The 65,606-nt window shown below is 44.0% G+C and overlaps 1 long non-coding RNA gene, 1 other non-coding gene and 1 pseudogene across 2 annotated transcripts; 2 read left to right on the top strand and 1 right to left on the bottom strand.

The window, feature by feature from the left end:
- Positions 1–8,075: 8,075 nt before the first annotated feature.
- LOC139052275 (uncharacterized) lies at positions 8,076–46,939 on the bottom strand. The gene is made up of 3 exons (XR_011509810.1): positions 46,720–46,939; positions 33,401–33,735; positions 8,076–8,353 (listed from the first exon to the last, which is right to left on the bottom strand). It is a non-coding gene; the product is annotated as an uncharacterized lncRNA (long non-coding RNA).
- LOC139052311 (tigger transposable element-derived protein 4-like) lies at positions 29,598–30,773 on the top strand (annotated as a pseudogene).
- Positions 32,371–32,443, top strand: TRNAS-CGA (transfer RNA serine (anticodon CGA)). Its single transcript has one exon. It is a non-coding gene; the product is annotated as a tRNA-Ser (tRNA).
- Positions 46,940–65,606: the final 18,667 nt, after the last annotated feature.

Below are 65,606 nucleotides of genomic sequence, written 5' to 3'. Positions count from 1 at the left end.
GGAAGGTGAAGGTAGAGCCTCACTACAAAACGGACATGGGCACTAGAATCCCAGATCTTGGTCTTACAAGGGAGAACTAGTCAGTGATCCTAGATGCACAGGTTGTTGGTACACGGTTCCCCCTTTCTGATGCACATGCAGCCAAATGCTCCAAATACAGTGAACCCTCTTTACTCGGACAAATTTCTGCAGTGGCTGACAAGCCTCCTTTAGTAACTTCAATCAAAAAATTTCAGGGGGGTCTGGTCCAAGAAAAGTTTTAGGTCACTGATTGACTTGGGGCTAAATAGAAACAACGTTAAAATAATTGCAATACGGTGTTTGCAGGGTTGCCTCCTGTGCTTCATGGCACACCACTGTATGACCACCATCATCTGATGGGCGAAGTTAGCGCTCAAGCCCCGCTTGCTCATCTTCCTTAGCTGTATTCATATGGCATTTCGGTAGCACTGCCTTTCAGTGCCCAGTTCTTTGAGTGTTATCTGACATTGGAAGGTGTCCCGTGGCCAGATAGAGGATCCCTCTCACCAGGGCCAGCCTTACTCAAGAGTTAAAGAGAAAAAAAAAACAAGAAAAAAAACGAAGAACAAAAAAACCTTGAAATGTGTTCTTATGCATGCCTCATAATGAGGTATTTGAAGTAAAAAACTATAATTAAGGGCCATTTGAGCATTGCCTGTGATGCAGCATGAGCAGCAAGCATGTTAACCTCGAATGCTTGGTGCGCCACATTCCTGCCTTCACTTATCCATGATCATCACAATTTAGGAAACGTTTCCCTGCAATGCTATATTCCCGATTTCGTTTGCCGATGCTGACATGATCGCTGCAAACTTTGTGCACTATTGAGACGTTCACCAGCATTAGGCTTAGGATGGTGAACCACCATTCCAGTTACTGCAACTGCTTTTGCATGTCCCAAAAGGGACTGCTTCTGACATGTGGCAGACATGTATAAAATATTTTGCTGTACTTCATTTGCATGACACTCAATTGCTGCTTCTTTAGTATACAAAAGCAACAGAATGTTGACGCACATTGTTCTTGTCACATCAGTGGTCAACCGCAGCAAATCAGTGATGGTGCTGGCACCGGCCACAACTTCGGTGTCCTCGGTTGCTGCAGATGTCTCCGGTGGCAGGTCATGTGCATTTGGTCAACACCTGCATCTCTTTCAGCAGAGATGTGCCGTCCTGAACTTCTGATGACCTCTAAACATTGCACCAAACTCCGCCAATTCTGCTCCAAGCAAGATAACGAATGATGCATGCACCTTTGTATAGCAAGTGAATTCCCTGGCGTTCAATATGAAGGCAAACTCGCCCCTTGTGACACGATTCCACCAATCGAACCCGTGTATTTAGTATTTTTGAGGCATCATGACGTCACTGTTGGGGGACATAGAAATGTTTTTCCACCAAAAAGGGCTTGTAGAAGCGTGTATCTTTTTAACATGACCAAAAAGGCCGTGCTACATTAACATGGTCCTCACTCAGTGCGGTGTTGAATACAACTGTTTCTGAGGCACTTTGGTGAGCGAAAACCGTCGAAAAACTCATTTTAAAACCTGATAACTCAAGAAATGTGAAATTTCTGGCTGTAAAATTTCAGAAATATATTGTATTCTTGAGAACATATAGTTCACGAAAAAAAAAAAAAGACTTTTTGGCCAATTATCGCCCCTGCAAACCAGTCTCCCCTTAGTATGTGCATGCCGTGCCCTCTGGCACGATACGCATCTGTCGAACAACATGGCTAAGGCTCTGCAGGTTTTGCTGTGGAATGCTAGTTTTGCATCAGTGTGCTGCTTTGAATCAGCATTCTTTCTGGAACATGGACACATCGACATGACAGAGAGCTATCTACTGGTAGATCGTCAATCGCAGCATGGGATGTCATCGACAATGGACCTACTAAAGGAGCAGTGCGACGATTTCTTCAGATGGCGCAGCACGCATCTTTCGAACATGGCTAAGGCTCTGCTTATGTCTATGCAGATACATTGGTTGCTGCCCAAGTTTTGTTCGTTTTAAAAGTGACGACCAAGTTTTGTTAGTAGTGCCATGCCCTGGCATATGTTTTCTTCTTTGCCAGTGTTATTCTCTGATTTCGCTTCTCTGGTCTGGAGACATTGAGGAAAACCCTGGGCCAATGAATGCTCAAATGCTGCAAGCAATTCTAGAGAATCAAGCTGCCTCAGAACGTAAAATAGATACTATTAAGGAAGAAATCACTGAATTGAACACCTCTACAGAACGAATAAGGGGGAATTAACAAATGAATCGAAAATCTAGAACATATTGTGCAGCAACAAGCTGGAAAGCTTGCAGACTATGAAAACCAAAGTCAGCGCAATAATCTCTTGGTTTTTTGGCGTTCCTGAAAGTGAAGGGGCCTCAGTGATTGAATTAAAGAAAGCCACAGCAGATAAACTGTTTAAAGAAACACTTGGTATGGAAATTGAAACGACTGAAAAAATTCACCGGCTTGTCCAAGTAAAACCAGAAAGGACTAGGCCCATAATTATGAAGTTTTATAATTATCGCAAGAAAGAAAGTGTTCTACAAGACTGCAAGAAACCGAAAGGGACATCCATAACCATTAGTCATGACTATGCCGGAGAAACAGTAGAAATAAGGCGCAAGCTATGGAAAAGTTCAGCTTCAGAAAGGGCTAACGGTGCTAAAGTTAAGCTGGTGCATGATAAAATTAGAATATATGGCCGCTTATATGGGTGGGATAGCAACCAAGACGAACAATATTTGTACCAAAGCCACAACGATAACAGACAACAGAGGGACACCGCCAGGGCTGCTGCCGCTGTCTTGCGCAGTACGCAGGAAAATCCCACCTCGTTTGACGCACTGGCAACATCGGAGTCATCACCGCGGGCACAGCTCCGGATTCTTCTATTGAATGCAAGAAGCATTGTAAATAAAGGAACCGAACTTCAACATATTTTGATTTCGAGAAGCCCACATGTGGTGGCCATAACTGAAATGTGGCTGCACAATGGTGTGACCGATGACTACATTGTGCCGGAAGGCTACAAGATGTTTCGGTCAGACAGAGACTCACGAGAAGGCGGAGTTGCTATAATAGTGAAAAATTTTATTGTGGCCTCAGCAGTTGAAGAAAATGCCCCAGAAACAGTCTGGTATAAACATTTCAAACACTGTATACCTTGTTGGGGTCGTGTATAGACTACCCACTACAGTACCCAAGTTTCTGGACAAATTTAATGGTTTTCTTTGTGGCCATGTGAATGGAAACACCAAGCTTATACTGACCAGATACCTTTACCTACCACATATTATTTGGGATGCTTTCTTGCCTGGTCATGTTGAGACTGACTGTAGTGAAAAGTTGTTGGTAATAATGTTTGCTCAGAACCTAAAGCAAATAGTCGGTGAACGTTCAAGAGTAACTTCTTCGCTTACGTCGATATTGGACTTAGTGTTCCCATCAAATAAAATAGATGATTATGAGCTGTTGATGATGTTGCTGATCACAAAATGGTTTCTGTCACAAAATGGTGTGACAGAAACAAAATGCTGATCACAAAATCGTGTGTCGCGAACTAGATCTTAAAAGACTGTACAGGTGAAGGATTGCGCGAATGCAGATGATACTTTTATTCTTGGCAGACTAGGGTATTCATTTAGCCAATTTTAGCATATATCCAAGCAGGAAACCAGAAGAAATATGGCAGTGCTTCACAGGTATAATCAAACATTGCCTTCACGAATTCATTCCTTGCAGAGTGAAGAAAATAAACAAGCGTACGGTAATCCCTGGATAATGCAAGATAGTGTTCATAAGAAGCGAAAATTAAATAGCCTGCATAAAAGAAAGTATCAATCAACAGAAATGGCATGTGCACGAAGGGAACTGAACGATGCACTGTTGGAATCTAAGTACTACTTTTTTAATTGAAAGCTCAGTACCTTTCTTAAACATTTGTATATAAATTCTTGGCTTTATATGGCTGATAGGTAGGACAAAATTATGGAACTAAAATCTGGTAATGAAATTCTGACTCAAAAGGCTGACCTTGAAGACAGCCTGAACAGTTTTTTTTCAGTCATTTTTCAATCGACGCAAAAGTGACCAGGGAGACGTGGGTACAGCATGCTACTTATCTGAATCGATTGGAGATATTATCAGCCAAGAAGGATTACTTGAACAATTTCTGTCTCTTGATTAAAAAAAAAGGCGAGTGGGCTCGATGAAACACCCACCCCCTTTTTTATGAAGCGTTATGCAGAGTGGTTATTACCTTACTTGAAAATTATTTTCCAAAGATCCCTTTGTACTGAGACTCGGTACCATGTGACTGGAGCAAAGCTTTAATTATTCCCGTGTTTAAAAGTGGTGATCAATTCTCAGCAAACAATTACCAACCGGTTTCACTTACATCAGTTGACTGCAAAACATTAGAACACGTCATAGCTAAGCACATTATCACGTTTTTGGAAAGCAAAAATTATTTTTAGTCTTATCAGCATGCTTTCAGGAGCGGTGTTTGAACTACAACGCAGCTTATTGAAACGATTCATGACTTTGCGACTGCTTTAGACATGCAACAACTTGATGTCATAGATTTTGCTAAAGCTTCCGATAAGGTGCCTCACGATAGATTCACGATTAAACTCCATCTTGCCAGACTTGGTCAATCTGTGCTGTGTTGGATCGAAGCTTACATGAAAGATAGGAAACAATGGGTGAAAATGTTGTGTCTGGTTCACTAGAAGTATTTTCAGGAGTTCCGCAGGGCTCAGTTCTTGGGCCATGATTATTTTTGATATATATTAAGCATATTGCAGAGATAGCAAAGCCTCCTGTAAAGCTCAAACTATTTGCAGACGATTGTTTAATTCACGCACAAATAGCTAATGGGGATGATCTAAAAATTAACCAGTGTCTACAGCGTTGCACTTGTGGTGTCAAACTTGAGGAATGGAAATAAAGGAGTCAAAGTCAACAATTACCCACATTTTGAAAAACGAAAAGATAATTCCATTTGAATATCACATCAAGAATCACGCCTTGTTGACAGTAGATACTTTCAAGTACCTTGGTGTTACGATTAAGAATAAATTAAAGTGGCATGCCCATATTGATAGTATGTGCTTAAAAACATCACGGATGCTATAGTTTCTAAGGAAAAAACTGCCGGGCGCCAGTAGGGATGTAAAACTTACTGCTTTTAAGATGCTTATACGACCGATACTTGAATATGCAAGTGTTGTAAGGAGTACTCATCAGAAAATATTGAAAAATGAGTTAGAATACACCTTGCAGTCAGTTTTATATGTTCAAATTACACAAAGGATGACTCAGTTGCAGCGATGTTAAGAATGTGTGATTTAAGATCGTTAAACAAATGCAGGCTTAAAAGTAGAATTAAGTTTGTTTTTCAATTGATGAAAGGCGATTTTAGTATTAACAAAAATGACTACTTATTATTGCCTGGGAAATAAAGTGAGAGGGCGAATCATACACGAGTGCTTCAGCCTTATTTCGCTCGAACGAATGTGTTTCAGAATTCATTTTTTCCCGATGCAATTGAGGCGTGGCACGGGCTTCCGAAAGATGTGGTCAATACAAATGATGTTTCTGAATTCATGTGTTTACTTGATGCGCATTTATGTCATTAATTCTGATGATTAGTTTGAGCTTCAGCTACTGTTATTGTTATGTGTCTTTTTGTTTGGTTATATTACCATATTTACTCGATTCTAACACGCCCTCGATTGTAACGTGCACCCGTTTTCTGTGACCAAAAAAAAAGAAAGTACAATACTGCGCATCTCGTGCTTTCATATAGAAGTATTATTTTCTCTAATTTGTAAAAAACAGATTTATTCCCAATACACTAAAGTTGCGATAAATAAAAACACGCATGGAAGCGGCATACCTTGCCGCCAAGATTTTCACAGCGCCGGTACGAGTTGCATGGGGCAATAGATATCACTCGTCGTCGCTATTGGATAACTCCTTATTGCTATCAATCCAACCAAAGTATTTCATCTTCGGTGCCGCCCATGGCATTCGAAATCCCACACTTTTTAAAGGCTTTGTTGACCATGGCAGACGGGATCGTGCACCATGCATCTTTCACTCATGCAGCGAAGTCCTGCAGCAAGGCCCGCTTCATTTTATTGGCGGGCATGAATTCGTGGCAGCCACTGACAAGCCATTCAGTGTAGAGCACCCAGATTCTATCTTTCACTGGCGTGTTCAAACAAACATCGAGTGGCTGGAGCTGTGATGTCTTGTCGCCGGGTGTCACAACAAGGTCGGTGCTGCATGCAGCCAGCTTGTCCTTGATACACTGGTCAAGGTGGCACCTGAATGCGTCGAGCACAAGCATTCCACACAGACCCAAACTGCTGCCGGGTCTCTTCTGCCAAACGTTATCAATCCAGTCAGCGACCAAGTTCGTGGTCATCCAACCTTTTTCATTTGTGCTCACAATCACGCCACTCGGAAACACGATTCCTTTCGGGAGCGTCTTCCGTCTGAAGATACGAGGGCAGCTTGTGCCCATCCGCAGTGCAACAAAGCATTGTGGTGACTAGTTTTTTTTGTGGCCAGAAAACAAAATGTGCACTTGCTTCGCCCCCTTCTTTTCAATGGTTGTGGTGGCAAGCATGTCAAAGTACAGTGGCGTCTGATCGGCATTTCCTATCTGTCCGAAGTGGTAGCCGCTTCTATGGTGCAACTTCAAAACGTACTGCTAAAAACTGTGCCATTTCTCTTCATATTCTTCTGGCAATTTTTTGGTGTATCCCTGTCCATTTTCGAAGAGAAAAGCCTTTTCTTTTCATAAAATTTGATAGCCAGCACCTGGTCGCTTTGAAGTCACTCTGCCTTAGTCCTTTCTGTAGGGCTAACTGCATTGCCCGTACTTTGAGCAGATCGGTCGTCACAGGCCGCTGTGCCACTCGCTGCTCTTGCACATATTCCACGAGCAGCTCTTCTGTTTTAGCAAAGCGGCCCTGCTTCGGTCCACTGAAACCCTTCCTTGTTGCTTTGCTGGTGAAAATATACTGCTTCTGTTTGCGCCAGTACCACATGCAAGTTTCGGGAACTCCGAACACCCATGATGTGGCCCGATTTCCGTCCGTCTTCGCGCACATAACTTTCCTTTTAAATGCGGCATCATGGTGGACTCGGCGTGTCTTTGCAGTCGGTGCTTCCACGCTGATTGAATAAACGCAGAAAATGGGAAGACAGGCAGTAGACTAGGTTACACCAGAGCCTGGTTACATGTACAACATGGAGGTATGCACATGGAGGAAGCTACGGCAGCTAGGCTAGAAGCACATATGAGGCGGCCATTTTTTAAATGCCGATGGCGATATGGTAACGCAAATTCAGGGTCATACTCGATTCTAATGCACATGCAATTTTTGGACCCCTTTTATCCGAAAAAAAGGTGCGCGTTAGATTCAAGTAAATACGGTACTTATTTTATAAATATATGTACATAAGTGTGTGCGTATGTGTGAACTGTGTGCAGAATGTTCTCCCTCCCTGTAATGACCTTCAAGAGAGGGTTAACAGTATCTCTAAATAAATAAAATTAAAATACACCTTGTTCTACTGCAGCTGCAGTTTAGCATTCATTTCCTTTGAGATTCAACATATCCACATATTTCTAATGCATCAATGTTCCTTCCTGTTCATTTGCACGACCTTTCTCCATTTGGCTTTGAGACTGTTTTTTCACACTTTTCTTTTGGACTTTTTCTTGCTGTTGATTAATTGGTGCAAGTGCAGTTTATATATTGCATAATATCTGCTTTACACTTACTAATCCCGATTTCAAGGTGAACAGCAAAGTTTTCATCTCAGTGGTGACGTTGAAAATCTTGTCCAATTTGTCGAGGCCATGGTTTTTTTCAACATCTCCACTTAACTGCAGCAGCGACAATTATTTGAACACATCTAGAGGAATAAAGGGCATACAGCATTCAGTAGAATTGCAAGAGCAAAAACATTGCTTTGTAGGCTTGGCAAATGCCTTTTTTTCACTAACCTAAGTAAAAAAGAAATAAGAATGATGCTGTGGGTGATGTCACCAAGTTTACTAAACTGCTACTTTGGGTCGATGCTTCTTATGCGAAAGCAAAATGTCCCAGGGTTGGCAGCAAGCCAATGGTAGCGTGAAGACCAGGAACTGGAGACACTGTGTCCCCATATGTAAAGGGTGCACACGTCTGTGCGAGCACAATGGCAGGAAAGGTAGGCACCAAGTGATCTACTGCACATGTCACTGCAGCCACATGATCCATCAGGGCTGTGCAGGATCCATAGCAGAGTGCAGCCAGTAAGTGCAACACCTCTGCAAAAGAAGCACAACGATTAGGAAGATGCCTCGGGCAGTGTTAATGAGTCCCCTCTGACATTAATAATCAGAGTGGACTTGGTGGTAGTAATGCTAAACTCTGATGCTGAGCAATTGAATGCCAATCACAGGCTACACAAGAAATGCTGCCCAACTTTGCTGCAGATAATAGATGAAGACAACGGTAGCAGTAAGAAAATTGATGTTTTAAAGCTTTGAGTACTACCTGATATTCAAATAGCACATCTACAGGCTGAGAGTATGACTTAAGGGCTTTTCCAAAAGTAGCCTAAGTTGCCCACAAATGCACTCTCACACACACTATAAACAAAAAAGTTGAATAGGAGTATCAGTGGTGCTTAGGCAATGACATTTGAGCAAGCCTTGCATTCATCATGTGGATCAACAAGAAAACGAAGCTTTAGAGAAGGTGAGAAAATATTTTGAAAGCATGGATTGATGGGCTACAAGGCTATCCAAGAGAGCCAATTGAAATCCGACAACAGACGTATTTCAATATAACACAGACCTTAGAATTAATTATATGGAGTCTACCAGAAATGCACAAGGGCTTAACTTTTCTTTTTTTTTTCTAGCTCTAATCTGAAACAGAAATTGCATTAAGAGATTTGAAAACAGGCTAATATTAAGCAGCTGAGTAGAGCACTCATCTAAGTGGCTATTACCTTCACCATCAAAAAAGAGCTACAAGAAAATTTAGCTATTTACTTATTCAGCCGCAGGAAATTGATATACTTGATTAATTAATAGCTTTTACCACGATAGCGTTAAGGGCCCCGTGTTGCAGAAAATTTGGAGCCTGCAACTGGCATACCATGTCGGACGTCTTTTCGGTATAAAGATTTTCGAACCACCCATACCCAGGCCCCCCCATGTGGCGCAAGGAAGTTACTGAACTAACTGAATTTCTCAATCTAAAATATGTAGAAAAATCGTAAAGTAAGGCTTACACACAACCTCCTAGCGTTGGATTGTAATTTGAATATACGAGAAAACAATTCTGTTACGCAAAAACTCAAACCTATTTTCCAGCGTTTCTATCATTCATAGACTGACCACGGCGCCCGCTATTCGCGCGCGCCGGCGCGTGAGCATCTCGGGGGCCATGAAGTGGCACGCCCGGTTCCTTGCAATATCTCCAGATGACACTTGCCTCCGCAGCATCGCGGCCCGCGCAAGAGGCCGCGTTTCCACCAGAAAGCCAGCCTTCGTGTATAGTGTTCGCCATGAGAATTTCTGGGTAAACCACAGAGTTTCTAAATAAATACCTTAGAGGAAAATGTGGCTCTAGTGTCTACGAGGGCTCTCCTGAGCGTTGCCTCAACCTACGTGGGAATGATGGGAAGTACAGGCTTCGGATTGACTTCGATCTTTAGACCGGCTGTGTTTGATTAAGGCGCAATAAATGAAGCTACAGTCAAATATTATCAAGTAAAATCTAATTTGATTTCTGCAGTATCTTATATAATGCACAACACATTACATAAGCTTAGTATGACATTGAAATTGGAGCACGGTTTGCCGTGCTTCAATTGCCGTGTCGGCTCAAGGGCCCACCAGGGTATGCATTCTTCCGCAATTCTGTTCCCGATTTAGCGCCAGAGAATGATTATTTTCACACCCGCAATAACAACTGCGAATGTACTTATATAAGAATACTCATCAAGTATTTATGGAAATAAAAATATTGTATTGTGAGAGAGTATTGCGCCTTTGAGAGAAATGCTACAAGTGTCGTCTGCTACGATGCCTGCTCGCTGCGAATGCGATATTTTTCTCGCGGACTACAGACACTAGCAAACTCTCTCGCTCTTTCGAAAGGCTGCGTCAGCTGTCACAATTGCTGAATGTCTTCGAGTACTTTTAAGCACATCTGCTGCAGTGCTAGCTAGGACACTTGTGACCTCCTAAGAGTACATTCTAAACAAAGGTTACACCCTTCGGGGTGTATATCTGCCACATAACAATAAATAATTGTCACCTGCTTTGCTTGCATTTCCTTTCTTGAAAACGCCGCGCTCGCTACTTTCCTGCTGGAAATGCTGTCATGCTGATAACGCGTGTGCTGTTCGTTACTGGGAAGTAGCGGGCTCGCAGCGTTAAAGAAAGGAAATGCGGACACGACAGACAACGTTTATTGTTGTGTGGCAAGGTACGACTCAAATGGTGTAAACTTTTCTTAGAGTGCATGCTTCCTTATATTTTATGTTGACATACCGCTTCTGAAGCGGCCGCCAGCAGCTGTTATGGCATGGCTTTGCACTTACCCATTTTTTTAGACAGCAGACTACAGACAGGAAGCAGCAACCTTTCCTACCACAAGTAAGTTTGTGTTTCAAAGTCCTAAAACACACATTTAAATGCATATAAAGGAGCAACGCATAATGAAGCTCTCAATAAAGTTTGATTGTCAAGCCCCTGGAAGTACAACTGTCTGCCTTCCTTTTGCTCTTCTGAAGTTTCATAAAGCATGTAACGCTACAGCGCCAACCTAACACATCTAACAAGCCAAGGTCAAATTGGTCAAAACACATTCTTTCAAAGGTTATGATGTGATCGCTTTCTTGCCAGGGCTTTGACACCACACCGTGACACCAACATAATCCCAGCTGCTGGCCCAGCGCGCTATAGCCACTTCGAGCAACAGAACAAAGGCAGATAGATTTGCGTCACACTGTCCCACTGCGGGTTATAGCAATTGCGCTTGGAGCGAAACAAAAACTGCCAAAAAATACCTGTAGACTAGTTCGCCAGTCAACAAAATGCCAATCCATAGCCTGTACTTCCTATCATTCCCATGATGGTTGAACGATCACAGCACCAGATTTCCCTCTAGTTATAGTAATATGAAACTCTATGCGGTAACCATTACGGTTACATATGCTGCAGTTGTCGGGAAGCATGAGAAGCAGTCAGGGATCTTTGAATGCTATTGCATTCGACTCTTAAAGGCGAAGCTTAAGTGTCCTCCACATTTTGCCATGCTATCAAATATAAAAAATGAAAATTCTACTATAAGCAACTCCATGCACTGTATTATTTAAATGTGGTACTTTCCTTTTTGGTCATTTTGTCAACCTCCGGCATGCCAATAGCCTCAAGAAAAAGAACCTCAACAGACATTACCCTAAAGTGAACAATGCAAAACGTGCACAGTGGTTCCCAATGACAGCAGTAAACACTTATTATTTCTCCATTCTAATTATAGCCACAGTTAATATCCCCTATGCTTTTTTTTTAAATTTAGTTTTCTGTTTGCTCATATGGATAATGCAGAAACACTTTTTGTGGTGAGTAGTTTTCCCTAGGACAAAGGTGCATAGTCAACCTCACCTGACCAACAGAACATCAGTGTTAACTGTTAATGCTTAAACACAGCCTTTAGAAGTAGCTGTGTTCTTGAAAAGAAAGTAACACAGACAACACCCAGGAGCTCAGGCAGGTTCAACCAAGTATGGGTGACATAGTGGACTTTCCACACCCTATTACTGCTTTGGAATGTCACCATAAATGCAGAAAGACAAGAATGGAGGTTGTACTAGAAGTCAAAACACTTTCAGCTCAATAGGACATGTATGCAATCCTCACATTTACGGAGTAACTGCGCTGTTGCACCGAGTATTGCATTGGCTAACAACAACCTCACCAAAATCCACTGTTACTTTTTTTGTCATGGTCTAATATTTAGAAGTTGAAAATGGGTAGGACACATATTGAGTCAATAAATTTTTTATTTTAGTCTTTGCATGTTTGAATGAAATCACAAATTATTTTAGTGCCCAAGCTTTTAGAGCAAAAGCTCGAGGTACAACACCCAGGGTCAATCTTGGCGCATGTTCGACCTTCAGCTGCCGGCACGCAAGTATGAAGGTGTGACGGCACATCACATGATCTGCTATGAAGAGGTGTTGCAGCTGCGTTTGCTCGAGCCTTGCCGCTGTGTACCATGTGACTAGGTGAGGGTATAAAGGGCTAAATACAGTCCCACGAAGCGCGAGCGCATGCACACACTACATCACATTGGTGAGAACAACAGCATCTATACTTTGATCGACGGTTCGACACACTGGCACAGCCAACGTAACCAGACACCACCAACGCACTCCAACGCGCCCGGTGTCGAGCAACACTTGCCTGCGCGCTGATAATGTTGGACTATAATTGCGCCTTAACAGCTGCTTCGGCAGCACTTGGTTGCTAAGTCTCACCATGGACGAAACACGCAGCGGTGCGAGCGCATCAACTCTTCGCCGTAGGTGACAGGTCGAGTCTGAGCACCCTGCCGATATAGCTCACCGTAAAGAAGCACTGAAGAACCGCTTCTAACCCTGCTTAACAGAGCTAGTTAGTTAAATGTGGTTTAGTGGTGCAAAAGTGGCTAAGCCTATGCTGCGCCAAACACGAGGTGTTTTAATATCCAATTTAGGAAAAAGGCTCTGTTAATCTATATTTTAAGTAAAAAGCCAGTGCCATCTAGAAATTTATGCACATCATTTAATGGGACTATCGAATCATCTCCTAAAATTAAAGCAGGGTGTAAAGGTACGTGTAGTTGATATAAGTTGTGCAAAAGGTTTTGTCTGTGTACTTCTATATGTGTACATGTCACTAATATATGCATAACTGTTAGTGGTTTTTCGCATTTCTCGCATGTTGGTGCGTCTTCTTTCGTAAGTAAATAATTTTGTGTGAGGTGTGTGTGACCAATGCGTAGTCGGCGTAAATCTACTTCAAAGAACCGTTCCTGGTGGTTTACAGAATGGTTCAAGTTTAGTAAGATTCGGGTTCAGGTTTAGTAAAGGTTTAGTAAGATCTAGCTTGTTGTCTGTACAATGGTCCCGTTCGTGTTGCCATTTTGACGTTAAGGCCTTGCTAATTGCACGGACACTACCTTTATATGAAAGTGTTGTGTTTGTTACGCCTTTGTACACTGCTATCGATGCACATGTATCAGCTGCTTCGTTAGCCGGTATCCCAACATGGCTTGGGACCCAGCAGACACGAATTGATCTCCCGTATTTGTTAAGCACACCCATGTTTAAAATATTTCCTAGCAGCAGTTCACACACAGATTTCAGATGTAAAGCCTTTGATGTACTTATGGAATCAGTGTATATGACTATTTTTGTGTTTGTCAATGATAACCTTTTTAACTGCAACCCATATAGCATAAACTTCAGCAGTGAAAACAGAGGCATGTTTTGGCAATCGAATACTTGTTTCCCAATTTTCCATTACGGCCCCCACACCTGCGTGTTCTTTTGTTTTTAGAGCCAACAGTGTAAAATTTCACGTTATTCTGATATTTGGCCTGAAGAGCATGGAATTCCTATATAATGTGTTCGTATGGTGTGTCTCTTTTCTTCAGATGTGTTAATGTCTCCTCACATAACTGTGTGAAATTGTACCACAGAGGCAACCATTGTGGTTTTTTGGCAACCTGGAAGATTTCAGAGGAATGTCATAATCCTGACAACATTCCTCACATCACAGGACAAGCAGCCTAATCATGTTCGGTTGATTTGTATAGCGTAAGCGTGAGTTGCATTGTGCGATGATGCAGCATATTGACGCGTGTACTTATCTTTATCGGGCGACCACGTTTCGCCGCATAACAACTGTAATCGCACAGCGAGGGATGCATCCGACGTTTCTGGAAAGTTATCGATGCTTCTACCCGGCTGTCTGTTGTCGCCGAACCTTGTGTTATCTGATTTCATCGCGTAACGCGAATGGTGTAGAACTTTGTGGAAGGCACGCGGGTCCGAACGATTAGTCTGGAACATACGACGACTGCTCTATAAAAGCCGACGCGCTTGACCCGCTGATCAGATTTTCGACGATCGCCGAGCGTGTTCGCCGCTATCGTTGTGCTATAAGTGTAGCCTGTTTTGTGGGCACAGGTTCGCCCAATAAAAGTTAGTTTTGTCGTTCACAGTATTGCTACTGTGTTATTCAACGTCATCACCACGTGACAATATGTGTTGCAGTGATGACTGATTCCCGAGTACGAAGGAGAAAGTGAGGAACGCTCTGCACTGCTGTAAGGAAGGTTCATTACATTCAACGTATCAACTTGGGACAGGTGGTGTTTTGTAGGCACCACTTGCCACTCGCAGTCGAAGGTTATGCACTGGATCAAGTCATCAAATGCAAGACTGTCTGGCTGAGCCATAAACCATGCAGTCGTTGTCTAGAAGGTTACGCACAAGAGACCAGTATATACGTAATAGACATGTTTGGTCAGAACCCCAGTGCTTATGGGATAACACTCTCAGAATATTTAACGCTTTATTTGTCTTAATTTTTGTTGTCTTTATATGGGCAAGGAAGTTTAGTTTTTTGTCAAAGATTACTTCCAAGAATTTATATTCTTGTTTTACCAGCAGTACCACATCATTCAACTTTAAAACGAGGTCTAAGTATAATCCTCGTTGTGAGAATAGCACCGTAAGTTTTTTGAATAGAGAAGCAGAAGCCATTTTTCTCAGCCCATTGTACGAGCTCACTTTTTGTGATCTGGAGCTGCCTTTCACATGTTGGTAAATTTGAGGCGAGACATGATATTTGCAGATCATCGACGTATATGGAATGCATAACAGAGGGGGGAATTACTTTGTTAATAGAGTTCATTTTTACTATAAAGAGTGCTGTGCTAAGTATGCAACCTTGTGGTACGCCATTTTTCTGGATAAATATGCGTGAGAGCACACTGCTAGACAGATTTGGAATGTCCTGTTGGACATAAAATTAGCGAGGTAGTTTATTAGCGAGATAGTTTAACATTTTGCTACGGATTCCTAAAGCAGTGAGATCATGCAAGATTCCAAATCTCCAAGTGGTGTCATATGCTTTTTCTAGATCGAAGAACACTGTCAGGCAGTGCTGTTTGTGTAAGAATGCTTTACGTATTTGATGTTCAAGTCGGCCGAGGCGGTGAGTCATTGAACAGCCTTTTTTTATCCCCCCATTGATGAAAATCAATTAAGTTCTGTATGTCAAGAGTGAATATTAATCTCGCATTTACGACACTTTCGTACAATTTAGCCAAACTGCTTGTCAGGGCAGTGGGTTGAAAACAGCTTGGGGATGTGGGGGATTTACCAGCTTTTAAAAAAGGCACAACTATTGTGTTTTTCCAATCTTTTGGCATGATTCCAGATTCAACTACAGTGGAATCTCGATGATACGAATCTCACGGGGTCACGGAAAATATTCGTATTAGCCGAAATTCGTATCATCCAAACAATTAAATCTAGCTAAATTAAAGAGTGAGAGGTGAATTCACTCAGGCACACTTAGGTAAAAAGCACTTATTTCTTGAAGGAAAAGTCTCCGATGTCCTTCTGCTTCTTTTTCTTTGTCAGGTCAATTAGCAGACTTTGTTCAAATCCATAAAAACGCGTGCATGTGTCGTCGCTGATTTCATCCGCGGCCATAGCACGCCTCAAATCTTCAAGCGCATGTAGCGTTTCAGCCACCGATGGTGGTCCTTCGCCGTCGCCCACGTCAAAGACGAGAACGCGGCCAGAAGCACAGCAGCCACTCCGTCCGATGGCACGCGGAAAAGGAGTAAAAGCACAAAAGCAACAAAAGTGCCACCGCTTCAAACTTCTAGCAAGGGCAGTTCCATGAGTAAGCTGGATGATCACCCTTGCAATTGACAAATTGTGCAGGAGCATTGGAGTTGTCAGATGGATGGTTGTTGGCAATACACTTTGCACATGTTTTTTTTTAATCTGCAAGATTGCGACACATGCCCGAACTTCTGGCACTTGAAGCACTGCCTCGCATTTGGTATGTATGGTCGGATGTTGATTTTCAAGTATCCTGCGACAAGTGAACTGGGCACAGTACTAGAACCAGATGTGAGTATTACATGTTTTGTGAGAATCTGTTGGCCATTTCGTCGAAGTGTTATTCTTTGTATCGTAATTACGCTATCAGGGTGTCTACCAAGTTGACATTTCCAAATTCCCCGAGTTTTCCAGGTTTTCCCTGAGCACCTTTGCGAAATTCCCTGAATGAGCCAGAACTTTGTTTTATGTCAAGACAGGCTGACACCATGTTGCCCAATGCTGTCACTCTCTAGTAAGCATGTTGAAACAAAAGAAATGACTTAATCGAGTATGAATAGGAAGGAGTAATATCTATTTTATTTAAAAAGAAAACGGAAGGAAGGTGTTAGTAAAATGCAGTGAAAAAAATGGTAAAACCAATTGCAAATTGAGTAGAACATTTTAAAACACAAATGAAAAGGAAATGCATAGATAAGCAAATATTTTTGAATATGAGCTATTTCTAACAACTGATAGCAAGCTCATCGGTATGAGGCCTGAACTTTGTCACAACAGATTCTCCCTCAGCAGCTGGGAAGTCAACCTCAACTGTCCTGACATACTCTCAGCTCGTACACAACATCTCAGTGTTGCATTTCACTGCTTTAAAGAGTTTACTTTGGTCTGGATGACGGAAACCTGCATCTCGGCATAAGCCAACACTTTGTTTTTTGAGCTTAAGCTCCTACAAAGAGACTGCGGCACGCTTCCTTTCCCATTAATTCCTCAGTGCGTCGGTCCTTTCTGTTTTCATCCTCCTCTTGCCATGCGTTCACTCCATGGATCATTTGAAGTATCCTCTTGGTCAGTTGTACAGCCAACATCCGATTTTTCAGACTCCCTAGGGGCCGCGAAAACATCCGAAAAATCGGGCAGTCCGAAAAAAATGAATGCATGTCTTTAACTGCCGTTAAGGGCTAAAATTGGGACAGACATGTCCGAAAAAGCTCTTAAAGCCTGCCAGTACACTTATTAGGCAAATCGGTGCTCGTACTGTGACTGGAGACGGGGGTGCATGTGTGTATATTTAAGAAATACAATACATACTGTGTCCTGTGACAATTGCCCCTTCTCACGCTTGTTATGCTTCGCCGCGTAACACTGCTGTACTGACACGAAGCTACTGTGCTCTCCGAGCTTCGAAGCCAATCGCGAGGATTACAAAGGCGGTGTCGGTGCCATTGCTGACAGCGGTGAATTCTTTCAATGAAAAACACGGCACTGCACGGCAAGAAGCTTAACAGCGAACGCAAGCTTGAACAAAGCTACTCCCTCACCAGAACAGGAATTGGCCTCCCTGGTGCAGTATTCGGCCATAACCTCCTTAATGATATCTACAATTAACTCACGACCCTCAGTCCCCAGCAGCTGTGGAGCACCTGTCCAAGGCGGTGGTCAGACCTGTAACGCAGCAGAAGGTGCTAAGAATCTCTGGGTCCGAACAGGCCGCCAATGGAAACTGACCCTGTCAACCTTTAATTGCCGAACTCTGTCGAGTGAGGCTAGCTTAGCAGTACTGCTCAAAGAACTATCAGACATTGTTTGGGATATCATCGGCCTTAGTGAGGTTACAAGAACTGGTGAGGCTTATACGTTGCTGAATAACAGACATGTCCTCTGCTATAGAGGTCCCCCTGATAAGAAGCAATGCAGAGTAGGATTCTTAATTCATAAGGACATAGCGGGCAACATTGACGAATTCTACAGCATTAATGAGAGGGTAGCAGTAGTCGTAATCAAACTTAATAAGAGGTATAAGATTAAAGGTAGTACAAGCCTACGCTCCAACATCAAGTCATGACGAGGAGGAAGTAGATCAGTTTTATGAAGATGTTGAATTAGCGATGAGAAAAGTGCGAACTCGGTATACAGTAGTAACGGGTGACTTCAATGCAAAAGTGGGCAAAAAGCAGGCGGGTGAACAGGCAATTGTCAACTACGGCGTCGTTTTCAGAAACGCTAGAGCAGAGATGCTGGTAGAATTCGCAGAAAGGAATCAGCTGAGAATAATGAACACCTTTTTCAGGATACGTAGCAACCGAAAGTGGACCTGGAAAAGCCCTAATGGCAAAACAAGAAATGGAATTGATAGGTATAGGGTAAAGTGTAGTGATTCTAGGTTAGTGAGGGCTCGGATTCACCTCAATTTGAACAGAGAAAGAGCAAAATTGGTCAAGAAAAAATAGGTCAACTTAGAGACAGTAAGGGTAAAAGCAGACAAATTTAGGCTGGTACTAGTAAATATGCAGCCTTAGAACAGAGAGATGATGATTATGACATAGAGGTAATGAATGAAACCGTAACGAGGCTGGCTTCAGAGGCAGCAACTGAAGTGGGAGACAAGGCACCAAGACAACCAGTAGGCAAGCTCTCCCAAATAACAAAAGACCTAATAAAGAAATGACAAAGAATGAAAGTGTCCAACTCAAGAGATAAGATAGAATTTGTGGAACTGTCAAAACTGATCAACAAGGCGAAAGTAATTGATATTCGAAATTATAATGTGAGAAAGACTGAGGAAGCCGTAAAACATGAACGCAGCCTGAAATCAGTGAGAAGGAAACGTGCCATAGGACAAATCAAGATGTATGCACTGAAAGATAAGCAGGGTGATATCATCAGCAATCTCGAAGGCATGATAAATGCAGCGGAAGAATTCTACATTGACCTGTACCTGTACAATCGAGACGATAATGCACAGGATACAGAAACTCCTCCTATAACTAGATATGAGGTCAGAAGAGCCTTGCAAGACATGAAACGGGGGAAAGTGGCAGGAGAAGATGGAATAACAGTCGATTTACTCAAAGATGGAGGAGACATAATGCTTGAAAAACTGCCGGCTCTCTATCATCATCATCATCAGCCTGGTTTCGCCCACTGCCGGGCAAAGGCCTCTCCCATACTTCTCCAACAACCCCGGTCATGTACCAATTGTGGCCATGTCGTCCCTGCAAACTTCTTAATCTCATCCGCCCACCTAACTTTCTGCCACCCCCTGCTACACTTCCCTTCCCTTGGAATCCAGTCCGTAACCCTTAATGACCATCGGTTATCTTCCCTCCTCATTACATGTCCTGCCCATGCCCATTTCTTTTTCTTGATTTCAACTAAGATGTCATAAACGCACGTTTGTTCCCTCACCCAATCTGCTCTTTTCTTATCCCTTAATATTACACCCATCATTCGTCTTTCCATAGCTCGTTGCGTCATCCTCAATTTAAGTAGAACCCTTTTTGTAAGCCTCCAGATTTCTGCCCTCTAGGTGAGTACTGGTAAGACACTGCTATTATACACTTTTCTCTTGAGGGATAATGGCAACCTGCTGTTTATGATCTGAGAACACCTGCTAAACGCACCCCAGCCCATTCTTATTCTTCTGATTATTCGTCTCATGATCTGGATCCGCCGTTACTACCTGCCCTAAGTAGATGTATTCCCTTACTACTTCTTGTGCTTCGCTACCTATCGTAACCTGCTGTTCTCTTCCGAGACTGTTAAACATTTAGTTTTCTGCAGATTAATTTTTAGACCCACTCTTCTGCTTTGCCTCTCCAGGTCAGTGAGCAAGTGTTGCAAATGGTCCCCTGAGTTACTAAGCAAGGCAATATCATCAGCGAATCGCAAGTTACTAAGGTATTCTCCATTAACTTTTATCCCCAATTCTTCCCAATCCAGGTCTCTGAATACCTCCTGTAAACACGCTGTGAATAGCATTGGAGAGATCGTATCTCCCTGTCTGACGGCTTTCTTTATTGGGATTTTGTTGCTTTCTTTATGGGGGACTACGGTGGCTGTGGAGCCGCTATAGATATCTTTCAGTATTTTTACATACGGCTCGTCTACGCCCTGATTCCGCAATGCCTCCACGACAGCTGAGGTTTCAACTGAATCAAATGCTTTCTCGTAATCAATGAAAGCTATATATAAAGGTTGGTTATATTCCGCACATTTTTCTATCACCTGATTGATAGTGTGAATATGGTCTATTGTTGAGTAGCCTTTACGGAATCCTGCCTGGTCTTTTGGTTGACCGAAGTCTAAGGTGTTCCCGATTCTATTTGCGATTACCTTAGTAAATCTCTATATACGAAATGTCTATCAACTACAAGGGTCCCAGAAAACTGGAAGAATGCAAACATTATACTAATCTACAAAAAGGGAGACATTATAGAACTGAAAAATTGTAAGTCTGTTAGCTTACTCCCAGTATTATACAAAATATTTACCAAGATAATCTCCAATAGGATAAGGACAACACTGGACTTTAGTTAACCAAGGGAACAGGCGGGCTTTGGGAAGGGATTCTCTTTAATGGATCACATCCATGTCATTAATCAGGTTATCGAGAAATCAGCAGAGTACAGTAAACCTCTCTATAAGGCTTTCATAGATTAAGAAAAAGCATTTGATTCAGTAGAAATGCCAGCAGTCATAGAGGCATTGCGTAATCAAGGAATACAGACTGCTTACGTAAATACCTTGAAAAATATCTACAGTGATTCCACAGCCACCTTAATTCTACAAAAGTAGGAAGATACCTATAAAGAAAGGAGTCAGACAAGGAGACACAATCTCTCCAATGTTATTCAGCGCATGCTTGGAAGAAATATTCACGCTATTAAACTCGGCAGGTTTAGAAGTAAGTTTCCATTGCGAATACCTCAGCAACCTTTGGTTTGCCGATGACATTGTTCTGTTCAGCAACACTGCAGACGAGTTACAACGATTCATTGAGGACCTTAACAGAGAGAGTATAAGAGTGGGGCTGAAGACTAATATGCAAAAGACAAAGATAATGATGAATAACCGGTCAAGGTAACAAGAATTTGGGATCGCCAATCAGCCTCTAGAATCGGTGAATGAGTACGTTTACCTAGGTCAACCAATCACAGGGAACGCTGACCATGAGAAGGAAATTCACAGAAGAATAAAAATGGGTTGGATCGCATACAGAAGTCATCGTGAGCTTCTGACAGGAAGCTTGCTGTTACCATTGAAAAGGAAGGTATACAATCAGTGCATTTTGCCGGTGCTGACATGTGAGGCAGAGACATGCGAGATTGACAAAGAACAAGTTAGGGACAGTGCGAAGAGCGATGGAACAAAGGATGCTAGGCATAACTTAAGAGACAGAAAGAGAGCGACTTGGAGCAGAGAGCAAACGGGTATAGACATTCTAATTGAAATAAAGAGAAAAAAATGGCGCTGGGCAGGTCATGTAATGCGTAGAGTAGATAACCATTGGACCATTAGGGTAACAGAATGGGTACCAAGAGAAGGGAAGCGCAGTAGAGGACGACAGAAGAATAGGTAGTGCGAAGAAATTAGAAAATTTGTGGGTGCTGGTTGGAGTCGGTTGGCACGGGTCAGGGGTAATAGGAGATCGCGGGGAGAGGCCTTCGTCCTGCAGTGGCCATAATAGGCTGATGATGATGATGATGATGATGATGAGAAGCCCCTAGGCCTAACGTTGCCGCAGTGGTGACTACAGCTGCCAGTGGATCTGCGTGCGAGAGTGCCGGTTCGAGGCGGCGAGATAATCAAAATGGAACGGCGGTGGTGGCTTTAATTAATGCCGTTTCAGGCCTGCAGTCAGGACAATATACATTGACTATATGGAATACGTGGTGATGCCGCAAGACCATGCGAATTATTGGGCATGTCCGAAAAATTGGGCGTCTGGAAAATCAGTCGTTAACTACTCTGGCAATACCAAGTGCCGATGACACGGCGTCAATGGTTGCGATTCCTCTGTTGCTGGAGCCAGCATTAACACGACTTTCGTTCCCTTTCAATAAAGTTGCAGCTAATTTTTCCTGACAGAAGCACAAATTCCCCGAGTTTTCCCTGAGTATTTCCAGACTATTGAAATTCCCTGAGAACTCCCGTTTGGTAGACACCCTGGTTATGATCTTTGAATCCCTCGAGGAGCTCTTCATCCCTGAGGTTCAAGAAATCCTCTTCTGATATTACTCCTCTGCTTGTGTTGAATGAGTCACGAGCAGAGATTGTGACATTAATGTCACCGATACTTGTGAGTTCAGCTATGTTTTAGACTTGGTCTTTCATTGTCAGTTCGAAGAGGAGGTCTCCACTTGCCATCTTTGATGCTTTGTAGCCTGGTCCAATCGTGTTTGATAGGCATTTCGATACTAGGAAAGGTGATAGTTTTCTCATAGTTGTGTTGCCTTCACTGTGAAGGACATGGAACTTTGGGAAGGTGTCATGATTTGGTTTCAATACGAACTGAAATGTTGCTTCGGTGCGCCCTCATTTTTGAGGGCGATCTTGGAGGGGGGGGGAGCGTTTGCCATTAAACATTGGAAAATTCGGCGGCGATGGAAGCCACCCACCACCGAGCCCAACTAGGGGACGCTACTAGGTTGGGAATGATACCTGCAGACGCCAGCCGTTCATCGCCGCTATAACCTAATATATATATACCCAAGACTGGATATATTACACACGGTTAACCCTTGTTGCCCGGAAATTCGGAAGTGATAAGAAACGAAGAGAAGACAGGAAAAATTGAAAGTGAGAGAAAAAGGCAAAGGTTGGAGTGGAGGACAGGAAAAGGCGCCTGCCGATTTGCTCCAGGTGGGTCAGTCTGGAGGTGCTGTCTATGTGAAGCAGAGACCAAAGAGCTATGTGTGTTGCCTCTGCCGGGGGGCCTTAAAGGTCCAAACACCTGGCATTGGCTCAACCCCAGGATCCCCCTTCCCCCACTGACACTGCTAAGCCATGAACAGCTACATGCGGGAGTGTCCAACCTTCGTGTGCTCGGTGAAGTGGTGCCGCAACACAGCAAACGCCTGCTTACACAGACGCCCCTGCGTGGGCCTTAACAGAGCGTTCACTCGTATAACTAGGTTCAAGCTACGTTGAACCCCAGCCACTTTTTCATGTACTGTTTTAAAATGTTGCAAAAATATTCAGCAGCTTACATGTAGGTAACGTAAAACTCTTGCTTTGGCTAGGTGGTTCATGCTTGAATTAGTAAAGGCAAGGCTCAGAAGACCAGGACTCAAGAAGAGCACAAAATCAGTTTTCGACTGCTTCAGAGACGCTCACCTCCTCGTGGTGGCCCCTGGATAGCCAGGCGTCAGCTTGGTGAACTGACGCCCCCCAGACATCGGCTGTTAACCGCAAGCATTGGTTTTGCGACGACAGAGGGCTGCAAGCATCTTCTGCTGGGCTTAAAAGGGATCGCCGAATCCTTCCTCACGGCAGTTCGGCAGCGGTGCACCTGTGTTCAACGTCACTGAGATTCATATCTGCTCTTTGCAGGTAAGCATTGTCCTTTGCTATTCCAAAACAATACCAGTGCACCGCTGCCGAACGCACCTGCCGAATGTACATGTGGCCTAGTCTGCTGCTGATTTACTTGTTGTAAATCTTTGTTTACTTTTGCATCGATTTATTATGCCAGGGGAAACGGCTAAAGCGATTGAGGACTTGCGGCGGGAGCTGAGAGCTGAGCTCAGGGCAATCAAAGATAGCTTGCAAGATGTAAAGACACTGAAAGAAGACATTCAGGACCTAAGGACACTAAGAGATGACATTCATAATTTGCTTCAAGAAAATAAAGATCTTAAAGCTGACAACGCGCGACTGTCACGCCGCATCGAGGAGCTGGAGCAATACCAGAGGGGAAATAACCTCGAAATTAAGGGAGTGCCACTTGATGGCGAGCCAGTGATCATAATTAAAAAGATTGGTGCGCTTGTGGATGAAGAAATTACCGATGCCGACATTGATGCATGCCACAGAGTGCCGACTGCAAGACATGATGAGACAAATATCATCGTTCGTTTTGTCCGACGCACAAAACGCAATGCTGTCCTTCAGAAGGCCAGAAAAATCCGGATTAACACTACAAAACTGGGTTTTGAAGAATCTAAGCCAGTCTACGTGAATGAGCATCTTACCCGTCATGGTAAGCAGCTTCTCGGTGCGGCGACAAAGAAAAAGCGTGAAGTAGGCTGGAAGTTTGTGTGGACAAACGGTGGCAAAATCTTTGCTCGAAGGGACGAACAGTCTGCAACTTTGCGGATAAACGCTACGAGTGACCTGGAAAAAATGTCCCGCGAAACTAAGTGAAGTGATTAACCACATGCCAGAAATAGCAACAAGCAAGAATATGGCAGCTTTAAACTCTTCTCACTACTATACTATAAACGCCTTCAATTCTTTGGCAGAGACTACTCAGAACCAATTGCGAGTGTTCCACTTGAACGTGCGCAGTATAAGAAACAAACAAGAAGAATTACGCGACTTCTTCACTTCATTGACCGTTGAATTTAATTTGATGTTATTCACAGAAACGTGGTTAAGAGTTGAAGAACAACCCCCATTCTTTCAAAACTATGCTTATCAAGGTGCTGTTAGGTCGCATGGAAGGGGCGGTGGCGTAGCCGCGTACATCAAACGACCTATGTCTCATGAAGTTTTGCGTGATTTTTCGGTCGTTAACAATGATGTTGAGTGCCTTACCATACATGTGGAAAATAATGTAGCTGCCGTTATCTATAGGCCACCCGCAGGTAACAAAACAAATTTCTTCGAGTTCCTAGACAATCTACTGCGACACCTTACTTGTACTGGTCTGTCTTTCGTGATAATGGGTGACGTCAACATAGATATGCTATCGCATGATGCCCCTTCAAGACAACTGACAGAATTAGTCACATCTTACGCATGCGTAAACACTATCGTCGAAGCAACAAGAGTGACACCCAATACTGCAACTTTGCTTGATGTATGTATTACGAACATACACCCACCGAATTGTGCTGCTGGATTGCTGACGCTAGGAATTAGTGATCACCTTCCAGCTTTTTGTCTTATCCCCTCTTTGTGTGGTAAACGTAGTCATGTACCAAAGAAGATCATCCGCAGGATAAATGATCAGTCATTGAAACTCTTTTGCGTTCTGGTTGCTACCGTTGATTGGGCATGCGTATTAAAAGAAGACGACCCTAGTAAGGCGTACAATATTTTTCTTGATAAACTTATTGCATGCTACAATCAAGCATTTCCAACGGAACTGAGTAGGCCAAGATGTAAAAGAATACGGAAGCCCTGGATTAACAACTCCTTATTAAAGAAAATAACAAAAAAGAACCGTTTGTTCCATATGTTTTTAAAAACGCGAGGAGAAGATGCCCTAATCACTTTCAAACAGTATAGAAATAAACTGAGCAGTGAAATTAAAAATGCTAAGGTAGAATATTATGAACAGGTTTTTGCCAAAATAGGTAAGGATCCTAGGAAAATATGGAATGAAGTAAAAAATCTAACTGGGAAGAAAGAACAATGTACCGTACTAAAAATAGTCACACCTACAGGCACACTAACCGGTCTTGAAGCGGCCACCGCCCTTAACGCCTATTTTGCCACGAGCGCAGTGTACGAGCAGGAAAATGATGAAGAGCATAACTTGGTTGATAACAGCGTTACGATAGTGAACTCTATGGTTCTCGCACCAGTAACTCCTCACGAAATCAACAAACTTATCAATGGGATTAGAAATGATGTTGCTTCTGGTTCTGATGAAATTAAAGCAATGCCAATTAAACATGTGTCTGAAATCCTATCCCCCATCCTAGCAGACATAATAAATAAAATGTTTGAGACTGGAATCTTCCCTGACTCGCTCAAGATAGCCCGCATCTGTCCTATTCACAAGGGTGGTGCTGAAGGAGACATAAGCAACTATAGGCCAATCTCGGTCCTGCCTGTTCTATCGAAAGTATTTGAAGGGGCCATAAATATAAGACTAGAAAAATTCTTTGCGAAATATGGGGTAATAAGTGACATGCAGTTCGGATTTCAAAAAGGAAAATCTACCGAGGACGCACTTCTCAGTATCAAGCATGATATTATACATAACTTTGAGCACAGGCTTTACACGCTAGGACTGTTTGTAGATCTACGAAAAGCTTTTGACTCAGTGTGTCATGATGTGCTATTAATTAAACTAAAAAGATACGGTGTTCGCGGCGTCGTCCTTAAACTGATAGAGAGTTACTTAAGCAATAGGCTTCAATATGTAAGTGTCCACCAAGGAACGACTACAAAAATAGTAATTAAACAAGGTGTTCCTCAAGGCTCTATTCTTGGACCGCTATTATTCTTAGTCTATATTAATGATCTCTGTAGCATCTATAATTCCCCTAAACTAATAATGTACGCAGATGACACGAATATTTTCTTCACTGCACGTACCCTTACAGAGCTTCAGGAGATTGTTAATAAGTATATGGAGTCACTTTCTGACTGGTTACATGCCAACAGGTTACAGTTGAATACTAATAAAACCAAATATATTATATTCGCTCCGATTAACAAGCCAATGAAGAATGATATTCATATTACCTTTCGGGGCACTCCGTTAAAACAAGATGTGAAGCAAAAATTTCTGGGAGTATGGTTCCAGGAAAATTTGTCTTGGAACACCCACATTGATAATCTTGCTTTGGAGCTCAGTAGATCGCTCGGCTGCTTGTATAGAATAAGCTCACTTATACCTTTGTGGCTTAAAGTTTCTCTTTATTATACTCTCTTTTATTCCAGACTTTCCTACTGTATTTTGGTTTGGGGTACAACCTCTAGTAGAAACTACCTCCGAATACTAAAGTTTCAGAAGCGTGTACTTCGCCTACTCGAAAGATATGCAGGACACCCACAAGACTTGCCAACAGGTCCATTGTTTGTAAAGTATTCTCTGCTAAGAGCTGATGAAATTTATTGCTTCAAGTTATTGCAGTATGTACAAAAACATAAACTACACGCATTTAGCAATCCCGCTGAAACACACACGCTCGCCCTTCGAAGGCAAGAGCGCAGAAAGCCTCGAACACGCACGAATTATGGAAAACAACATTTAAATTACCAAATTCCGGTGCTTCTAAATAAACTTCCAGATGATGTCGACCTCAATAAATCGATTAAGAAAAAAACATTCAAAACAATGGTTATCGAGAAAGAAATTCGCTACCAGTGACATCTCATTTAAAACCATATGTAGCGTTTGTCTGTAAAACAGTGCTCTTTTACTGTGTGTTGGATGTCGCCTTTTTTCTCTTTTTTTCATATGTTCGCTACGATGATTGACATTTTGCATTTGCGTTCATATGTTTTTTTTCCCGTTCTGTCACATCTATGACAAGAAATCTGTTTTATATATTTGTGTGCAGTGATATGAACTAGATCCTCTATGACATAGAACTGTGTAGAGTGTAACTACAAATGTGTGTGCTGTTTTTCTCAAATCTCTTTTGTAATGTTGTCGAAACTGTATGCGGAGGGAGGGCCTCGTCAGGCTAGTAGCCTTTAGCTCTCCCTTCGCTTTTTCCTTGTATTGGAAAGAAACCAATAAACAAACAAACAAACAAACAAACAAGTAGCGTCTCATTGGCCCAAGATGGCCGCGCAGGTGTAACTTGTTGCCACAGGCGCCGGTCCTGTAGTTTGTGTTCTTCTTGAGTCCTGGTCTTCTGCACCTTGCCTTTACTAATTCAAGCATGAACCAACTAGCCCAGGCAAGAGTTTTACTTGAGCATATTTCTTGGCGCCGGTCCTGTCGTTTGTGTTCTTCTTGAGTCCTGGTCTTATGCGCCTTGCCTTTACTAATTCACGTAGGTTACAACCATGCAACTGCAATTGTGCATCTGTGCAACGACGCAATCCACTTTTTTACATGTGTCACAGCATAATGTTTTGCTTTTATATAAAGGAATGCTGCTTGACTGAACATTATCATTCATGGTATAAAAACACATTGAGATAGGCAGCAATGCCATCTTTGCACTAGTGCATTATGAGCAAGACATTCCACTGGCTCTGCATACCTCTCCTGCTAAGTATCAGTTCAATATCCAGAGTCAAGTACATAGAAAATATGAAATCACAATGTGAGTTGTGAATCAGACACCTTACAGTGGGCAGTAAAGAGATATATGGTTATGAATAGGTGCCCTACCCACAAAGTTTGCTAGTCTAGTTGAACTTATTTTACAGGTCAGCAACTAGTGATGTGTAATGTGGCAGCAAAACTTGGGACACTAATAGAAATTCCAAGCAAAATTCTTTTAGTAATGCAAACTTTTTTTGAGTGTGTTGCTAAACTGAGGCAAAGAAGTTGCTAAAATTGTTGCCAGAACTGTTGAGTGAGTTTCATATATTGTAGGTGTTGTTGGAATACTATAATATAGGCTAACAAGGCATAACATGTCTACCAAAACCAGGCGAGGAAAAAGTGTGAATTTATCAATAGGGTGTAGCGGACTAATTTACTAATGTATCTAAAACAATGCATAATAATTAGTGGGGTTTTATGGTGCAAAGGCCATGGAAGGCCAAAGAGCACCAGACAATTGTATAATGTATTCGATGTAGTGGTCAATGTCAAGTGGTATACACTAGCCGATCAAATTTTTGGACTCCAAAAATTCGGACTTTATGGATATTCCAGACTTCATAAATGCACCATCAGTGTTCCCACAGAGCTAATGCATTTTCGCGACTGATTTTTCAAACACAAAGCCAGAAGTGTGATTTTCCGGACAAAATTTGATGTGACGAACCAGCACTATGAGTCAGGGAGGACACCATTTTGAATCTTGAGCCGCTTGACTAGCATCGGATCGGACATGAAGCAGCTTTAGATAGGTATACTAGTAATTTGATTAGCAAGTACAGGAGGCGTCCAAATCCATGCGGCAATGGTGGCACCTGTTGTAAGAAACGCCAATCTTAAAGGCCATGCTTTTTTCTGTAGCCTGAAGTGGAAGCGATTTTGAGAGAAGGAAACCGGTCATGTGCGGCCAGTTTTGGACACCGCCTACGAACGCCAGGTGATGCTCACGATAACCACTATCATCATCAGTTTTGCCTTGGTGTCGCGCATGTTTTCGTCCAGCAGTGATCCGCTGGCTTTTATCCAGTACAGTGCAATTGAAATGATTGCCTGCCATCACTAGCCGCCGTACAACATATCATTTCAGTGTGTTGTAGCAATTTATTCAGCACAACGCTGACGTGTTTTCAACACCATGGCCCCTGCTCTTCACCCACCTCCACTGAATGTGCCGAAGAAGTGTGGAAAATAATCGACCATGACGCTGGACAAGAAGGCCACCATCATCAGGCTTATCGAGCAAGGATGGACCCAAGTCGACGTCGCGAAGGAGTTTAATATCTACAAACAAACCTTGTCTGATAACGTGAAAAACAAAGAAAAAATCTTCTCTGCAGTCGACCATTCGCACTGCAAAACTACAAAAAATGACTGGAAAGGACAACATCCAAAGCTTGAAGAGGCCTTGTAGCTGTGGTTGAAAGGAGTCCTAGTGAAGAACCTCCTCGTTTCGGGCAACATGCAAAAGCAGAAAGCCGAGATGCTTGCTTTAAAAATATGCGTTCGGGACTTCAAGTTCACCGATGGGTGGATCCGTGGGTTTAAAAAAAGGCACGGAGTCTCTTTCAACAAAGTTTGCAGAGACAGCAGCACCATGGATTAATCTACGGTCACGGATTACCGGACGAGTAAGTTGAAGCCCCTGCTACAAGAGTATGCTCCTGCAGACATTTTTAATTGTGAGGAGACAGGCCTATTTTTCAAAATGCTGCCGGACCATTCACTTTACTAAGGCTGCCTGCGCTGGTGGGATGCATAGTAAGGAGAGGGTAACTGTCATGGTCGGGGCAAATGCGGTTGGCACTGAGAAGATGCTCCTTCTAGTGATAGGGAACGTAAAAAAAAACGCGTTGCTTTAAGGCTGCGAAGAACCTGCCTTTGTGGCACAGCAGCAATAAAAAGGCCTGGATTACACAAAGCTTGTTCGAAGATTACGTCTGCCGTCTGGATTGGATGTTTGAGTGCCAGAAGAGGCAAGTGGTAATAGTCGTAGACAGCTGCAGGGCGCACGGTACCATAAAAAAACCTGCAAGCTATTCGTCTTGAATTCTTGCCACCGAATACGAGTGTGCTCCAGCCGATAAACCAAGGGGTCATTAAAGACCTTAAGGTGCACCGCCGGGCCTGTTTACTTGGCCACACACTCATGTGCTTTGACAACGGGAAGACATACTCTGTTAACCTGTTCTCGGCCCTTGGCATGCTAGCGGATGCCTGGAAGGCTGTTCAGCCTTCGACGATTTCAAATTGTTTTAGGCATGCTGGATTTTGCAACTCTGAAGAGCCTGTGACCAAAGATGCAAACAGCACCTCTGAAGACATCAACACCGGCGAGCAGCTGATTGCCGACTTGCGCAGCAATGGGATGGACCTTCCCACCGCTGTTACTTTTCACAAGTTTGCCGTGACTGACAACATATAGTTGTGCGCGAAGCTTATGGATGACGAGATCGTGGGCCAGGTGACCGCACCGCCGCAAAGCGACTCAGGCTCCGACGACAATACCTCTGGCCACCCGCAACCATCAACACAAGACATTGTCAATGCTCTAATGTTGTCTAGTGTGTATGACAAGAACATGACGCGTGCACAGATGCAAGCAGATGTCATTACAGAAAGCAGGAATTTAAAATAAGAGACCATTCGTGACTTTTTCAGTCCAGTTTAGGTGGAATAAAGTTCGGTTTTGCGACTCACGGATTTTTCAGACTGTTCTTTTACTCGAACTATTTTTTGGTCCCCTCCAGGTACAGAAAATCGGTCGGTTACAGCATGTAACGTGGCTGTAAAGTGGCCTAAAAGCATTTGCTGTAAAATGCGCGGAGTATGCATTTAAATAAGATTATGACAATGATGTATGGGGCTTACACTGATATATTGGACAAAAACAAAAGATATGCTACAAGGAAGCGATGTTCTATCATAAGAAGCCAAAAAACACTGACACCAAGGACAACATAGGGGAAATTACTTGTGCTTAATAAATGAAATAAGGAAACAATAAATTAATGGAAATGAAAGTGGATGAAAAAACAATGTGCCAAAAAACAGTGCCGCAATATCCCACAACCTTCGCATTTTGCGTGCGATGCTCTACCAATTGAGCTACTGCGACGCTGTTTCCCTATCTACTATCTTGGGTATTTATGTTTTCTAATAGAAACCTGGAAGCATTAGCCAATGAATCGTTTAGCTGTACCAATGCTACCATAGCAACAGCAGCTTCTCAAGAGAGGCTGCGCTGTGAATTTTCGGGGTTGATAATGTGTAGCAAGCGGACCTTATGTTTTACTTGAGCCAAAGACCAGTTGTGAAATACTAATGTTTACTAGGAAGAAAGGGAGTTAACCGAGGGGCCCAATTTTTATTAGTCATATCATAAGAAGCCAACAAACACTGACACCAAGGACAACATAGGGGAAATAACTTATGCTTAATAAGTGAAGTAATGAAACGATAAATAATGGAAATTAAAGTGTATGAAAAAACAACTTGCCGCAGGTGGGAACCGAACCCACAACCTTCACATTTCGCGTGCGATGCTCTACCAATTGAGCTACCGCGGCGCTGTTTTCCCATCCACTTTCTTGGGTATTTATGTGTCCTAGTAGAACCCTGGGAGTGTTAGCCAGCGCCGCCACACACAGACCTTGGCGGCGGACGTGGAACGTCCTTCATGCCGCAGGCGTCACGAGAACGTGATCTTTTTTTGGGTGAAGGCAACTGGTCAATAAACCCACATATGCTACCTAAAGGCATCAATGTTGCCGGATTCGGGACCCTCGTTATGTAACCTTCGCGAAATGCGAAGGTTGTGGGTTCGGTTCCCACCTGCGGCAAGTTGTTTTTTCATCCACTTTAATTTCCATTATTTATCGTTTCATTACTTCACTTATTAAGCACAAGTGATTTCCCCTATGTTGTCCTTGGTGTCAGTGTTTGTTGGCTTCTTATGATATGACTAATAAAAATCGGGCCCCTCGGTTAACCCCCTTTCTTCTTATTGATTACATAACGAGGGTCCCGAATCCGGCAACATTGATGCCTTTAGGTAGCATATGTGGGTTTATTGACCAGTTGCCTTCACCCAAAAAAAGATCACGTTCTCGTGACGCCTGCGGCATGAAGGACGTTCCACGTCCGCCGCCAAGGTCTGTGAGTGGTGGCGCTGGCTAACACTCCCAGGGTTCTACTAGGACAGAAATACCCAAGAAAGTGGATGGGAAAACAGCGCCGCGGTAGCTCAATTGGTAGAGCATCGCACGCGAAATGCGAAGGTTGTGGGTTCGGTTCCCACCTGCGGCAAGTTGTTTTTTTTTTCCTTCACTTATTAGGCACAAGTGATTTCCCCTATGTTGTCCTTGGTGTCAGTGTTTGTTGGCTTCTTATGATATGACTAATGTTTACTAGGGTGCCACAAGTTCAGTTTTCGTGTTTTCTGTAGAGAAAACTTCCAAAGCAGGGCTGTGGAGGTCACTATGCATTCTTGCTTTCATGGCTGAAAGGTGGAGCCCTCGAGCTTGTCAACTAGGTTACAAGAATAATGAACAGCACTTTTTGTGACTAGTACCTCGGTTGGTCTGGTTAAGTGTCCGGCGAACAGCCACTCGCACATTCCACCTCAACAAAAACCCACACATCTACAAGTACCACTGAAAAAGTAAATGACATGGACAGGCTTAGGCATTGGTAACTTGCATAAAATTTGGTGCTGTTTGGTCAGATGGTCACATACCAGTCACATCAACAATGTGCCTAATGTCACTGATCTTACAGCAGCTGAAATGAAATCTGGAATAGCTAAGCTGGAAGGTTATTTTGCTAGATATTACTTGGAAAAGAATAGCAGAGAGGTGCCACAATTGACTTGCAAATATTGGTTGGAGAATCATGATGCTGAGATGACAGGCACAAATGAAACACATGGTGTCTATCTTTCATTCAGGTGCTCTAAGAGAATTACACAATGTGAACACCATTACCTTAACCTAGTAGAGACCTTCAAGTGTAATAAAGGCAGTTTTACCCGGCCCTTTCTCATGAGAAGTTGGCAATATCCAGACATGAGACAGACAGTGACACATTCCATACATGACACACATTCATAATTCAAGAACGAAAGCTTAATAATACAAAATAAGATAACTCCAGACAAACAACAGAAAACGTACAGTGTTAAGTGTTTGTAATGTACATGCATTACAAACACTTAAGAGTTAACTATACTGTATATGCAGTCCTATTCATCCTTAAAATCCTCACCAATGAGACGTTGGCGCTGATGCGTTGCTATAGCAGAACTGCCATGGCACAAGGCTGGTCTGGTTGTCAGGTGGCTCTCGTTGCGCAGGATGGAGCCAGGTGAGTGGTTGGCAGCCACAAAACAGGGCAGGGACAGGTGTATGTGAGTGGTGACAGGTTGAAACCCTTGCTGGCCTCTGTTACAGGATGGAGCCGGGACTGGCAGTGGGTATCAGGCTAGGTATCACAACGCACCATTGCAGTACTCCGCGAGGATGACATGGTAGTGTGTTGATGGCAGATCCTCTCTCTGGGCCAGGTCCTGTACGCCACCCGCTGATGTCTCCAGACCGCAGCTGCAAACACATCCACTCTAGTTGAAATACAGGTCACGCATTGCCCTGCCACCTCACCCCATTCTCTTCTTCATGTGCTTTTGCACCATAACTGTTTTCCTCTTTTGCTGCATGCCTTACTAGACACTTCTTTTTCTCAAACTCGTGCTAGATTTTTTTCCCTCAACACATTTCCCGCAGCTGATCTTCTTTACACACAAGTTGCATAATATATTAGAAAAGACATCCTTTGCCAACTGCATTTTCTGAGATTTTTCTAAAGCATTTAATAAAGTGTGTCACAAGCATTTTACTGTGTAAACTAAGCCTTCTTAACCATCATTATAACCTTACTAAGTCGACCAATGCTTTCTAAGTGACCTCTCACAATTTGTCAGCACTAATGATTATAATTCTCCTTTCTGTAATGTGACCTTAAGTGTACCACAGGGTTCAGTGCTGTGTGCCCTTTTATTCATCATATACATTAACAACCTTCCTCCCGCAATTTCATCCAATGTTAACCTCTTTGCTGATGATTGTGTAATTTTTCATGAAATAAATGACAATAATGACATCAAATTGTTACAGGCTGGTTTTAACACTGTAGATAATTGGTATAACAATTGGCTAATGGAGCTTAATAATGGTGCTAAGGGTATGTTGTACAACTCATACTTCACCTACATATTACCTAAATAGCAGTACTTTCGGATCTGATAACAAGTACCTTGGCATTCACATAATAAACCTCACTTGGAATGCCATAATGATTACATAATTAACATTGGTAATAGTGTTGCAGCTGATAGTGTTGCCCACAGTGGGACAACACTATCATGAAAAGCACGGGCAGCAGGGAGCAAATGGTTTATCTGCCTCTTGCTTCAATGCATCTGCAAAACTCAAGATTGCACAACTGCCAGCACTAAGCGTGTGGGAAGACAGCACACAATCCCACACCATCTCAGCTTGCCAAGCGATTGCACATGTGGCAGATTATCTCTAAAACAGGGTGCACAAGCAGCACGTGTGCTGAGCCACGCTGACAGCCATGTACAGCCACGGCCACGCTAGAAAAGGAGACATGCGCCAACTTACTCCCCCTCCACCTTCACGATTGAGTTACTGCAAGCTCCTTCCCCTGTCCCCATTTCCCCTTTGCTCACGTGGAAAGACAGTGCTCACTAAGCCATTATCCTTCTTGGCTCACCCTCGCACGATTTCACTTGCACCGATATGATGTTACTGCTGAAGTTATGGCGCTCGCACATGATGCTGCTCTGCTTTGGTGGTCACTCTCAGCTGCACAATTTGTGACTTGCGTTCATTAGCCACCGCATGCAATTCAATAATTTGGCTATCTGCATCCGTGGAAGTTTCCATTTATTGTCTCGGTATTCTTTCGCAACCGCAGTGAAATTTCTTTATATTGAAATCATCTATAAGCACACTTTGTTATACTGAGGTTCAAAATAGATGGTGTTCTAAGAACAATAAGTTATACAAAGTTAAATACATTGTTAAACCGAGAATATTGTTATATCGAGGTTCAGCTGTACCATGAAGATGCTAGACACTCAGGGAATTGAAAAGGTGCCAAGAAATGTGCACTGACGGAAAGAAAGAAACCATGGCAATTTATGAAATTATAACATATATCATGTGCAATATGCAGATTTGAGTGTTTCTGCACCTGGATATTAAAGAAGGGAGACTGAGGGAGGATTTGATAACACTACGTTTGTTATCGTAGTTGGAAGAGATAAATCTGGCTCCTCAATTCTGCATCGATTCCAGAGGCAAGTACGGTGTGGATTCCAAATTGCTGCTGCATATTCAAGTTTTCTGCAAACAAATCTTTCATAAGCTAAGGGGAGGGACAATGACTGATTTCTTTTGATGAAGCCAAGTGACCCGAGATATGTTTTGTGAGCAGGTTAGTTTGTTGGCAATAAGAACGCCAAGACAATAGTACAGGAAAGCCTCATTAATTGTGCCCTTGTTAATCAAACTCTGCTTAATTCAGACATGTTTGGCTGCACAATGGTTAGTTCAGACAATTTTAAGAGCTTGGTGAGCACAGAATGCTGCGAATGCACGGCCAAACTATAGTGCGAAGGATGTCTGCAGGACGTATTAACACATCTCTAGGATATCCATGTTCTAGTAGTGGGCATCCATAGGATATACACTGTGACATCATTGCAGTCACTGGGGTGGGCCTATCGAAAGTGTAAGCACTGCTTCCATAGCCATAATTGTCACTTCTAGTCTAAAAGCATACACTCCAGACATTGCAAAGACATTCTAAACTAGTCCATAGGACGTGAAATGAGGATGTTCTATCCCACTTGGACAGTCCTAAAGTGTCAACTGATCCTACCCAGATCCAATTTTCCATCCAAATTACACAGAACATTCTTAAGACTAGGATCCAGGATCTTTTCCCAGCCATTATCGTATGTGTTCAGGATGTGCCTGCCCTTTATCTTCATTTAAATGTGCAATGACCTTAGTTACATATCAGCACATGACCATGCAATTATTCAAATGAAAGTTGTCACTGCTGACCTATTGTCTAAACAGTATCAGGTACATGTTGAAATGTGATGCCACACACATTTGTCTAAGGGACTCACAAAAGACTACATATAAAATTTATTGTAAACTCGGCAAAGTACATAATGCTTAATTTTTCGGTAACATGCAAGAAATTCAATATTTGTCATACAAGAGGTATGCAAAAATATGCATTATTATAGGCAATACATCATAAACACCAGAAAATATAACTTGATCAATACAAACTACTAGTTCTAACAGCTCAGTAAAATGACTGAAGAAGTCAATGTCAAAATATTACCTTAAAGCATGAAAACACTTAAGAAGTGCTTGTTGCATGATGGTATTCTCTAAAAGTACCTGAGGCATAGCTTGCTGTACCAGTGTCTGCATAGATGCAAGTGCTGTGGTATAGCAAAAGTGTATACATTGGTACAGATGAGTACGGGCAGCATGGTATACTCCAGTGTAAACAGCAAATACTGCAGATGGTCATGCTGGACTTAGAATAATGAACAAAAATCCAGATGTTACAAAGCCAGCTAAATCTACATCAGAAACTGTGCAATATCTCGATAGCCACACACCGCTGGAATGCCTCAGCCTGCTTTTTACTTTTATTGCACCCACTAGATCTAAACAATTAAACATGTTGATGCTTAATGCTTAATAAAGATTCCGAGTTTGGAAGTTGTTTGGTTGTATTTTTTTTTACCACTGCGTGGTTTTGTGTGTGCACTTTGAATATTTTTTCTTTATTTTTGAACCTGTGCCCAAGGCCCTTGAATAGCCTTCAGTGTTTACTATTAGAGAAATTATATAAAAATAACCAACAGTAAAATCTGACCATAACAAAATTGAAGGGAGTGCTGAAATTATTTTTGCGTGCACTGTTTCATTATAGCTGGTGTCTGCCCTTATGCAAGCAGACGCATACAGAAAAACAAAAATGCAATTTCCATTTGTGATCAAATAATGAGCACTGCATGAAATCAAAGGCCTGCAGTGCTCTACCAGCATGCTCTGAAAACTTGGATAAGCTGAATGATTGCTGACAAGATGCTTCAAAATCCGAAGCCCATACTGTAGCCATAAATTAGGTGAGGAACAGAGAAGAAAGCATGACCTGTTTAACATCATCGCAACGGTGCAGCCAAGTTGCAGTTGATGGCAGCCACTTTTCGTTTAGGCAGTTTTAAGTATTTTAGAAACGGGCACCAGTCACTAAAAAGTATGACCATACAAAAGTCCCCCCCCCCCACCCCCCACTATGTAACGAAAATAATACTTCACCAGATATGAAGGTGCTAGCCATCACTGCACCTGGCTACTGGGTAGCTTTTTTTTGCAACAGGTAAGCATGGAGGAAAAAAAAACAGCGTTGCGATAACTAAGCCTTGGCATTCATTAACCAGTAATAAAGAAATGCTATAAATGAAGATATAACAGTGTAACTTGCCTACTTTGGGTGTTTATTCCAACTGGGACCAATGCTCAGCATATTACATTAAGAAGATGCAAAGCAGCAAGCTACTTGAATGCACATGCACAAATGTCAAGTGTGGCCTGTGCTTTAGACACAGCATTTAACTCAAGCCCTGTGCACTGCTGTTTGCACCTCACTATGGGGTAATGGTCTACAACACTCAACTAAGGTGCAGGATGTTGTGAGAATAGAACACAAGAGAGCTCAGGAGCTTGCAGCCCCTGTCGGCTGAGTAACACGACTAATTTCGGCCTATTGCTGACCGACTGAAAACATGCAAGTTTTAAACTGACAAACACACGAGCTTCTGTCATTGTTGTACAGCATTAAATTTGGTTAAATGGCGTGAGATCAGAAAATCTTTCAGAAGAAAAAAGTATTTATTACACCCATTTCTAGAAAACATGCTTCAATAAAGAGGTTCTAAATTCACAAGTTTCATGGGAATTACAAACAAAATTATAATTACTTTGTTAAATTCGTTATTTTGTTATAACCCATTTCGTTAAGACAAGGTTTGACTGTCGCATTGTGATGCAAGCAGCTGCACTCATTTTTTTCGCCCCACTCACAGCATATGAAACAGCCTTAAAGCTACAAACATGGACAGACCGCAGCTGCACATGCTATGGGCAGCTGCCACCTGGCATGGTTATCATGGTAGCGGTACTAGTACATAAAAGCATCCCGCAGACAAGCTTAGTCGAAGCACCTTTAGGCTCCAGAATTACATATATTCAATGGCCACCGTGGTAGCTAAACTGGTAAAGCACTGAACATGTAATATGGAAGGTAAGGCTCCCACTTGTGGCAAGTTGCCTTTTTGTCCACTTTTTAATTTCTTTTATTATTTCTACGTTCAATTAAAATTAAAATTTATTTTCTCTATAACATCTTTAGATTCATAGTCTGTTTGCTTCATGTAGTGGTAAATAATGAAAAATCAAGTCCCTCAGTTCCCCTGTATCCTTCTCGCTCATCATACAAAGCGGCCGCACTTTAAGCCATAACAGCACTGCCACACTGAGAATACCAACAAAAAGAGAAAGGAAAAAGAGAGGTTTAGCTTGAAAAATGATGATAGTGGAAAGTATTCAGCAGGTGAAAGCTTCCATCCTATTTCTGTAGTGCTTCTAGTCGAAAACACTTAGTAGGGGCTCTAGAAAAGGTGTACAATTAAACAATGCATGACAGACAATACATGGCTTTTCACTTATTTTTACAGGAGTAAAAAGAAATGCTAACACAAAGGCATGCCAGTTTAAAGAAATTTATTAAGTAAGGTTAACAGTATTCCAAATCATGCTACTGAAATTAACTGCAGTGGTAAAAAGCCAGCTCAATGTGGATAATTGAATAAAAATATTTAAAACATGCTATAAAGAGATGAAGTTGCACTTGAAAATCTGTTACCTGTATGTTTACTCATGTCACCAAAGAATGTTAAATTTTAAACTTCATATTAATACTTTATTCGTATTCAGGAAGGGTGTGGCTAGGCATGCAGGGACAAAAAAGGCAGGACTGCTCATATTGAGGTGGCTTGCGTGTCGAACCTGAAAGTCATTACTGCACTAAAATGTGCAGTGACAGCTGAATGTGTTTGCTAAGGCTACCACAAATGCTGTGTGGCCTTCAAGATAGGTCCTATATCTTGCATTTCGGGAGGGAATGTTCTGGTGATAGCCACTGGAAGCCGTCTTCACAATGTCACAGCATGCGGTAGCCACGAGGAACTGTGCCTCTCCATTCGGTGAGAAGCTCAAGGCGATTTATGTGGTTGCTCAGGCGCAGTGTACCCACTAATGTCTGGTGGCCAGGAGCAAGAGGATCGCGGCAACCTGAACTCTAGACGTAGGAGGCTGTCAGGATGCAAATTGCAACAGGGTGTCGGTCCTGACTTGTGTGTAAGAGAGGTGCCGTCTTTTTGGCATGTTTTGACTGTAGAAAGTGCAGGTGGCACAATGCTGCAAGCTGGCAAGGTGAACTTGGAGGGTTCTGGTTTGGGGTAGCCAGATGGTAGAGCAATATCCCAGGATAGGCAGTACGAGGGCAGCATTTAGCAGCCGGAAAGTGGGTGGCATACTTAAGGTGTTGTGCATAGCAAATGCAAGCATTCAGCGGGACCTCGTGACAGTGGGAGGCACCTGGGCAGTAAAGGGCAGCCACAAATCCAATTCCACACCAAGCACAGTTGTTGTCCCATGTCTACGTTCACAGCCTACACAAGTTAGCACAAGGGCTTTGCAAGGATGGCACAGTCCAGTAATCGTCATTTCACAAGATTTGTCGGTGTTTACGGGCAGCTGACGTTGCTCAGTCCACCGATGACTAAGGTAAGCCCAAAGAGAGGCCAGTCAGAGATGCTATGGATGGGCCGAAGGAGCATAATGTCATCAGCATAGAGAAATGGCATGGAGGTAAGGTTTTGTGCGATGCTGCCAATGTATATGGGTGAAGCCACTGAAAAACAGGGAGGATCGCGAAGTGCGAGACAAAATAAAAAAGAACTTGGTGGTCATGCCGTATGTACATGGCATTTCTCATAGACTGAAAAAGGTTGCGGCAAGAAACAACGTCAGTTTGGTTTGTTCTGCGCCTTGTAAGCTTGCAAAACTTTGCAGTAGGGTCTCGCAGCACAGTTCGCGAAAGAGTACGTGCAATACCAAGCATGTTGTGAAGCACCGCACGTGCAACACATGTGTAGTGTACAGTATCCCTTTGACATGTGGTAGAGATTATGTAGGACAAACCGGTCGCTGTGTCAATGATCGCATGCGTGAGCATGCAAATCTAATACCCACAGGCACAGGAGGTAATCTTCCGCTGCATTGTAAGGAGTGCGGTTGTGATCCTATCTTCAATGACGTTTCAATCTTGGCGAAGGCTAAGACTCAGCAGGAAAGAGAACTGATTGAAGCCTATCGCATCTATAAACTTGGCCCCGAGAAGTGTGTAAGCGCGCCATCTGTGTTCCTAACCAAGAAAGAGCTTTTATTTCTTGATAACTGTAGATGTGTATAGATAAGGTGTTGACCGTGTTTTTGTTTGGTTGTGCCTGCGCATGTTTAGTACGGACTTGGGGGACGTCGTTTTCATGAATAAAGTTCAGTTGTTAGTCCAGCCACCTTCCTGTCTCTTTGTCTATGTCTGCCTCTCGATTTTTTCCTACTCTAAAGTTTGCTGGCATTCTCCTAGCATAAGGTAACCTGTGACGCCTTGATGAGGACTTGGGCTAGGGAGGCAGCCAATGCTACCGAGTTTCTGTGGTCTTTTGGCCCACCATCTTTGTGTGCTTGGAAAAAAGCAAAAGAGGATTCCCAAGATGTTCATAAGAAGAAAAAAGTGTTGAGTTTTGCGGAATGTGGTCTCCCAGATAAAGTTCAAAGGGTTTTGAGCTGCGGGCCTAAATTTTGTAATGAGGTTAACGAGACACCGCTCGGACTCCTTACCATGGTTAGGAAAGTTGGGCGATGTGCAGAGGCCGAAGAGAAAGCTAGATGTATTTCCGAAGGTGTCGACTGCCTGTCAAGTAGAAAGCCGTGTTCACTTAGGGCAACGCTAGCGGTGAGCAAAACAATTCATTACCTCAGGAAGAATAATCTCTCTTTGCTGACGGCTGATAAGGAGGGTGGTTTCGTCGTGTTGCCCAAAACTATGTATCATGAAAAGGCTAAGCAGGCTATTGAAAAGAATTTTGTTCCCTTGGAAAGATCTGTCAGGAAAGTAAAAGCAGAGGCATTAAAACTGTGTGAACAGATCAATTTGACAGGACTACAAAAGTCTGTAAAAGCTGCGAATATGCCGGGGCTGAACGTATTTTTTTTCTCCAAAAACCCACAAAGAAGGCATGCCTCTCTGAGCAATTGTATCCAAGAAAGAAGCCTGGCAAGGTCTGGTATCAAAATACCTACAAAAGCATCTTAGCCAAATAGACGTAGAAGATCCTTTTCATGTGAGCAACTCAAAGGATGTGACTGAATTTTTGGGTGAGCAAGATGGTGCTTCACGAGCCAATTTTGCTTTTTTTCAGTTGATATTGAGGAGCTCTTTTATTCCATTCCCCAAACAGAGTTGTTAGACGCAGTAAAAGAGCGGATTGAAAGCTGGGGGGCTGTCCAGTTCCAAAATAGTAGCGGGGTTTCCGTAAATGACTTTGTAGCATTAGTTGAGTGCTACCTCTCTTCCACCTACATTTGTTTTAACGACAAGTTGTTCGTGCAAAAAGATGGTATTTGCATAGGCTCCTGCATAGCTGCAATACTTAGCAAAATATTTTTAGGCCAATTTGACAAGCGCGTGGCAGCGTGCATAAAAGAGGAAAAACATGTTGTGAGGTGTTTTAGATATGTCGATGATTTTATTGTGTTTGTGAATGTTGACAACGAGAGTGACAAACCACAGGTTGTAAAAAGTGTTTTAGAGATTTTCGGTGATTGTTCTGGCAAACTAAGGTTCACACATGAAGTACCGATGAACGGGTGTCTTCAATTCTTCGAGCTGTGTCTGTACTTTGGCACAGGGCACATCTGCTGGTCGTACCAGCCACGCACAAAAAAGGAAACTTTAGCATACAATTCGGCTCACTCAAAATTGGTTAAGAGGGGCATGGCAAAAGATTGCCTGCGTGGTGCTCTCAAAAGTCTTGCCACCATAAAATTGAGGTTAGCTTGCAGATGCAAGTGCTCCGGTTGCAGAACGCCAGTTTTCCAAAAAATATCGTGATGGCTGTGGCGGAATGCTTCCTGAAAGAAATCAGGGCAGGTGGGCGCCCTGGCGTGGCAGCCGAAAAAAAGCTGCAAGAAGCTGAAGCGTACCGATATACCGTATGTGCACCAGCTGAGAAAAGTTGGAGAAGTGCGGCGTGGAGGTGATGTTCACTGCCCCCGAAAAGCTGGTGCGCATGTGCAAAGCCGTAAACGAAAAGAAAAAAACCGGTCTGCGCCATAAAACATGAATGCAAGTTTGTACCCTGCATTGTTGGGGTCGTATACCGCATACCTCTCTCTTGTGGTAGACGCTACGTGGGGCAGTCTGGCTGCTGCCTAAATGAACGGCTACGAGAGCACCGAACGCTGTTAGATTCATTAGCGGGGGGCGGCCATTCGGCCAAGCATTGTAAGCGGTGTGGGTACGTGCCTGCATTTGATTCCATGTGTGTGCTTGGTAGGGGGGGCGCAAGGTGGGGGCGCGAGATTTGTGAGGCATATCACATTGACAGGGAAGGTGATAACTGTGTCAGCACGACATCACTTGCCTTGTCCAAAAAAGAAAAAAAATGTACTTACAGAATATTTTGCCACATTTTGATTAGTTTGTGCTTGTACTGTTTTAACCCTGTGTGCGCATGCACCACCGAAATGTATTTATGTATTTTCTCTCACAGTAAAACCTCAGTTGGTGTTTAGCGCGCGTCCTGTCGTCTTCTCTCTTTGTGTCCCTGTTATTTGCGCTAATATTTTGATTAATGATGACACACCAACTAGCCCAGCTTTCTGCCTTGATTGCAGTAGGAGGCCACAGGCTCAAGACAGGTCCAGCTGAATGAGCTCATACGGAGTGCCTTGATTGAGATGGGTCCTTATTACATGCACAAGGGTGCCAAGAGCAGCTTCGCAACTGCGGTTGCAATGAAAGCTGTGTTGAGCCGGGGTGAGAAGATTATGCGCATCAAGGCTGCATTAAGGACATGTTGAAAGGTGCAACACACGATAGAAGTGTTGGTGGTGGGACGGTATAACCGTACGTTAGCACATGCACAGTGGTCATAATGCACTGGCGTGATGTAAGCAAGCCTTCATGCAACAGGGAACATACCCAAGTCCAGAATTTGTAAGAGGCACAGGAAATGGGCCATTGACAGAGCTGCGGACTTGAAGATGAGTGGGTGGATGCCATCGGAACTGCAGCTTTGAAAAGGTTCAATGTGTGGCACTGGTTCTAAGACATCTTCAACTGTTCTTTGTAGGGTAGGAAGACACAGGTTTAGCAGGTATGGGAGGGTTGTTGGCAAGTTGGGAGGTAAAAGAAGGCGGTGCTGTGCTTGTTGCCCATATTGAGGAGAAATGGTCGCTGAATGCTCCAGCGATGAAAGCTGGCGAAGACATTGTGTAATCATTGATAAATAGGAAAGGACACCAAGTCTCCATCCATTGGGAGTTTATGTGTGCCCAAAATAGCTTCAGCTGCTTAACTGCTGCGTCAGTAAAATCCGCGATGAAGTGTTGGTGGGTGATGTGGATTTCCTTCTTGACCTTCCGCTGTAGGTGTTTAGCAGCTAGCAGGGAATTTCAGGAGTGGCTTTTCATTGCGCAACAGGGCATCGTGTGGGCATGGTGCTACATATTGAGGTACCATGAGGGGAACTGATATGTTCTGTCACAGATCTAAATGTTGCACGGAGGTTATCAAAGTGACAGAACTTTTTTCCAATTATGCAAAAGGTTCCCAGACATTTTTAGCAATATTCTTGCCAACCACAAAAGCAATGAAAAATTGTGATGGACACGCAAGAGGTACAGAAGTGCAGTCAGCGAAGTGTACGAACAGATTGATTTGCCCTGCTTGCAACCTGCTATGCATAATTTGGAAAAATAAGTGGACACTCATTAATACTTATTCACTAATACTTTTGCACGCTATGTACCCACTCACACTTGTCGGTACTCACGTTCCTATATATGCTCTCCAACACTCACTCGTGTTCACAGTCACTTCCATTCACACTTACCGGCAACCACTTGCGCTCACACTAACGTCCAGTCCCACTAACCGGCACTCACTTATAAATGTACTCGCATCCACTCGCACTCGCAGATAGTCAAGTCCATACTCACGTCCACTCAAACTCACAGTGACTGACTCAAGTTAACTGGCACTCACTCCAGTTCACACATGATGGCACTCGCTCCTGTTAATACCCACGTCTGCTCACATAAACACTCCACCTCACCTCTTTGATACAGGGTGGTACAACATATTCTTGTCTTGCTTTAGCGCAACTCAGTTTGAGTATGAAAGAAAGAGCACAGGCAGGCAACAGGATGAGCGCTATTTGTATGAGTCGGGTGACAGATGAGCGCGGCAAGGTTGTAGAAGTTACAGGACGCTTTTAATGCGAAAGCATAATATGTTCCATTATGCAAAAATCCAGCGCTGTAGTCGGTGGTGTGACCGAATGATGGTGCCAAAAGCGGCCGACAGCAAAGAGTAAAGACACAAAAAAATACTCGGATTCATGTCAAATTTTCAGGAAGGTTCCCGTAAACGTAAATCCCATATTACGCAAATTTCAGTCTGGGTGGGAATCGAACCCGGGCCTCTGCGGTGTGAGATTAGCATGTTTCCGTGATGCAATGCCGGCTCCACAGTTCTGGTCGACTGACTGTGTGCCTGGCACGTGCGCCATTGCACGTCATGTCGCTGACGAAACATGTTGCCTAGTGTGTGCGTCGTTGGGCACGTGGCAGCACAGCCAATGGGTAGCACCACATAATGAGTGTATAAATTGAGTGCATAAAGTAAAGCATTAATGTCCAATTGAACGCCACTAAGCGGTCCTTCGGATTATGAACTCCTTGTGGGCAAGCGAGTGCTTTGAGATGCTTGGTGCGATTTTGGTAGGCCTTAACAAGGCACAGTTAAAATGCAGGCGAGGGCTTGCGCGGTCAAGGAATGTGCAGAAAAAACAAAAAAATTGAACGAAAGGACTATAATGCTTTCGCATTCACTCGCTCAAGCAGTGTTAAGTGTATCCGCCACATTTTTCCATGTGCATAAAAGCAAGATGGCATGAAGACGGTGTGTGTCCAGTGTGCTTTGGCTTGACTCAGCTCGTTAGGCAGCACATTGATAAGTCCATTACGAACCAAAGTGCTCGTGCTTTCTAGAAGGGGTGTGATCTTATAAAGGTTTAGAAAGATAAATTTCGCTTGTCCTTGTTTGATTGATTAGAATTGTGCTTTCATCAACAAAAGTGCCATTCTGACCAATGATGGTTCGACAACATATGTATGATAGCGACTGTCTAACGGTGACGCCATGGCAAGGACAGAATAATCCCGATCGAATGACAATATGATTACGATAGAATGACGAAGACTGAGGTTGATGGAACGACGAAGGCATTATGGCAACGGCGGCATGACGACAATGGGATGATGTTATTCATGTGACGACAATGATAAAACGACAGCGTGACGACGACGGCATGGCGACGACTGTGCGATGGCCATGGCATAACGACAGTCGCATGACAAAAATTAGGCAGAGACACTTAAGACTACTTACGTGTGGGAATGCGAAAGTTTTTTTTCGGCGCGTCCCTTGTTTACGCAAGCTCTCGCCTGCGTTTTAACTGCGCCTCGGTAAGACCAAATGAAGACCCGCCAAGCGTCTCAACGCGAGGAGTTCGTACCTCGAAGGACCGCTCAGCGGCATTCAATTGGACATTAATGATTTTTTTTTAGTTGCTGGGTGCTTTGTTCGTCGCAACGACAGATTTGATTTTTTACAAGTACTGCTCCAGGAGGGCACTTGTAACCGGCAAACGGAGGCCTCTGGTGGGCACCTTAGATTATAATAACGCTGCCTAAATGTACGTCGGACGTATGTACCTGCTTTGCTTCCGTTTCGCTAGCTTCGCGGCTCCCACCTACAGATTTTTGCACATGTTTTTTGCAGAAGGACGTTTATTTAACTCAAGGGCTTTTGAAAAGCCACGGAGAGCAGCATACAAAAAGCCTGGCACGAGCGAAGATACGGCCCCTACTGCTCCCCCAGTAAAATCAGTGATGTTATTGTAGGTAGTGCGCCGTAAGACGTGAGAAAGTCTGTCAGACGTGCACCCAGCAACGAAAGAAGCACTCCGCGACTGCTACAACAGCAGTCAGAACCTCGCCCATCTTCGTTACGTAAAAAGAAACCGAAGTGACAAATAAACAAACAGCATTCACCAGTTCCTCTAGGTTCAAAGTTCTCTGATGTCCAACACGGTCTTCGGTTGCCGAATATACAGAACAGCTGTACAGGTCTATCATGTGCGACGAAACTGCCTGCCTCATAGAATAAAGAACCCCTGCCTTCCATGGCGAAAAAGCGCGTTCGCGCGGTGTTCTGGCTTGACTAGAGTTGACTGGTTTGAAGCATGGCGGCTACACGTTAACCACGACCTACTGGAACTCCAGACCTGCACAGATATCCGGCTCCTATGGGAGCAGCTTGCGCCCACTTTCGTTCAACCGACGGCCGTAGGGGGCGCTTTTATAACCTGTCCGTCTGCTACGCGGTGGGCGGCTGTGCAGCGTTGTAATTAGTACGGCAGCTGTTGTGTTGTGACGAACTGCTTGTCTAGTTGATGATTTTTGCTAACACAGCGACAGTGATGTCACAAGGCTTTGATCGGTCACTTGGCTCCAAAAGTTGACTGCCCGAACGTAAAAAATGTCGGAGCGTGTAGTCCGCTGCTCTCTAAAATTGCGTTAAATAGCCGCTCCTATTGCCTTTTTCAAGCAGATTATTGTAAATCACATTGTGTGTAGAGTTCGCAAAGTACACAACAGTTTCATTGTACACGTTGTAAAATTCGCTTCTACGCTCTTTAGAAACTCGAAAACACCGTAATGTTCGACGACTAGAACGATTACCACTCATTTTAACTCTTAAATGTTGTCCGTGAATGCGTCGAGTTGAAAAAGTGAATTACGCACACAGCTTCACTGCGTACGTATCTTAAGCACCGCCGTTATGCTGCCGCTGTACCACGCAGAAAAGCAAGCTTTGCAGTTTGAAAATAGTCCCGTGAGACAATTTAAGGCTTGCAGTGCAGCACGTTTTATAGCACTGCGATCGCTTAATTTTTTTAAAGCTTTCTACTGAGCTAGACATCCAACGACAATAAAAACAAGGTATGCTCACCTTTCCTTGAAACAGAATCGATCAACCTATTGCACATATCGGGCGGAGGACTTATAGTCGTGTATACTTTTACTATATACTTCTACCAGGTCATCTGCTTTCACTACGGCACACAGCAGTAAATCCTAATGTCATCTACGACACTAGGCTATCTGTAAACAACTAAAAAAAAACTAGATTATCCTATGATTAAGACAATTTTTCCAGTCTCTTACGGAGGCTAGGAAAGGGAAATTTCTGCCGTCGATCTAGCATTGCAGCTGCCACCTATGCTCGTTGTTTACATTTCTTGCACCGCTGCTCCTCTTGTAGTTTCACTATTCAAACGCAAAGCATTCGCAAATATGTTTTCTTTTGTATATTTGTGAATTTATTCATTTACCGCCAATACAAGAGCTTTGTGCCTGCCGAAATGGCAAGACAAGCGCTGAACAGATCGCAGAAGCAGACGACAGCGAACAGGTTATAACTAGCGCCGCTCTGCTCGTACATTCTTTCCCTAGCGGCGAAAGGGGGCGAACTAGACAAGGCGTGCTGGAGGAGGGAGTTCTGTGCAGGTCTGGAGTTCAGTAGATCGTGATTTGGACGAGCACATCATAATTGGATTACAGTGCTCTAGAATATGGGTAGTGGGTTCAGGGAGCGGCCGCCGGTGAGGCGGCTTGTGTCGACGATACCAGATGGCGCCACCAGAGCATAGGCTGTGTGAGATGCGGCGCGCTGCGCCGTGGCTGCGCACTGTGTATAGAATTGTCGCAGAAATAAACAAGGCTCTGTCTTTTAAAAGAGGTCCTACAAATAGGTGAGGCTGTACACAGATATTGTCGGCGAATCAAGAGAATTAGATATAGTAGTAGCCAACAGCCGATAGCGCGGTCGTGCGGACGAGCGGCCCCGTTGATCCTTCGCAACGCTGATCGTGCTCTTTTGCAGGTACGGCCCCCATATTTCAACGTTAGTGCATAGTAGTATTATCGCCGCCCATAGGAAAGGCTGAGTAAAGGGAGAGGAGTAAACATTCTATAGATCATCGGGGTTATCCAGCCGCCCACTCGAAACTGTCGGCAAACGTGGCCGAGCGTACTCCAGCTTGAGCCATCGGAAGTGTTTTAGTAGAGGGGCGGGGCAACGAGAAATCGCAATAAAAAAAAAAAACGCTTCACTTAGAGACCGTTGTGTGTACCGCGAACTATATCCGAATGCGATAATATTAAGTGTGGTATGCATGCCCCTGCTTTAATTGTTCTGATGCATGCATTTCTTTTTCTTCAAAACGAAGGGTCAATTGCCGCCGATGTATAAACGCTGATGAATGCAAGACAAGACAAAATAACTTTCATAAAATAAAGCACTCCTTTATTGCAGCGCTCCAACTATGCCCAATGTGAAACAAATTCTTGAATTTAGCCGCGCGACTATGAGCACTTGCCCATATCTTAGCATGAAGCTTCTTTTTCCTTCGAGCTTCTCGCGACTCATTGATTAATTGAACATAAAAATGTAACCTTGTCAAAACATAAAACTTGACAATGCTGGCTGTGAGCGCTTCTGAATGCTGGCTGCACCCTACACCACATGAAATCTGAGATTTGCCCAGCACCATAACATCTACTATTCTGTTACTGCACAGGCTTTCCTGACTAAAAAAAGTTGTGAAAAGGTTTTCCAGCCTTCTCACCGTCAAAAAAAGCACGCGGGACGGGTAGAGCAACCCTCCTTTGTCACAAATTGCAGTGAACTCATTGTCCTGGCTTTTCTCATTTGGCGCCTGTAGCAGCAAGTTTTTGCATTCGACACAGTCACTGCGTGCAATGAACTTGCGCGCTACATAACCTGCCATGTAGTGTATTAGCCGGTCATCGCTGTTTTCAATGACATAACCGCTGTGATCTGGAGATATTTGGCGTAGTTTGCCTTCAGCCAATGAGAGATTGCCCGACTCTATGAGTTTGTCAATGTCTTCCTCTGCAGTGTTGGCATCATATGCATCCAGCAAGGAACTAAGTGGCTCATTGCTGTCGGCGTTTCCTGATCTCACTACGCTCGCTAGATTATAAAACGAAAGACAATTCACTACAATAAAAAAATTGGGTTGATGTAGGGTGATCATTAGATCCACAGGACTGCCTTACGATACCGAAAAAGTTCTCCAATAGATCCTGGCTCAAGCGCGATGTCATTAAATACTTAAAGCCCTGTGTACTCAGGCAGCTGGGTAGGACTGCTAGCCGCGCGGGCGGGCGCGCCGAGCCTACAGCCCACGCTACAACAGCGCCACCGCTTAGATCCGGGACCTGTCGACACTCGCCGCCTCACCGCATCGCATGGAGCGCGGCGGCTCCTGAACCCACTACCCCATATTCTAGAGCACTGTAATTGGATTTCTCCGCTCTTTCTACGCTAGCGCGAGAAGTGGTCGCGAGAGAGAAATGTGGGGACTTTCGGTCCTTGAGATTTCGCCTAGGTACTACGGAGAAGAAAGTTGCTAGCTCCGTTCTTCCCTAGCAAAGCTGGCAACGCAATTATGACGCAATCAACAGAATGCGTGGCCGGCAAGGCGAAGAAGCCGTGCCCAAGGCCAGTTTGTTGCGACGGTTATAGCATATCAAATTTTTATAGTCGCAGGGGGATACGTTTGGAAGTGAGGTGTCTTCTCGGATAACTTTAAAGGGACCCTGAAACGATTTTGGCGATTTTCTACAAACGTACTGAGTCGTTAGAGTAGGTTCTTCTGATCATTAATTGATGCATCTAAGTGCTCTGCGTAAAGCGTGTAATTTATTATAAGGTTTTAAAAATACACATCGCTGCCGATCGCAGCGCACTGCTCGGCGGAATTTTAAGCCACCCCTACCCATATGATGCAAATAACCCATATTACGTCACATGGGCGAGCTATCTGATTGGCTGACCAGGGCGCGTGGTCGATAATTTTTCCAACTTTATGGTGAACAAATGATGCTCGTAATAGTTGGAATGTTAGTTACTTTGTTTTTGCAAGAAGAAAATAACTTGAAGAGAATACACAAGAATAGTTTTTTAGTACACTTCAGCACTTCCGGCACACAGCAAGTGTCGTCTGCTTGTGTTACAACGTACTCCATTTTGACGAGAGATCCGCGGTCAGAGTCGGTCTCAGTCTTTTCGCGAGCACTATGATTCGACTTTGTTGCCTTGTGGACTGCAAACCTAGCGACCTGCAAACCGCGAGTCCAGTATTAGGGCAAACGCAAGCGCAAGGGGACAGGGTCTGGCCGCTTGACTGTGCCGGGATGAGCCACGAGATGAGCAGAAGGGCAAATGTGAACGGTCTGCACGGTGCAGCCACCTGGTGGCACAGAGCTCAACCATACACAGTAGCAGCAACGAAGTGTATTCTTTGCTGCTGGTGTGTATTTTTCGCAGGAGTGTAATCATCAACACGTTGATTTATAAATGTTTAAAATGCTTTACACTTGGTTAGAGCAATATTAGCGCTTTGTTTGACTGGTTAAGTGCTGCGCCAGCAAGTGTCTGGACCGTGCAGACCGATCAGCTGCTCACGTACGTCTACGCTAAAGTTCCTTCATCAGCTTGAGTTTATGCCTCCAGTCATTTGCCGAAATGACCAGCTTGCATGTTTTTAGCGGAGTTCCGGACACGTTCGGCGCTACGACAGAATGCTCGCAACGCACGCTGCTTCGATAGCTCTCGGTCGACGGCCAAGCGGCTAGCGGAGAGGTCTCGCGCGGGAGGGGGCGTGCTCCTAAACAACCGGAAGTGAGCGATGTGACGTCGCATCGTGACGCTGAACCAGTGAAGGCGGAGCTTAGCGCCGCTCGCTCGGCGAGCGAGTTGAGGAGGAAAAGCATAGCTAGGGAGGAGGCAGTGGCGTAGCCAGAAATTTCGTTCGGGGGGGGCTCACATTGCAGCTCGGCCTCCTCCTAAGAGGAAAAATTAGGTCGGATGCTCCTATCTAAATACACGTAGAAGGAAAATTAGTTTTTCTCGGCAACCACTGCACCAAATTTGATTATATTTGTTGCAGTTAAAAGAAAAACCTAAATTCTAGTGCCTGTTTGTCTCAAATTTTCGATTTATGTCGTCAATATTTTTTTCAAAAGTGGCACAAATCGAAAAGTTTCAGAAAACGAAACAATTCAGTTTATATATCTGTAAATCAGCAATGAAAATTGATATCACATTTCCGTCAATTGCACATAATAGTACGTCTACAGCGGACAACATTGATATGCTACACATGAGTCTCAAAAAATTAAGTATTATGGAAATACGGCTCTTGCAGAACCCTTGTACATAACATAACCAATTCATGTAAGTTAGAAATAGACAAATCCCATTTGTCCGCTTTGAATGGTGTAGTGGGTGCCATGTACAGAACCGCGATATCTGTTCTTGATGCAGAGCTCTTAATTTGTAAACTTCGTCCTATTTTTTTTTTCGAAGTTTCGAATTTTTCAAAATATTTTAAACAAAGTTCCGGCCCTAAATCGAAATTCCGCTTCCAACAGACTCTAGAATTTAAGTTACTCTCTCAAATGCAACAAATTTCATTAAAAGCGATTCAGGAGTTATCTCAGAAAAGCGTTTCTGCTTTTTACATGTATCTGAATAGGCCGCGTCGGTGTTGCGCCCAAGCTAAGCTTCTTCTTAAATAATTTGCCTTGGGATCAAATACATGAATAATAACCTCATTGCCATTGCCAAAGATGCTGCAAACGTATTCTTGAACGCTACGCACTGTCAGTACAAGTAAAATACGTATTTTTTCATAAAATACTATATTCGTATGTGCCAAAAATCATGCCCAACGTAACTGATGTCAATGCTTCTATGTTTTGTCTATTTAATAATAAAGAAAATATCACATGAACTTTAGAACTACATCAGTTCGAAATCAGCAAAGCAGTGCAAGTCGCTGATATGAAAAATGTAAAGGCCATGAAATGAACAAGTTGAGGACAAATATGTTAATGAAACTTTGTCATTCAAGGTCCTTGTTTACATCCTTGTACATATGCAACGGCCAGTAAAAAATCTCAATGACGCTGTCACTTGTTCCAATGTATTACGCAGAAACATCTATCACCGGTCGTGTATCGTGAGTAATTGCACCGAAATTATACTGGCAGCAGAGAGCACGTGTCAGAAGCAGGAGTTCTGCAGAGTATACGAGGGCGAGTCAAATGAAAGTGAGCCAATGCAAATATATGACAAACGGGGTACTTTATTTAAAGTAGCCTCCATGAGCATTTAGACATTTAGACATTTCTCTCATTGACAAACGAGTCGCGTAATTCCCGTCTCACAAAGCTCCTTGGGTTGCTGCTTCAAAACGTCTGCAACTGACTTTCACGTCATCGTCCGAGACGAATCTGGTTCCTATAAGCTGTTTTTTCGGTTGCCCCAAGATGTGGAAGTCGCAAGGCGACAGATCTGAGTTGTATGGCGGATATTGCAGCATTTCCCACTTGAACTTCGCCAGTTTTATATTAACCACATCAGCGACTTGGAGATGGGCATTGTCGTGGAACAAGATGAACCCATTCGTCAATTCTTCACGTAGTTTGTTCTTGACTGCGACACGCAGGCGATCCGGCATTTCACAATATCGTAAACAAGTGATAGTCTCTCAAGATTCAGTAAATTCTATCAATAATGGCCCCTGACGATCGAAAAATAAAAGTCAACAATACCTTTCCGGCGGAAATGGTGGCCTTTGCTTTCTTTGGGGGGTGGTGAATTCAAGTGTTTTCATTGTAAGCTTTGCCGTCGTGTTTCAGGCTCGTAGTAGTGGCACCATGGTTCGTCCTCGATCACACTTGCAGATAAGAAATCGTCACCCTTATTGTAATACCGGATCAGATGAGTAAAGGCAGCGCCGACCTTCTCCGTATTCTGGAGGAGATTCAAAATCTTGGGCATCCATTACGCACACAAGAGCCGATAACCGAGATGTTCATGAATTATGGCGTCAACGGCGACGGTGAACCAAACCGTGACTGATGTTCACACGCTCTGCCAGTTCATCGATGCTTATCCTCCGTTCTTGTGTCATCAGCTTATCAACCTTTGAAATTTTGTTAGGGGTGATTGCACGATGGCTTCGTCCCAGTCTGTGATCGTCTTTGCAACTTTCACGTCCTTCTTTGAACCGTTTGTTCTAACGCTTCACAGTGGCCAATGAAATGCAATGTTCAATCTACACGGCAGCCATACGATGAGTAATTTGTTTTCGGGAAACACCTTCAGCTGTCAAAAAGCTCACGGCACCACGCTGCTCAACTTCTGAAGCGTCCATTACGTCACGCAACCATGTTCAACTAAGTTTATGAGCGCATTAAAGAAGATTTACGCTCACACTTGCGTGCCACTTTTGTAAATGAGAGATGCCTGCGTGCTACGCGCAGGCCCTGCAGATAATGAACAGAACCATCATTACGCGGGGTGGGTAGGCTCACTTTCATTTGACTCGCCCTCGTACATTAGAAATGCGAAGATGCAATGGAATATACAAATGCTAAGATACAGCTTGATAAAGGGCAAAAAAATTGCCACTGGAAACAAAGTTCACTGCACGTATACACAAAACCTCGCAACAAGATATGTAAACATACGTATAAGTTTCCAATAAATCTACGTATCTAAGAAAACGTCATAGTATATAATGGGTCAAACAAGGCAAATAAACATGTTGCGCAATCACAGATTCACAGAATCCTAGATCCCGTCCCAATTCCGTCCACTCCCCCCGATGTATCACGCGCGACGGAAGTTGCGGCGCGCTTGCTCTCCGATTTTCTTCTTTGCGCACACAAGACTGACCCACCATCATCGGCTCACCCATCACCCCCCCCCCACACACACACACACGCTTTCACTCGCACATACAGCATGCGGCGCGCGGTCACGATGTTATCGCCCTTAGACTTTATGCGGAATATGAGGGCGACGGCGACGGCAGGAATGCGCCTAGAGTCTCCATATAATTGCTATCGCAATAATATAATGAGCATCCGGCAGCTGAAGCGTCCCGTGGCCCTTTACTTTCCGCAAAAGAAGTAACAAAATAGAACTTTCACCATGCGACAATTCGCTGCGCCGCAACATTTTTTTTTTTCCTTTCGTGGGGCGGGGGAACCGTAACGAAAAAAAAAAATACGCAAAGGAAAGTATGTTGGTGACAATCAAATGCCTACCATGTGCAACTAATGTGGCTATTAAAGGAATATCGAAGAAAACACGAGACGCTTGGTTCACCAAGAACCATGTGAATACTGCTCGGTATCCTGCACTGGCGAGACAAGACTTTCTGGAGAGGTTGCGCTCAAGCGAACGCGGTGCAATCCGTCGAGTCCCCACATTGATGGCGGCGAGAAAGCGTCCAAAACCTCTGCCAGGTAAAAATGCACTCGGCCAGAGAAAACCGAAGGCGCACTGAAGTGCGCCGCGCGGTGGTCGGGGCAACACGAGAAAAACGCATGCGCTCTGGCTGGCTCTGGCAGCCCCCGGGTAGGGGAGCGAGAACAACAAAATTGAAGAGGCTCAACCTGGTCTTCGCGATTAAAAGCCAAAGTAGAAAAAATAAATAAGAACGTAGTTACCTTGGCTGGCTTTAGTGTCTCCACTGCGTGCTTTGGCGCAGTTAAAAAAGAAAATTGATATTTTTTATGTGACATGACGGCACGAATGAACCACCACAACGCTTCGTCTCATCGGGCCTCGCTGCGGGCTTTGTCAACTTGTCTGATAGTGCGCGTTGATTTGGCTAGTCTCGTTGTACGGCCCGATGTGCGACTTTGGAAAAGTTAATGCACCTTTGGCGTCAAATATTTATGGGAACATTAAACTTACAAAGTTACGCAATTGAAAATCCAAAGCACACGTTTGGAAATGTCAATGCACCTTTCAGATCAAAAGTTTATGAGAACTTTATACCCATAAAGTTTCGGAATTGAAATCTACGCGCTCCGTAGATTCCATGAGAGAGTGTATAGATTCCGCAGCCTCCGCGAGATGCCGCGGCGAGCCCATTCGCCATCAAAACGTCCTTGAAACTTAGTGCTCGGATGGGGCTGCTTGCGTTATGTGACTCCCGGTGCATGGGCGTTGCCGCGAAATCCAGCCCGAGTTCGCAATTTTTGCGGTGAGATGGCTTTTCGAGCATGAAAAATACGTTCTAGACAAAATCCAGAATGATTTGCTGCGCCGGGGGTTGCTTTGGTCGGCGGTGCATGGACAGCGCGAAAAAATTTCGGGGGGGGGGGGGGCTGAAGCCCCATAAGCCCCCCCCCCCCTGGCTACGCCCCTGGGAGGAGGGTAACTTCTAATCGCTTGCAGCTCCATTAATACGTAACGCTTCACTTAAATTGTGGTGCGAATGTTCTACTTAAGCTGTACCCTACGCGCCTACAAAATTTGTCCGAACCGTTTCAGGGGCCCTTTAATGGCAAAGCATTACGTCGCGCTGATGCATTGTTCATTAGTGTCGTTGAGCATACCACACACTTCAGGGGAATCGCGGTAACGGAAACAGTTTGTGAATTCAACTGCCGTGCCGATGAGTTAGTTCTTAATGTAACTGAGCATACAACACACTTGGATATTCGTGAGAATGGAACATTTTGTACTCTCCTCGTGAGGGGCCATCCTAGGACTCTGGCCTCCCACTGAGCAGAATCTCAATAAAGTTGTTACCACCACCTCTGTATGTTACAGTACTAAAACTTAATAATAATAATATTTGGGGTTTTACGTGCCAAAACCACTTTCTGATTATGAGGCACGCCGTAGTGGAGGACTCCGGAAATTTTGACCACCTGGGGTTCTTTAACGTGCACCTAAATCTAAGCACGCGGGTGTTTTCGCATTTCGCCCCCATCGAAATGCGGCCGCCATGGCCGGGATTCGATCCCGCGACCTCGTGCTCAGCAGTACTAAAACTTGCGTAGCCATGCAATCTGAGCCGTAGATCGTTGTGAAAGCTGTACAGCCACACTGGAAAACACTACGCCTTGCGGATAAATACAGAACAAATGTATGCTACAGAAAAATGGTCGTCATGCAAGGCGAAGAGAAATCTCAAGGACTGAGAGTCCCCACATTTCTGTCGCGTCACTGCTCCTTGCGCATGCGCAGAAAGAATGGGGAAGTCCAATTATGATGTGCTCGTTTATTTGGTGCCTCATGAATATTCATTTTCGTCATTTCGTCATTTCCATATTAGTATAACTAGTGGGAAATCTGGCGCTGCGATCGTTCAACCATCACGGGAATGATGGGAAGTACAGGCTTCGGATTGGCATTCTGTTGACTGGCGAATGACAAGTATTTTTTGGCAGTTTTAGTTTCCCTCCAAGCGTCATTGCTATAACCTGCAGTCGGACAGTGCAACGCATGTGCAACGCAAAGCTGTTGCTCGAAGTGGCGATAGCGCGCTGGGCCAGCGGCTGACATGATGTTTGCGTCGCGGTGTGGTGTGGAAGCCCTGACGAGAAAGCGACGGCATCGTAAACGTTGAAAGAACATGTTTTGACCGTTTGGACCTTGGTTTGTTAAGTGTGTTAAGTTGGAGCTGTAGCGTTACGTGTTTGAAACTTCAGAATACATAGTATGCACGTACGTCATTCAACGATACTCCACGACTTCCGGTTTACGGCAGCGCCATCTTGGGCGCGCCTGTTGATAAGGTACCCCAAGATGGCGGAAGGTAGCAGAAGCAGACGACAGCAGTGGATGTGACGTCACGTCCATACTACGGTAGAAAAGGAACGCACTACTGATACAAGACATACACAGTTGTGCTTCTAGTGGCTTGTCAATCAAATTTTATTGAGGGCTTCATTATGCATTGCTCCTTTATGTGCACAATAAAATGTGTGTATTAGCAATTTGAGAACAGAAACTTACTTGTGGTAGGAAAGGTTGCTGCTTCCTGACCGCAAAATGGGTAAGTGCAAAGCTACGCCGTAACGCTTCGGAAGCGGTACGTCAATATAAAATATAATGAAGCATACTCGTAGGAGGCCACAAGCGTCCTAGCTAGCACTGCAGCAGACGTGCTTAAAACTACTTGAAGACGTTCAGCAACCGTGACAGCCGACGCAGCCTGTTAAAATAGTGAGACCCGCCGCGGTTGCTCAGTGGCTATGGTGTTAGGCTTCTGAGCACGAGGTCACGGGATCGAATCCCGTCCACGGCGGCCGCATTTCGATGGGGGCGAAAACACCCGTGTACTTAGATTTAGGTGCACGTTAAAGAACCCCGGGCGGTCGAAATTTCCGGAGTCCTCCACTACGGCGTGCCTCATAATCAGAAAGTGGTTTTGGCACGTAAAACCCCATAATTTAATTTTTAATTTAAATAGTGAGAGACTTCGCAAGTGCCTGTCTTCTGCGAGAAGTCTCGCGTTTGTATATATTGCGAGCAAGAGTCGCAGCAGACGACACTTGAAGCATTCCGCTCAAGGGCGCAACACTTTCTCACAACATTTTTATTTCCATAAACAATCGATGAGTATTTTTGTATAAGTACATGCACCGTTGTTATTGCTGTCGTAAAAATTAATAAATAATTATTCGCTGGCGTTAAACCGAGAACAGAATCGCACAAGAATGCATACCCTGGTGTGCCCCGTTGATAAACCTCAGTAAAACGTGCTTCCATCTCCAAGTCATACAAAGTTTATGTAAAGTGTTGTACATTATATAACATACTGCAGAAATAAAATTAGATTTTACGTGATAATATTCGAGTATAGCTTCGTTTACTGCGCTGCAAGAAAATGCCATTAGTCCAAAGATTGAAGTCAATCCGAAGCCTGTACTTCCCATCATTCCCATATGTAGGTTGAGGCATGACCACCATAGTTGAGGCAACGCTCATGAGAACCCCCATAGACACTAGCGCCACATTTGCCTCTAGGATATCTATTTAGAAACTCTATAATTTTCGTTATGCGTTTCAGAAATAGAAAGAGAAAAATATTTCGTGCTTACCGTTGCTCCGTTTAAGAATGACGTTTGGCGCAAGGTTAAAATGAACAGAAGCAATAAGATTGCATTTCGTAGTCCACATTGTACTTGCCTGGTTTTCAAACATTCATTTGCTTAACAGCTGATCTGGCGACGAAACAGTTCGCCTTCACTTAGTGTCATTATGTAAAACAAATGCCCGTTTGCCTTCGTTTAGTCCTCTCACCGCAAGTGGTGTCCAAAGCATCACGATTGTGACGTCTCCTCATCGCTTCCATCGTTTGTTGTACAGCAAAGCATGACCATGGAGATTTGTTTCCACTACTCACAAGGGGGTGCGATGTGTACATCACGAGTAGAGTTTCTAAATAAGGCTAACTCTAATACTGAGGGGCTCAGACGACGCAAATCCGCATTTTTTAAAGCGAAGCTTTCTTTGCCTCCTATTTCGACTTTTCTACTGCTGCTGCTGCTGCTGTCCGGCACGCCGCGTCGTGGGTTGGTTTACAGCAGCAGCGTGGCAGAGAGGAAAGGCGACGTGAGAAACTCGTTTCGACCTTTCCATCGTGTCGCTACAAGGCCCTCTGGAACTCCCTGGGCGTTACCACAATACGATCTGGCGACTGCTGTAACTATCCGTGAGCCCTCCGCAAAAGCATTGCAGAAGCTGCAACCTTTCTCTTTGTACTAACGCACTGAAGGGAGGTAGATAGAATGGTAGAGAGGAGGCAAGTAGAAACGACGCAGTCGCAAAACGGCACTAATAGCCTTGCCAGCTCGCATATATAGGGGAAGCGTGGGAGAGGGAAAACGCGACATAAAAAGCAAAGAAAGGTTACCGCTAACCATGGCAGGGATTTCGAACAAACGGAATAAATTTAAATTTAAGGTACGGTACGTTTCTGATATTTCTTAAAAATAAACACAGTGCAAATTGGTAAAGCGGACAACTTACGCAGGGCGTGCAGACGCAAGGCCACATTAAAACACCACAACGTCTAGACTATACTACGCAACAGGCCCCCCCCCCCACCAAATCTACACTTCTGTACCCGTCATGGTAGCTTGGGGGCTATGGCGTTGCTCAAGGTTGCGGATTCAACACTTCTGCCAGGATGCGATGCGTCATGTGAGGCAATAACAGTGCAAACCTTTGCGCAGGCTATGAACAATGGCGCATATAACAACGCCTCAAGCTAACATGTCTTGCTGTGTGTTCTGTGTACTACGCAGACAAACACAAGTGGTGCACGCAAGGCAATGTTTAGCATCGACTCACCACTCTCGGTCGTACTGCACTAAACGCTGAAGAACTTTCGCCGTCAACATCACGGCAAAGAATCGTCAATCAACGCAAACAGCACAGAAAGCTTCGCTTACATCGATTCCCACAGTGCGTGGGATCCGCATATAACTTTTGTTTGCAAAATCAGGCAAGTAACAGTGCCAACGGACGTTGTCTGTGCAAAAAAAAAGCAAAATGATTTTGCGGTTACCAATGCTCTGGCCCCGTTAGTTAAATATATTGGCACTGTTACTTCTCTGGTTTGTCAAAAAGAAAAAGCGAATTTTTCTTCGTAGGCGCCCATCAGAGTCATGATATTGTGTTATATTTAATTATGTCGGCAGTTCAATAGTGCAACAATTTGAGTAAGAACAGAGCAGCAATAATAAATGCGAAATCTTTCTTTAGGGTACCTAAATCACTGAGAGCTCGAAATTTTTTTTTATATATAGGTGCATCGGACTACCAGTGCACAGTGAACATACAGCGCAATAATTTTTCGAAATGATGCTGCAAAATATTTATGAAGAATCAATCCCTGTTGCTATACGTGCACGGTGACCATGCATATCTAAGTCTTACGGAATTTTTAAAAATCGCCTGTTGCAGATAACATAATTCTAATCGCTGTGCTGAATTATTCAGAGAGGCGAACGTTACTTGCATGAGACATCGAACCATGTATACAATTAATTAACAAAAGCTCACGACTTCTTAATTAATTACTCTACGGCATATATGACAATTTATGAATTGTAGCTGGTGAGTTTGAAATCTATCCACTTGGAATGAATTTCTGGAATGACAACAGTTTGGAGATATGCGCCATCAAACTAGCCGTAAAAATGAGTTGTTGTTCCACTTACTTATTTTTTGAACAAAATGGTCTTTTATGGATTGAAACACAAAAACAACTTTAAATAATTAAGTTATCGTCATGTTGGCACTATCGTACCTCGCCTAGTGACCGATCGACAGCTTTTACCCTGGTAACATCACGCGCAGGACCACGTTGCCGTCACGACGTGCAAAAAAGGGATCGCGAAAGCCCGGAGAGGAGCATGGAACTCTTTTTTTGAATATCTGGTTTCCCCGCAGTGCACCCATGTTCGGAGAAAATTATTGTTGCAGCGTTCTGTACATGGTGTGCGTGTGTATTTAAAAAAAGTGTTCAAAATGTCTAAGTAGGTTGAGGGCTCTTTAAGAGTAAAACGCATGTGTCTTTATTGAACAACCCCATCCATTAAAGGCGATCTGGCTGCGAAATGAGCAAGAACAGATCAGCGGTAAGCACGAAATATTTTTTTAAAGGATAAATGCGCTCCCTTTTTCTACGGTGACCTGCGTTTTGAAGACACGGTCTTCTTAGCTGACTTCAGATGGGTTTGGCGTATCTGGAATCTGGGTATCTTGTAACCACTTCAAAAAGAAAGAAAGGTTGGTTAGGTGACGTGTAGTTGTTGTATTAAAGTGAAAATGGTATTAAATGATTCCTCTCCACGCCAAGAGCCCGAAACAATAGCCAGCAATTAAGGATATTATAAAAAAGGCGGGGCATCGATTGCGATAGGAAATTATTTTTATCGGCCATATAAGCTTGTAAACATAGACACACCAACTAAATTAACGAGCATGGTGTCACGAGCGCACAAGAAAACGAACACATCTCACTCGACCGCGGAAACTCGCTGTAAAAACACTGAAGTTAGAAAGCGCGGCAGCAGCAGCGAGCGAATTGACTTTCGCGCTGCGTCTCGCATCAACGTGAACTAAGCCGCGAAAACACAGCGCAAGGCGGACTCTGTTCCCGTCGCAGATGACTTTGAAGATGCAGCGACCCGGAGTAGAACGCGCCCCCCACCCTACCTTCCCCCCGGAGCCTTGCGAGCGACGGAAGACAGCGCTCTTCCTCCCCACTTTCCTCGCTTGCTTGCCCGAGAATGAGCCTCGATCGCAGGCTCACCCTCGCATGTTTTCACTCGCACATAGAGCATACGGCGCACGGCGACGATTTTATCGCCCTTGGACTTCATACGAAACCCCATGGCGACGCCCACAGTGACGGCAGAAATACGCCTGGTGTGTCCGTTTAATTGCTATCGCAATAAAATGGGTATAATATTAGCCGTAAACGGGGTGGGATGTGAGTGCCGTGTGTCGCTGTTGGCCTCTGCCATGCCACCGTCAAGTGCCATCTACTGCCGCTCCCTCCGTCAAATGGCGCGAAGTGTCCGAGGAGACGCTCATAGCATCCATCCATGCATCCATCCATCCGTCCGTCCGTCCGTCCATCCATCCATCCATCCATCCATCCATCCATCCATCCATCCATCCATCCATCCATCCATCCATCCATCCATCCATCCATCCATCCATCCATCCATCCATCCATCCATCCGTCCAGCCGTCCGCCCGTCCATCCCATAGAGTTTCTCACTACATTACCTAGAGGGAAATCTGGCTCTGCTGCGCTGTGGTATGCATGGGAATGCCGGTATATTGTGGATTCGGATTGGCATCGTTCTCGTACAGACAGGACATCTTGAAGACGCGCTTGTCAAGTACAGTTCCGTCTGTCACAATGATTCATTTTCTTCTAGAACAGCACGTAAAAAGCTGTTTTAGCTTTATTATTACGCGAAAACATGTTTTGTTTAACTACGAGAACTTGTTATTGTGTGTACGACTACAAGTTACGTAAAAAGTATCAGCGGGCCGCTAAAGTTGGAGGACAGACGACAAGGTTCGCGCTCGCTTTGAAACAGTTGGTCGTCTGTTCTTGCTTTTATTCGCTTGGTCATGCATAGTGGGTGAGTAAAGATGTAATATGCATGAATAAAAACATTTTATTAAGATTTTACTTTGAGAATGCGGTATTTGCGTAGCCATATCCACGTTTTAGACGAAGCCTCTTACAACACCAGCCAACACGAGCCTCGCAGACACATATACCGTCATTCCCATGACGGCACGGTGCCCCCTTAAGAAACTCCCATAGACGGTGGCGCCAGATTACCCTTTAGGTGTTATAGTGAGAAACTCTATGGTCCATCCCATAGATGTCTAAAACGTGGATTTGGCTACACAAATAACACGTTCTCAAAGTAAAATCTTCATAAAATGTTTCATAAGATAAAGGATGCCTTAGAACGCTTAGTTATAAAGCGAGGTTTTCTAAGGAAGAAGTAGCACGTGCTGCCGCGGTAAAGATAGGGAAAGGATGGAATTGTTCTATTAGAATGAGGAGATATCTACCTAGCGGTCGGTTTAGGCTCCTTTGGCCTCCTTGAAGCATTTGGGTTCAGTGATAGCTGCGGGAAATTAAACAGGTCCGCAGTAGAAATTAGTAAGAATCGATTGGCGTACACTTGCTGTCGAAACGCCCGAATGAGAAAGTGCGGCAGCAGCAGTGAGCGCATTGACTTTCGTGCTATACCTCCCGAGCGCTTCAACGCGAAATAAGCGAACAGCACTCAGCATACTCTGTCCCCATTACAGATAGCTTCCTAGATAGGCCTACGCGGCCGCACCATACGCAGCCGCCGCTGGAGTTTCCTAATTTCATCACCCGACCTAAAGACCCTTTTTGTTCACGCTGTGGCAGCAGTGCATTCACGACCCCAGAAAACTTCCGGTTACACATTTCTGGACAGTCAAGTTATTCAAGAAAACGGAAATATTTTGTCGCATAGTTTACTGTAGGTACATATTCGTCATGTGTTCAGATAAAAAGAAAGTGCGCCATGCGTCGATCTCACGTATGGGCTTTTTTATTGCACTGAACAATAAAATTAACTTGTCGGACATTCCAGCTTCACAGCAAAACAGATGCCAGCTGGAGGGTTCTGTAAATTTATAGGCTATTGTAACTTTTGTTCCAGAGGGCTTAACCGGAAGTCTTCTCGGAAGCCTGTTTGTAAGCATAAAAAAGGTCTATAGTTTTCTGCCGTCCTCGACAGCGCTTCCCTTCCCTTGGCACCCACTCTCTAACTTTAATGGTCCACCGGTTATCTACACTACGCTTTACATATAGCCCGCCCAGCTCCATTTTTTCTCTTGGCTCTCTTGGCTCTCTGACCACTGTCTTCCTGTTTCTTAACGTTACGCCTAACAATTTTTTCGTCCCATCGCTCTTTGCGCGGTCCTTAGCTTGTTCTAGAGCTTCTTTCTTAACCTCCAAGCTTCTGCCCCATATGTTAGCACAAGTAGAATGCAGTGAATGTAATATCAGTGTCAAACGAAACGTGAACAGTGGAGCACGTGGCCCAAGCATAAGTGAAGGTATTGGGGGTGAGGACTTACGGAGTCGCCATCTGTCGGAAGCGCCTCCCTTGCGTAGTATGAGGGATCACGCGGCGCGCTCCTCATAGGTTTTGCTATCAGCGCTCACTGAAAACACCACGCGCGAGCTCTCCCGGACATTTCTGTAAGTACATTCGAAACGAGAGAATATTTTACTGTCTAAACAATAATCTTAGGCAAACTGAAAGCACAGAATCTTTTACAGACGCTATCTCTTCACCGAATATGTACAGTGAACGCCACTGCGCGCGGTCGCCGCGATGTAGTCTCCCGAACCAGCTTCTTGCGTAAAAGGTAGGTAAACGCTGAGAGCAAACTATGTGAAATATGCTCTTATAGAGTTTGTATAACTAAATGGAGCGTAATAGAATGAAGCCTCAATGCAGCGATCGCACAGATTCGCAGCGACCGACTGCACGTCTGCATACTTGTCCGCGCACTGTTTCGATTTCGCCGCGCGCGCGTTTTCCCGCCGTGCCACGAGCTTTAGGCCGTAGAATATGAGCATTTGACAGCATACAAGCAGCCATTGTTGCGTGGTCGCTATCAGAGCTGCTCAAAAATAATTTCATTGTAGAGACTTCGATGCCTACGGGGACTGTGATGTGCCGTCGCGACGACTCAATCTCTTTTTTTTCTTCTAAATTCTCGGACGTTTCAATATTATTTCTCGAGTTGCGTCGCACTGCATGTTTATCGGTGATTTCAGCGTGTGATTTCCCGCTCCTTCTTTTTTTGTAATCCAGTGTAATAAATCATCACACAAACATGACCATATGCCATGCTTTTTTTTAAAATGTGCTTCTTACCACTCCCTTTCCACTCCAGTGAACTTGCCAGTATCTATAGCATCAACAAGTTCATAGCCGAAACCGTCATGACATCAGTCGGGCAGCGGACTCGGGCGAGCGTCTCAGTGCGCGCTTGCCGAACATCGCAGACCCGGCGCCGTAGCAGAAATCTTCCTCGCGTCTGTGCTTGCTGCATACCCGAGTAGCTGATGACTATTTGCCGGTTTTATGTTTCGCGAGCCATGCTTCACGTAGCTTCTTGTCCTGCGGCATCGTGTGAATAAGGCTGACACCGGGCCTCGTTGCGTACGTCCGGCACTGCGGCACCGAGCAGCAGCCTACCCTGTTGCGTGCCTTCAAAGGCAGCCACTACCTATTGTAGTGCTTTCAAGCCTTGTAAAGGAGACACTCGAAGCGGGAAAATCTCGCCACGAAATGAGGACCGCAGCGTATGAGGGAATTTAAATTCTCGCTTTCAGCTCGCTTCGGCGCTCCCGAAGCAGCCGACGCAGCCGCTATCTCCACGTGATCCCTAATAGCCCGTCATGGCGACGGTGGCGCCAGCTTTTCCAGTG

The sequence above is a fragment of the Dermacentor albipictus genome, unplaced genomic scaffold (genome assembly GCF_038994185.2).
Source record: "Dermacentor albipictus isolate Rhodes 1998 colony unplaced genomic scaffold, USDA_Dalb.pri_finalv2 scaffold_21, whole genome shotgun sequence".
Lineage (NCBI taxonomy): Eukaryota > Metazoa > Arthropoda > Arachnida > Ixodida > Ixodidae > Dermacentor > Dermacentor albipictus.
The sequence above is the reverse complement of the archived record's forward strand: the minus strand, read 5'-3'. Positions and strand labels throughout refer to the sequence as shown.